General features: G+C 42.1%; 3 protein-coding genes across 4 annotated transcripts in view; 1 reads left to right on the forward strand and 2 right to left on the reverse strand.

Moving 5' to 3' along the window:
• Positions 1-31761: 31761 nt before the first annotated feature.
• LOC147310794 (rab3 GTPase-activating protein catalytic subunit-like) lies at positions 31762-56143 on the forward strand. Of its 2 annotated transcripts, XM_086267343.1 has the most exons (8): positions 31762-31839; positions 37421-37558; positions 39464-39691; positions 40437-40533; positions 44620-44723; positions 45553-45668; positions 45960-46062; positions 55515-56143. In XM_086267343.1, exons 2-8 carry the CDS (start codon positions 37433-37435, stop codon positions 55746-55748), a joined length of 1008 nt encoding a protein of 335 aa, XP_086123469.1. In that variant the 5' UTR covers positions 31762-31839; positions 37421-37432; the 3' UTR covers positions 55749-56143. The 2 variants fall into 2 exon arrangements, with proteins under 2 accessions (XP_086123469.1, XP_086123468.1); XM_086267342.1 differs by lacking the exon at positions 31762-31839 and having other exon boundaries at positions 37266-37558.
• A 7030-nt stretch (positions 56144-63173) lies between these two features.
• LOC147310795 (phospholipase D1-like) lies at positions 63174-65258 on the reverse strand. The gene is made up of 3 exons (XM_086267227.1): positions 64340-65258; positions 63801-64049; positions 63174-63377 (listed from the first exon to the last, which is right to left on the reverse strand). The coding sequence occupies exons 1-3, from the start codon at positions 64553-64555 to the stop codon at positions 63324-63326; spliced, it is 519 nt and encodes a 172-aa protein (XP_086123353.1). The 5' UTR covers positions 64556-65258; the 3' UTR covers positions 63174-63323.
• A 2760-nt stretch (positions 65259-68018) lies between these two features.
• Positions 68019-71899, reverse strand: part of LOC147310796 (uncharacterized) — a 4766-nt gene continuing 885 nt past the window's right edge. The window contains exons 1-2 of the mRNA XM_086267480.1: positions 68630-71899; positions 68019-68304 (exon numbers count right to left, since the gene is read on the reverse strand). The exon at positions 68630-71899 is cut by the window's right edge and continues 885 nt beyond it. Of these exons, the coding sequence (XP_086123606.1) occupies positions 69919-70956 (1038 nt within the window). The 5' untranslated portion in view covers positions 70957-71899 and the 3' untranslated portion in view covers positions 68019-68304; positions 68630-69918. The remainder of the gene's footprint in view (positions 68305-68629) is intronic.

Below are 71899 nucleotides of genomic sequence, written 5' to 3' on the forward strand. Positions count from 1 at the left end.
GGAAGCCCTGATACCAACAAGTATATTCAAGCATTTACAGTAACTAGTAATAACTGGTTTACATCACTGGGGGGATTTTGGTCCACTCTACTTTCAGAATTGTCTTAATTAAGGTACAATATAGGGTTTTGAAATCATGTCAAGTATCTCAATTTCATTGAAGTCCAGAGTCTGATTAGTCTACACCAAGAGTTTTGTTTCTTTCATAGTTAGACTTGTTTGTGTACGTCAGATCCCTTTCCTGCTGTGAATCCCAATTAAATCCCGATTGAACTTACAGTAAGCTCAGGACCTGATGGCTTGATGCAGGTCCTAAAGTAGTAAAAAAACTCTTGGCCACCACAGTAACAGCACCATTTTTGACTTTAATGCTGGTGTTTTTGGGTTTTTTTTGTGTTGTTTTGTTTTTTAATGTTTGTTTCACTACAGGAGGCTCAGTTTAGTGTAGTGAGTCAGCACAGCTCTTGATTTTGATCAAGATGGGTTTTTTTAGGCAAATGTGAGAAAGGATTTGTATGGGTTTATTTGGACCATATAATGTTAACAGTAAGTTACTGTAGCAGCACATCTTGGTTATAGACTCAATTTGTTTTTATTGTTTTAATAGAATGCAAAAATGTCCTTAACAGTTCCACCGCCATTTGTTAAACATTGTCATTCAGTTCAGTCCAATAATTTACTGTAGTACTCTTCAGTGTGTAAAGCCCTATATGTACTGTATTTTTTAGATTATAAGGCATAATGTCAATGAATGAGTCTTTTTTTTTTTTGAACATAAGGTATATTAAGCCAAACAAAACAGACAGATAAGTCTATCTTAAGTTGTAACACATAAAATACAGAACAATACACTCACTTTTTCAGTTCATTCCTCTTCCACAAATCCATCAAATTCTTGATAGGCTGATCAGTTTGAAATCTGCTTTGTAAGCATGTCTCTTAACATGTGCCAGGTCCTTATGCACACACCATACTATTATGTTGAAGCACTGTACGAATTACTCCACAAGGCTCCTGATTATTGTAGCCATAATGGTCCGACAATACATCAAGCGGTGCAGCTTGGTAGCTTACCAAAGTCTTACTAAATATTTGACAGAATTGAGCGTACCACATAAATCCAGTTAGAGGTCAATAAGCACAACCAGAATCAATTCATAATGCACACTGTTGATTTTTGAGAAAATGACAGGATTTTAAGTTTGCCTTATAGTCTGAAGAATATGGTGAAGCCAAGCTTATTGGAAATATGACTAATTCCAGTCCCTTTGTGTCTTACAGGTGACCTGCTGCAGAAAACCCTCTCCCTCTATCATTAACAAGCAATTCAGTCTGTCCTATCACTCTCCCCAGTCTATCTATTTTGACAAGCCATTCTATCTTTTCTCACTCTATCCCACAAGCTCTATCTAATTTACCAAAAATCAAGTTTCTACTGGAATCAAGTTTTTACTGGAATCAAGTTTTGTCTGGAATAATCAAGTTTTGACTGGTTCCAGTTTTTGGGAATTGAAGTTATCAGTACTTCATCTATCTGTTACAGAATTCTGAGAGGTCTCTGCTCTCACTGCTCCTTCTTTCCTATTGTTAAACTCTCTCACATCCAGTCTTTTTGCTGGAAATTACAAGTAGAAAGTTGAAATTACAATAGTAGAATTACAGTACAGTAGAAACTACTTACACAGCCCTACATTTGTAATTTAAATTTTTACTTGGAACACTTTGGAATAAACACTGAAAGTTTGGCTTAAAGGTGCAATTATTTTGATACATTATATCAAATTTACACATTCTTAAAGGTTTTTTGTAATAAGATAAACTTGTTATTTTGTAACACATACATTCAGACTGCTGTATTCAAAAAAATATTAAATTACATAACTTAAATACATTTTTCTAGTCTGTTTCATTGACTGCAAATTTTGACTACAATAGGTTTATACTGTTATTATTTAAGGACAAATCAATTTCTGTTACTGAGTGTAACAGTCACAATTGTCATCGAAAAGCTGCCCTGAGGACCCAGGCTTGCTGTTTCCTGACTGCTGCAGAACGTCCAGCTGAAGAATCCTCATTGCTCCACCACAGCTCCTAATATTTGTTTAAAATTTTACATATTTGAAAGATTTACACACACTAATTAAAAGCTAAGAGTTTTATTATAGCTTGTTAATTATTGTGATTTAATCTGCATATCCCTTTGCAGAAGTTAAGAGCTAATCATTAACGAGTGTGGTTAAAAATATAAGTAAAAATATTCTGTTTTTGAAAAAGCTACAATAAAACTGAGTGTTTTCAGAGAACTTTGAATATCTTTTATGTTGAGTTTGGATTAAAGTCAACCTTTTACATCTATTTGCACATTTATAAAAACATTTGAACATTTGTATAAGCTTGCATTTCTCAGATTTAAAAAGTAAGTTAAAGAGTTATTAGTTTTTCAGTGTTTCCAGGTTGAGTTTTGTTTATATCTGTGTATAAATACATATAAGCTCACTTTGTACTTCAATAAAATGCCAAGAAAAGGTCAAAGGTCGCAGTCCCAGAAGCTTAGATGGCAAAAGCAGAAAGAACAGGTAAATGTTTCTCAGAACAGTGAGCAGCTAAAGATGTCTGTTACAACTGTTCCCAGTCTGGAAGTGCAGAACAGTGTTCAGACAGCCACAGTATCTTATGCAGACATAGTAAAGAGAGGTGTTTTCTCAGTGTCTGTGCCAAAGGCTGAAGTACAACAGGTAACTGTACAAACGCAGCATGATGGAGAAACTCCAGGACCGTCTCATGTACAAGTTACAAACGATGAAAGTCGTCCACGAGTGAGTAGCATCTGTGCGTCCCGAAGCCAGGCCGCTCCTAGGTATGGAAAGTACCGGAATCAGCAATGCATGGCAAACAGTTTGGTTTTCCTGTCATTCTTACACGAGGATGAATTCATTACCAGAGCAGATCTAAACCGTGTGTTGGACAAAGGCCATGCCGTGTATTCAGATTCCAGAAAGAGGTTTGTGAACAGTGTGTTTCTAGCCTGTGATGAGCTTCCCACAGTGGTCACCAGCCGCAGACATGAGTATCAAGTGGACATTTCTCAGTTTGCTCGTTATGGCACATTCGATGGTACCGATCACTTTCCGAGCCTTGAACAGGGACTACAGTGTTTGGCTTCAGAGGTTCGCTACGCTTTGCTAGTCATGGGAGGAACAGTCATCGCAGTTTGCAGGCTGACTTCAGGTGAATATGCATACTTTGACCCTCACTCACGTAAGTCTACAGGAATGCCATTGTCGCTAGGTGTAAGTGGTGGAACTGCAGTTATGTTAAAATTCACATGTCTTAATGACATGATTGACAGGATCAAACGCTTGTACCAAATGTTTAGCATTGCCCCAGCCTGCACTTATGAGCTACAGCCTGTTGAGTTTCACAGTGAAAACACTGCTGAACAAAAAGATGCTAACCAAACCACCAAATACAGACAAGCAGCTAAAAGTGTTCCAGAACCAGCTTTAAATGAACCTGTTCATGAATTAAACTCCCAAACATCCACTGAGCAGATACTGAAAACTGTGACCAACACTTTAACCACTGAATTGACAACATCCAGAGTGGATTATTCAAATGAGACAGCAGCTGCTGAGATGAACCATCATTTAGAAAAAGAACCATCTGCATCTTCTGTGAGAGAAAGTCCGGCAACATCAGATTCTATTCCTCAGAATGATTTAACTACTGCCTCCTGTTTAACTAAGACAACAGAGGAACTCTCACATAAACTGCTGAAACGTAATAAACAGCAAAGGAAAAAAATAAAGAGAAGATTATTGGCCCAAGAAAAACTACCACAAAGAAAGGAAAATCAGAAAAAGAAAGAAAGGCAGATGTACACTTTTGATGAACGATTTAAGGCAAAGAAAAAAAATTCCAGTAGAAAGTCTAATGATCCAGATCACAGACAGAAGAAGCGTGTGTACAAAAATAATCTTTATAAACTAAATGCTACCTATAGACAGAAACAGGCAGAACATTTCAGAAAGATCTATAAAGAAAGGGAAGATATTAAGGAAAAACAGAAGGAGCAAATGAGAAGGATCTATAGAGAAACTGCTAAAATCAGAGAGAGAAAAAGAGAACGTGTCATAAGGATGTATAAAGACAACCCAATATTCAGGGAGAAACAGAAAGAACGTATAACAAGAACATACAGAGACTCTCCTATATTCAGAGAACAGCAGAAAGAGCATATAAGAAGGGCCTACAGAACTTGTGCTGGATTCAGAGACAAACATAAAGCTTACATGAGGTCATATGTTTCTAACCTATATAAAGAAAGTGAAGAATTTAAACAGAAAAAACGATCTTACATGACAAAATGTTATGGAGAAGAGAGACAATTTCAGCAGCAACACAAGGACAATATGAGAGAACGAATGAGACTAAAGTATTGGAGCAGTTTTTCTTTCAGACAGATGCATAATATCAGATGTGCAATGAACATAAAATGTAAATATCGCCAGATGTACTGGCCAGCTGAAAGTTTACAGTGTAATCCAGATAACAGTTTAATGAATGAGGCCATATCTCGTTTCAGATCAAACATTAAGTCAGCACCATCTTATGTTTGTACTGTTTGTCTAAAAGCTTCTTTTCCTAATCAGGTAAAAATCTGCAAAAGAGAAAATTACTCAAAGCACCAGACTGTAGCTCATCAGTGTCTAACTGGTAAATATGTTCATGTGTGTGATGAAGCATGTCATGATCACTGCAGCTTTCCTGTTGAGAGAAAAAAAGAGTATATCTGTCACACGTGTCACAGTTCCCTCAAAAGTGGATGCATGCCCAGGCTTGCAGCTGTTAATGGTTTAGAACTGCAGGATATTCCAGCTGAACTGTGCGATCTCAACATTCTGGAGAGACATCTGATTGCCAAATGCATACCATTTGCTAAGATTATTCCTCTTCCAAAGGGGAGGCAGAGACTCATACGTGGTAATGTGGTGTGTGTACCATCTGAGGTCCAACAAACAGTTGACTCTTTGCCGAGGCTCAGAAACCAATCACAGATCATGAGGATAAAGCTGAAAAGACGACTGTGCTACAAAGGCCATCAGCTGTTCCAGACTGTCACCTGGTCTAAACTCATTCAAGCTCTGCGTAAACTGAAACAAATTCATCCACAGTACACAGATATTATTATCAGAGATGATGCATTGCTTTGTGATCCAGCGTTACCTGATGATGACAGCAGTGATGAAGCCAGCATGGCAAGTGATGATTATAATGAAGCAGATTTAATGGAAATTGACAACTATGAAAAAGATGCCCTTTTGTGTGAAAGTGAGTCTCAAAGTGACCAAGATATTAATATGCAATCCTGTGATGAACAACCAGAGGAACAAAATCCAGATGAACCAGAAAGTGATTTGAACAATGGAGGTTTTGCTCTAGAAAGTTGTCTGCAGCCTGTTGACATTTCAGAAGAGATTCTCTGTTTCACTGATAACACATATTGTGTGGCTCCTGCAGAAAGAAACAATCCCATTAGTTTCTTTAGAACTCCTCATTTGGAAGCCATGGCATTTCCTGTGCAGTTTCCTACTGGTCAGAATACACTGGATGAAAAGAGACTTCTTAAACTCACACCAAGTGCTTACTTCAAGTCAAGGCTTTTCAACATTGATGCAAGATTTGCTAAAGACACAAATTACCTGTTTTTCTCACAGTTTGTCACTGAAATACACTTGGCTAATTCCAGCATGACAATACAGCTAAGGAAAGGTAAAACTTTGACCAAAGATGGACGTAAAATCACATCAGGAATGTTACAAAGTAAGACAGATGTAGAGAAGCTGGTAAGAAATAAAGATGCAATCAAATTTATGGAGCCACTCAGAGGAACTCCAGCTTACTGGCAGAAAACTACCAAAGATCTAATCAGTATGGTTCGTCAAATAGGAACACCTCAGTTCTTTGTCACATTCTCTGCTGCTGAGATGAGATGGCCTGAAGTGATTCAAGCAATAAAGAGACAGGAAGGTGAAGAGGTTGATTTTGAAGCCCTGGACTGGTCAGAAAAGTGTGAAATTCTAAGATCAAATCCAGTAACCACCATGCGAATGTTTGATAAACGTGTTGAGGCTTTGTTCAGAGATTTGCTGTTTTCTCCTGCACAGCCCCTTGGTGAGATCATTGATTACTTTTACAGAGTTGAGTTCCAGCACAGAGGTAGTCCACATATACACATGTTGCTCTGGATTCAAGAAAAAGTAGAAGTAGATGTGGATGATGACCAAACTGTCTGTGACTTTGTGGACAGATACATCTCAGCTCAACTCCCTGATCCAGAAAAACAACCTGAACTGCACAAAAAAGTCTCTGAACTACAAAAGCACAGCAAAAACCACACAAAGACATGCTTTAAGAGTGTGAACTCTGGTTGTAGATTTGGGTTTCCAAAACCACCAGCCACAAGAACAATGATTGTGAGACAGGATGAGGATTCAGACACTCAAGCTGCAAAAGCAAGACTCAGACCTTTGATGAACCTGCTGAAAGAACCTGAAGCTGCTTTGCTCACCATAGAGCAGATTCTGTCACGATGCAACTTGACAATGAATGAGTATGAACAATGCCTCCAAGACATAAACAAGAAAACGGCGCTGATTCTGAAACGTGACCCAAAGGACTGTTGGATCAACAATTACAACCCAGACCTGCTTGAAGCCTGGAACTCTAATTTAGATGTCTCATTCATTTTGAATGCCTATTCATGTATAGAATACCTCTGTAAATATATAACAAAGAAAGAATCTGGCCTCTCTGAATACCTAAAGACAGTTATTGACAACTCTGATAAGAACACAGTCAATGAATGTGATGAAATGAGAGCTGTGATGCAGGCTTACTCAAAAAAGAGAGAAATCAGCGCACAGGAGTGTGTGACTCGTGTCTGTGGCATAAAAATGAAAAAGTGTTCCCGCAGTGTTGTATTTGTACCAACAGATGATAACCCGGTAAAAATGAGTCGCCCAATGAGCTACCTGGAAACCACAACACACGACAGCTGTAATATTTGGATGACAAGTTTGAGTGATAAATACAAATGCAGACCTGAGACACCAGAATATGAGGAAATGTCGCTGGCTGATTTTGCTGCCCTGTGTCGGTTTGTGAGTGGTCCAAATGAAGGAAAAGATGTGCTTCCTCTTCTAAACCAGCTTGGATTTGTACAAAGGCGAAAGAATGATAAACCAGCTATAATCAGGTATTACCACTGTTCACAGGAAAAAGATCCTGAGCAATATTATGGACGACTGTTGAGACTTTACCTTCCACACAGATCAGAGCAGGAACTGAAACCACAAGGTTTCCAAACCTATCAGTCCTTCTACAACTCGGGTTTTGTACGACTTCCATGTTCAGACCACAGTGAGTTTGTGAAAAGGGTTGTGAAGATAAATAAAGACAAGTATGAGAAGAACTCTGAGGATATTGAGAGTGCACTGGAAGAGTTTGAACAAAATAGGGATGTTGTGATCGATGAATGGTGTAATCTGGCTCCTGAATCTGAAGTTGTGAGGTTGCAATGTGATGAGAATCTTCCTGAGAGACATTCTGATGATGAGAACGAACAGGAGAATGTTCCCGACTACAGTCGTCAGTCTGATGCTGTAACAGAGATCAGAGCCATAAGAGAACAACCTGCAGTCGATCCAGTTGTGGTACGCGTCATGTATCAGAATCTGAACCAGAAGCAGGCCTGTGTGTTCTATGCTGTAAGAGACTGGTGTGTTCAGCGAGTTTGTGGTTTGAACCCAGATCCATTTTTCTTCTATATCAACGGTGGTGCAGGAACTGGAAAGTCACATCTGATTAAATGTATTCACTCTGAAGCATCAAAGATCCTGAGCAGACTGCCTGCTAATGCAGAAGAAGCTGACATATCAAATCCAACTGTTTTACTGACTTCATTTACCGGTACAGCAGCTTTTTCGATCAATGGCTCTACGTTACATTCCCTACTCAAACTACCCAGGAGTCTGAATCCACCCATTCAAGGACTTGGTAACCAACTGGATGAAGTCAGATCTGAGCTTATAAATGCAGAAATTATTGTTATTGATGAGATTTCGATGGTTTCAAAACCTCTTTTTGCTTATGTGGATGCAAGACTGAAACAAATCAAAGGCACTCAGAGACCTTTTGGTGGAATGTCAGTTTTAGCTGTTGGAGATTTTTACCAGCTGCCACCAGTGCGACAGTCTAAACCTCTCTGCGTTTACGATCCAGAACAGATTGACCTATGGCGGGAACATTTTCAGATGATCACTCTAACCGAGATCATGCGTCAGAAAGATGATGTGGCCTTTGCAGAGATGCTGAACAGGATTAGAGTGAAAGAAAAGACAGATGAGCTTTCTCAGTGCGACAGAGATTTGTTGTCACAGGCTGTGACTGTACGAGAAGAATGTCCAATCGAGGTCTTACACATTTATGCCACCAACAAGAATGTGGAATCCCATAACACAGATACGCTCAAGAAGCTTCATTCAAACATCATAATCATCACTGCAGACGATTTCCAGAAGGATAAACGTACAGGCAGAATGGCACGAAGAGACAAACCATTTACAGGTGGGCGAAATGATTTACCCGACACCCTGAACGTCGCTGAAGGAACTCGAGTCATGCTGACCAGAAACTTGGACACACTAAACGGTTTGGTCAACGGTGCTTTTGGTATACTGATAAAGGTGGTGAGATCTGAAAATGATGGACACATAATTAAACTGGGGCTCAGAATGGACAACCGGCAGCCTATGAGACACAACCGCAGTGCTAATGCAGCATCTGATGATCTGGTTTACATTGAGAGAGCAGAGGAGAGTCTGACGTTTAAAGGAGCAGTACGCAGACAGTTTCCTTTAAAGCTAGCATTTGCCTGCACAATCCACAAAACTCAGGGTCTTACAACACAGACAGCTGTAGTTTCAATGAAGAACATTTTTGAACCAGGTATGGCTTATGTTGCTCTCAGCAGGGTGACGTCTCTCAGTGGACTGTATTTGCAGGACTTGGATGAGAAAAAGATTTACTCCAATCCCGAGGTAAATGCAGCACTCCAAACCATGAGACAAGCCAGCGTTGAGGAAATGATGCCTCTTCTTCAGGTCAGAGAAACAGCCAGCAGACTTGACACGCTTATACTGATCCATCACAATACGGAGGGTTTGCCATCTCACATCAGTGACATTAAGAGTCATCATGAAATGTGTTTAGCAGATGTTTTGTGTCTCACAGAGTCTCACCTCCAAGGCTCCTTTGTTGCAGATAGTCTTCATTTGGACGGCTACAACATGTTCAGACACAACAGACATGTGTTCTACACAAACTTTCCTCACATGGCCAGCAGAAGTGGTGGTGGAGTTGTCATGTATTTGAGGAATCATTTTCAGGTTCAGGTAAAACAGTATCTGCATAATGTCACTGATCTTGAGTTTTTAGTGTTGAAGGTTCAGGCTCCATTCCCTGCGCTCATTGCTGTTGTGTACAGACCTCCTGACTACAGTTTGACACCGTTCATGCAAAACCTGGTAAGTCTTTTAGATTCACTTGAAATAATGGACTGTCACCCAATAATTGTGTGTGGAGATTTTAATGAGAATCAGTTACAGAGTGGAAGAAAACAGATTCTGGAGCAGTTTCAGCCGAGAGGGTATTCACAGCTGATCACTTCTGCCACTACGGACAAGAACACCCTGCTTGACCTCATTTTTATTTCTCAGCCACAGCAGTGTCTGCATTCAGGTGTTCTGAGAACATATTACAGTTACCACAACCCTGTCTTTTGTGTCCTGTCCTCGAGCCAATCATGAAGTCGTCTGGTGAGTTTTGAAACAATTACAGATCATGTTTGTTACAGAGTTTATTGTTTGTAGGATATAAAAAAGATTTTCTGTTGATAATGGAAGGCTTACCAAAAATTGGCTTACCTGCTCTGTCTGTAAGAAGACCATCCTACAATTTATCAAACCTTTCTCATTGCAATTTTATTAATCATTTCACCAAATCATGGCTGAACTTCATGCAGAGCAGGTACATCTGCCTTCTATTATCTTGCACCTCAGATCTCGAATATGCTACAAAAAGTATTAAACAGACATCATTTATTTTTTTATTCTCATGTTTTAAATGACTAAATCTACTAATGCATTTTTTCATGGATGTTAATTGTCATCTCCTTTTTTGATACTTTTTTTACTCTGAGGTATGTATCTCAACAAACGAGATCTTCCCTCCAAGGGCTTTCAAATATGAAATAGTAAATAAAAAAATCCCAGATAAATGCAGGTATTTATTATGGGTCACATGAATAAATACAGACAATTGTATTTTCTTGATTATAGTAGATTTTGTAGAATCAAATGTTTTGGGAATTAATGAGTTTTTGCTTATTATGTTTTACAGGTAAAACCTGTCAAAGGTTCTAAACTATCTTTAGGCTACCATAGATATCTATAATGATACATTATGCAGAGAAAAATATTTTTACAGCTTACAGAATTTGTATAAAAACTGATTTAGAAGTAAATGTAAAGTTTCTGCATCCATTTTTTGACTTGGCCTTTATCCAGGTGGGTTTGGGTTTGGGTGGATAAAGGCCAAGTCAGAATTTTCTGAGCAGCTGCAAAAAGACATCAGAAAGCGTGGGCTTTTGGTGTAGCCCACGCTTTCTGATGCACTAATTAGATTTAGTAACTGACACCCCATACCAGCATTACATAGACACTTGGGGTCTGAGCTGGGTGGGTGGGGAGGGTGGGTGGTGTTAAAAGCACTTTATGTTTTGTAGATATATTTTTTTCAGATAGAGCACACACAGTCCTGTTTCCTTTGTGGGAAAACCTTCAAACGTCACCATCCTCAGCTGAAACAACAGCATCTTAACACCATCTTCATGAACTGCTGAGCCAAACCTGATCCATCAGTGATGGACTGTACAGATAACTACATGCCACACAGAGACTGCTGTTTTATGAACTGCCATACCAGTGTGTCTTCAATGGAGAAGATGACACACCCATCACCTGACCTCCTGCCTGATCTGGAGACCATCACCATGCTGCCACACTACACACCTCTGAACCCATCAAGGATGACTTATACTGAGGAAACTGTATTTCCTGTCAGAGATGCTCAGTGATCCTCAGAGCAGAGAGAGGTACGATTCTTTATCTTTGATAAAAAATGTCAGTGCTTTGAATTCAATTAATTAATTTAAATCCTGTTTAGTGCATAAATAATTCCACACTGAAATGATTAAACTTGTTGGCACTTTTGGAGTTTTAATTGACATTATGGATTACAAATCTATACTTTTTCTACTCGGTCTCTCTGTGCAGGTATTGCTGTCTTCTGAGTTCTTCAGTGTCCCAACTGAGACATTCAAACCTCACTGCAGAGCTCATGTCCTTCCTCACCATCATGTGAGTGTGAGATTGCTCTGTAGTCTGGTTATGTGGCCTGCAGCACCTATAAAGTATTTCAATATTGTTCATTGTATAACTTATTTGTAGTTTTTAGGCCTTAACACAAATAAAATGTTCCTTTTTCTGTATTTTTTAGAACAAGCTCCTCCAGTGTGCCTGCATTCCAGCTTCTTAGACTCTACGCAAGTGGAAAGAGTATCAGTGTTTGACCACTCTTACAGACACCAACATCTGTCAACTCACTGCTACTAATCAGGCACCTCACTCCAGGAAGACAGAGGGCTGCAAGCCTGTCATCGTTTCCAGTGTGGCTTTGTATTCTCGGGGTAGCATCAGATTTTTCCCACAAATATTCAAAGGTAACACTTATTTTAAGCTTAGTTATTAAATCAAAAGTCTTCCCGTGTGTTAATTACATTTTATTTGTTTTTGTTTTCTTTTAGATTTATATGCAGTAATCGGATGTGGTGGAGCTTTGTTAAGTGTGTGGAAAACATCTGTTTGTGATGCTATTTACAATGAGGCTTTAAGGTGACAGTTTCCATGTAATTTCAATACTTTTACGAAGCAAAAGCATGTTTGCAATTATCAGATTTTTTCCAGTTTTGTCATTTGGACTTATGGTTAACATTCCTCTGTGACAGCAAATACTAAACTGGTCCAAGTAACCAGCATTGCATTGGTCGAAGGTAAAAAGGACCACAATGAATTTTTGACTGTGTTTGTGTCACCAGATTTAACAAACAATATCAGACATATGAAACTGAGCTATGGATTAATGTGCAGATATATATATATATATATATATATATATATATATATATATATATATATATATATATATATATATATAGAAGGCAACATTGCAGACATAGAGGACAGTTACAAGTACCTGGGGATCCCGCAGGCAAATGGGAACCATGAAGAGGCCGCTAGAAAGGCTGCAACCACCAAGTACCTGCAGAGGGTCAGGCAAGTCCTGAGGAGTCAGCTGAATGGTAAGAACAAGATCCGAGCCATCAACACGTACGCCCTGCCCGTGATCAGGTACCCTGCTGGGGTAATAGGCTGGCCAAAGGAGGAGATAGAAGCCACTGACATAAAGACAAGAAAGCTCCTTACCATGCATGGAGGGTTTCACCCCAAGTCCAGCACCCTGAGGCTGTACGCTAAGCGGAAGGAAGGGGGCCGGGGACTGGTGAGTGTCAGCACCACAGTCCAGGATGAGACAAGGAACATCCAAGAATACATTGGGAAGATGGCCCCAACTGACCGAGTGCTCAGTGAATACCTCAGGCAGCAGAAACCCAAGAAAGAGGAGGGAGACGAGGAACCATCATGGAAGGACAGGCCCCTGCACGGTATGTACCACCGGCAGATAGAGGAGGTGGCTGATATCCAGAAATCCTACCAGTGGCTGGACAAAGCTGGACTGAAAGACAGCACAGAGGCACTAATCATGGCAGCACAAGAACAAGCTCTGAGCACAAGATCCATAGAGGCTGGGGTCTATCACACCAGGCAAGACCCCAGGTGCAGGCTGTGTAAAGATGCCCCAGAGACAATCCAGCACATAACAGCAGGGTGCAAGATGCTAGCAGGCAAGGCATACATGGAACGCCATAACCAAGTGGCCGGCATAGTGTACAGGAACATCTGTGCTGAGTACAACCTGGAAGTCCCGAGGTCAAAATGGGAGATGCCCCCAAGGGTGGTGGAGAATGACCGAGCTAAGATCCTGTGGGACTTCCAGATACAGACGGACAAAATGGTGGTGGCTAACCAACCGGACATAGTGGTGGTAGACAAACAGAAGAAGGCGGCCGTAGTGATCGATGTAGCGGTTCCGAATGACAGCAATATCAGGAAGAAGGAACACGAGAAGCTGGAGAAATACCAAGGGCTCAGAGAAGAGCTCGAGAGGATGTGGAGGGTGAAGGTAACGGTGGTCCCCGTGGTAATCGGAGCACTAGGTGCGGTGACTCCCAAGCTAGGCGAGTGGCTCCAGCAGATCCCGGGAACAACATCGGAAATCTCTGTCCAGAAGAGCGCAGTCCTGGGAACAGCTAAGATACTGCGCAGGACCCTCAAGCTCCCAGGCCTCTGGTAGAGGACCCGAGCTTGAAGGATAAACCGCCCGCAGGGGCGTGCTGGGTGTTGTTATATATATATATATATATATATATATATATATTGTTTTGTTTTTTTTGTTGAATAATTATTTTGTAGAACAAACCCAATCTATTTACCCAAACAATGTAACTTGTTTGGGTAAATAGTAGATTAATATATGTAAGTCTATAAGTATAGCAAGCTGAATTCATACAAACACACAGCTCTAAATCTTGAATTGTAGGATGTACAAAAATGATCATGTGATTATTATGGACATTTAAATAACTATATCTATTGAACCATTACACGTATTCTTTATAGAAATTACACAATCTCAAAATGTGAAAAAGTGTTTAACAGAAAACATAATGTGTGTTTGTATGAATATTGCCATAGTATGGGGTGTCAGTAACTACATTAGTATAGAGTAGGTCTAACAGTGGTTTTCCACATCTCTTCTAATATATATATAGATAATGGGTCAGACATATAAAGTCATTTTGAAAAGTTCATGAAGGTCACATCCATTTATATATGTTCCTCTTTATCATTTTATATCAGGTCAAACAGCTGACTTGAGTTTTGATCAGAGTAGAACCATAACATTCATGCTAATGGTTCTACTGTTTACAGTTACTTTAAGATGGATTTCACCCTGGTAACAGCACTATGTAAAAAGCTGTTAGAGGTAAAGTTAACCCAATTAATACCTCATCATAAGTCAGTCTCTAACGCAGGGCAGTGATTATTTTTCACTATAATTTATTCCACAACAATGTTCTTTATTTGATCCCTGTTTCTTTAAACATGCGTATCAATTGGTCAGCTGTGTGACTCGACACCTGAAATATATCACAATGTGCACTTCATTTTGACAGTATTTTGTAGTTTGGTACCATATTTATCATCAAATCAGGAAACTGTAAACTAATTGAAAAAAAGAAGCTTTTGAAAATTTTAATGTGGAATTGGAACATGTTGTTTATCCTTGCCAAATGGTATGTGCACAAAACTCCAGCAAATCAGAGGATATATTTTTGTCTCTCACATGCTGTTTATATATGTATATATTTTTGCAGTTAATAGCCTATCATGTGTCTGCACATCTTAGGGCCATAAACATGGAAAACAAGGATATGTTCACAATTCCAACAGATGCTTCAATTGTTTGTATATTTAGATTCATTTCACTGGCATTGTTTGTTTGTTTGTTTTTTGTTGCCATTTTTAAATTTCACCAGCTGTGTAAACTCTGCAATTTTACCTTGGTTTTGGTCCACATCAGTTTATCTGCTGGCTGTTTTGTTTTTTCGTTTTCTGGTAATTTTTCACAGTTAAACGAGTGACTTTGAGATTAATTCAGCGTTTTCAGCTGTTATCTGTTGACAGTTTTGCCTAATTATTACATTTCTGCAAAATTATAGCAGTTCTGGTAAGTTGTAATATTTCTGCAAAGTTATAAATTTTCTGCTAAATTGTATTATTTTTGCTAGGTTACACTACTTCAGCTAAGTTATGTTATTCTAAATTATTACATTATTACAAATTATTACTAAGTTGTAGCTTCTGGTAAACTACAATATTTCTGCTGAATTGTTCTGTTTCTTCTAACTTATTGCATTTCTGTTATAACATTTTTGTTAACTTGATATTGTTCTGCAAAGTTATTAAATTTTCAACAACTTTTTAAATACTGACTTTGATTTCTTCAGCTTCTTCAGCTATTTTAAACTACTTTCACCAGACATCTTCAGCCCTTAGGCATCCACACAGCATTTTCGCAGGAAATGCAAATTTTTCTAGTTGTGTGGATGCCCTCAAGGCATCCACACTATTGCGATCCTGTTTCTCTTTATTGTGTGGATGCTTTAAGCATCCACACTATTGAGTTCCTGTTTCTCTTTATTCTTTATCTTTACTTTATTGTGTGGATGCCCTCAAGGCATCCACACTATTGAGATCCTGTTTCTCTTTATTCTTTATCTTTACTTTATTGTGTGGATGCCCTCAAGGCATCCACACTATTGAGTTCCTGTTTCTCTTTATTCTTTATTCCACTATTTTATTCTAGTTGCTTCCGTACACTTTTTGGCGCTTAACTACTCCCACAGTTTTTGTGCTATTTGCACCGTTCAAATCTTAAGAAATTCTGCTCTTTCTGCTAATGCGTGCTATGACTTTTGGTGCTCATAACTTCTATACTTTTTGAGATATTGAATTTTTTTTGCAATATTTTTTGCCCATTTCCGCCATATTATCAGTGGCCTCACTGATTTTCCTTGCCAGGTTGACCTGTGTTTTAGCTCAGTGAGATAAGCATCCGTTCTCAGACTGGGTTCAAATCCCACTTATGGCAACATTTCTTTCAGTTAACACCTAAACTTTTTTTTAACTCTTTTCAACACAAATTCAGCTTTTTCACCCCTTTTCAGCAAAATTTTCAGTTTTTTCTGCTGTTTTCAGAAAAAAACTATTTTCAGCAGAAATTCTGCTAATTGAACTCTTTTAAGCAGAATTCTGCTGATTGAACTCTTTTAAGCAGAAATTCTGCTAATTGAACTCTTTTCAGCAGAAATTCTGATGATTCACCTCTTTTCTGCAAAGTTTTCAGCCTTTTGACCTCTTATCAGCACAATTCTCAGCCGCTTCTGCTCATTTCAGCACAATTGTCAGTCTCTCCACCACTTCTTTGTGAGAAAGAGTTTGGTGCAGTGAGATGAATAGCCGCCTTGAGACCTGAAGGGCCAGGTTCAAATCCTGCTCAGGGCAATGTTTTTTTGTTTTTGTTTTTCTTCCTTCAACTTTTTCAGCTTTTTTCAGCAGACATCTTTAGCGTTAAGGCATCCACACAGCATTTTCGCAGGAAATGCAAATTTTTCTAGTTCTTTATTGTGTGGATGCCTTGAGGGCATCCACACTATTGAGTTCCTGTTTCTCTTTATTGTGTGGATGCCCTCAAGGCATCCACACTATTGAGATCCTGTTTCTCTTTAAACTTTATTCTTATAGTTGCTCCGCGTTTTTCGGCACTTAACTACTCCCTCAGTTTTCAGCCGATTTTCTCCGTTCAAACTCTAAACTGTTCTGCTCTTTCTGCTAATTCCAGCTATATCTTTTGGTGTTTATTGCTATTATACTTTTTAAAATATTACACTTTTTTCCTTTAATTTGTCCCATTGAAATGAATGGGAAACTTCCACAATTCTGCTAAAACTTTCTTGTCTTTGAAACTTAACTACTTCCTCATACTTTCACCTAGAAACTCCATTCAAACTTTAAAACGTTCTCAAATGATTGGGCTATTCCTGTGTGGTTCAGCTTTTTCAGATCTTCTACCGTTATTGTGAGAGTTACGGTTGTCAAGGTCTAAAAACTCCCCATTCAAAGTCTATGGGGAGGTTGTGAAACTCAGAGCTGAAATACTGAAACTGAAGGCATTTTCAAATCGTCATATCTCCTTAACAAAGCAAAGTTAAGACATGAGGCTTGTCCCCGTATATCTTCAGACACTCTTGACGCTCACAATTCAAGAATTATTTTCTCACCTATTACCGTTCTGAGATGAGTTAGACTTGTTTGATGGGTGGAAATCTGTCCTCCTCTCATTTTTCAAACTCCGGAAATGAAGCCGTTTCTTCTCTCGTCATATCTCCGCAACGGAGATACAAAGAGCTATGTAAATCACATTCAAAGTACACCAAAGTCCGCTGATTCACCACCCAGTGCAAGAATTATGCTTCTAACCCACCTAGTTTTTGAGTTACACGACGTTTTGTAACTCCAAAAAACGGCGTTTTTCACCTCTCACCGCGATCAAATTCTGACTGCTGATCACCCTGCTTTTTAAGGCACCCCGCCCCCTTTCCAGGTGGCTCGATTGGTAATGACACGGCTCTTCAGACCAAAGGTCGTCGGTTCGATTCCACCTTGGCCCACATGTTTTTTTTAACTACAAAATTATACACTATCACAGACCGGTAATTCATATTGATAATTTATTACAATTCTGCAAAGTTTTATGATTTTAGCAGCTTTTGTAATATGGACCTCAGATTCTTGTTAACAGTCTATGGCAGAAATACATACAAGTACACAGCCTGATGAAGCAGACAGAAGCAGTACCTCTGATTGGTTCAGCATTTTCACCTCTTATCAGCACAAATCTCAGCCTCTTCTGCTGTTTTCATTAGAATTTTAAGCTTTTTCACCTTTTTTCAGTTACGTGAGAACCAGTTTGGCTCAATGAGTAGCTGAAAAATATCAGCCTCTTCTGCTGTTTTAGCAGGATTTCAGAGTTCAGCTTTTTCACTTGTTTTAAGCACAAATTTCAGTTTCTTTACCTCATTTCACAACAAACTTCTTCCTCTTCACCTCTTTTCTGCTAATTTGAGCTTCTGCTCCACAGTGCACATTTTCTCTCTCATCATATCTTTGCTTGTGACCAGAGCTCATTTGGCTCAGAGGGTAGGGCAGCTGCCGTGAGACACGGTGGCAGAGGTTCGAATCCTACCTGTGACAGTTGCTACACATGTTCCCTGCTTGCATGCGCTCTGCTTTCTTGACACTCTCCAGTGTGTCATTACACATACAGCCATCTTCAGCAAGCACTTCTGCTTCTACACCTCTTTTCAGCTCATCTTTTTGCTTCTTTACCTCTTTTCAGCAGAAATTCTTCTGATTCACCTCTTTTCTCCCAAATGTTTAGCCTTTTCACCTCTTATCAGCACAATTCAAAGCAGCTTCTGCTAATTTCACCAGAATTGTCAGTCTCTCCACCTCTTCTTTGTGTGAATGAGTTTGGTGCAGTGAGGTGAGTCGCCGCCTTTAGACCAGAAGGGCCAGGTTTGAATCATGCTCAGGGCAATGTTTTTTTGTTTTTTCAACTTTTTCAGCCTCCTCCTTGAATCGCTACCTTATCGTGGTGGAGGGGTTTGTGTGTCCCAGGGATCCCAGGGGCTATGTTGTCTGGGGGCTTTTGCCCCCTGGTAGGGTCTCCCATGGCAAATTGGTCCTGGGTGAGGGACCAGACAAAGAGCGATTCAGAAGACCCTTATGAAAAGAATATCGAGGGAACAGTTTACCCTGCCCGGGAAAGGGTTACCGGGGACCCGCCCTGGAGCCAGGCCCGGGGAGGGTGCCCGAGGGCGAGCGTCTGGTGGCCGGGCCTTAGTCCATGGGGCCCGGCCGGGCACAGCCCGAAGAGGAGACATGGGCCCATCCTCCCGCAGGCCCACCACCCGCAGGAGGCGCCATTAAGGGTCGGGTGCATTGTGTGCCGGGTGGTGGCCAGGAGCGGAGGCCCTGGCGGACTGACCCCCGGCTGCCAAGACTGGCAATAGGGACATGGAATGTCACCTCTCTGGTGGGGAAGGAGCCTGAGTTAGTGCGTGAGGTTGAGAGATACCGGCTAGATATAGTTGGGCTCACCTCTACGCATTGCCTGGGCTCTGGAACCAGTCTCCTGGAGATGGGCTGGACTCTGTCTCAGTCTGGAGTTGCCCCTGGTGAGAGGCGGCGGGCTGGGGTGGGTGTCCTAATATCCCCTCGACTTGCTGCCGGTACGTTGGGGTTTTTCCCGGTGGACGAGAGGGTTTGTTCCCTGCGCCTTAGGGTCGGGGAACGGGTCCTGACTGTCATCTGCGCTTATGCGCCGAGTGGCAGCTCGGAGTACCCAGCCTTCTTAGAGTCCCTGGGGGGGGGGGGGGGTGCTGGAAGGTGCTCCACCTGGAGACTCTGTTGTCCTGCTGGGAGACTTCAATGCTCACGTGGGTAACGACAGCGAGACCTGGAGGGGCGTGATTGGGAGGAACGGCCTCCCTGATCTGAACCCGAGCGGTGTTTTGTTATTGGACTTCTGTGCTAATCACAGTTTGGCCATAACGAACACCCTGTTCGAACATAAGAGTGTCCATAAGTGCACGTGGCACCAGGATGCTCTAGGCCGCAGGTCGATGATCGATTTTGTAATCGTATCACCAGACCTGCGACCATATGTTCTGGACACTCGGGTAAAGAGAGGGGCTGAGCTGTCAACTGATCACCACCTGGTGGTGAGTTGGATCAGGTGGCGGGGGAGGACGCTGGACAGACCTGGTGCACCTAAACGCATAGGGTGTGCTGGGAATGTCTAGCAGAGGCCCCAGTCCGCGAGATCTTCAACGCACACCTCCGGCAGAGCTTCAACAGCATTCCGAGGGAGACTGGGGACATTGAGTCCGAATGGACCACGTTCAGCGTCTCCATTGCCGAAGCTGCTGCATTGAGCTGCGGCCGCAAGGTGGTTGGTGCCTGCCGTGGTGGTAATCCCCGAACCAAATGGTGGACACCAGAGGTGAAGGGAGCCACCAGGCTGAAGAAGGAGTCCTATCGGGCTTGGTTAGCATGTGGGACTCCGGAGGCAGCCGACAGGTATCGACAGGCCAAGCGGAATGCGGCTCGGGCAGTGGCTGAAGCAAAAACTCGGGTGTGGGAGGAGTTCGGAGAGGCCATGGAAAAAGACTTTTGGACTGCCTCGAAGAGATTCTGGCAAACCGTCAGGCGTCTCAGGAGGGGAAAGCGGTGCTCTACCTGCACTGTGTATAGTGCTGGTGGAGCGCTGCTGACGTCGACTGAGAAAATTGTCGGCCGGTGGAAGGAATACTTCGAGGACCTCCTTAATCCCACTAACACGTCTTCCGAGGAGGAAGCAGAGTCTGGGGATGAGGGGAATGACCCGCCAATTTCCGGGGGCGAGGTCACTGAGGCAGTTAAACAACTCCTTGGTGGCAGAGCCCCTGGTGTTGATGAGGTCCGCCCCGAGTTCCTGAAGGCTCTGGACGTTGTAGGGCTGTCCTGGTTGACACGCCTCTGCAATGTTGCGTGGAGATCAGGGGCAGTACCTGTGGACTGGCAGACCGGGGTGGTGGTCCCCATCTTTAAGAAGGGGGACCGGAGGGTGTGTTCCAACTACAGGGGGATCACACTCCTCAGCCTCCCTGGGAAAGTCTATGCCAGGGTGCTGGAAAGGAGAGTTCGTCCGCTAGTCAAACCTCGGATACAGGAGGAACAATGCGGTTTTCGTCCTGGTCGCGGAACACTGGACCAGCTCTTTATCCTCTCGAGGATACTTGAGGGTGCATGGGAGTTTGCCCAACCAGTCTACATGTGTTTTGTGGACTTGGAGAAGGCATTCGACCGTGTCCCTCGGGGGGTCCTGTGGGAGGTGTTGCGGGAGTATGGGGTGTCTGGCCCATTGCTACGGGCCATTCGATCCCTATACAACCGCTGCAAGAGCTTGGTTCGCATTGCCGGCAATAAGTCGGACTCGTTCCCGGTGGGTGATGGGCTCCACCAGGGCTGCCCTTTGTCTCCGGTTCTGTTCATAATTTTTATGGACAGGATTTCTAGGCACAGCCAAGTGGCGGAGGGCTTTCGCTTTGGTGACCTCAGAATCTCATCTCTGATTTTTGCAGATGATGTGGTTCTGTTGGCTTCATCGGGTGGGGGCCTCCAGCTCGCACTGGAACGGTTCGCAGCCGAGTGTGAAGCAGCGGGAATGAGGATCAGCACCTCCAAATCTGAGGCCATGGTTCTCAGCCGGAAAAGGGTGGAGTGCCCACTCCGGGTCGGGGATGAGTTCCTGCCCCAAGTGGAGGAGTTCAAGTATCTCGGGGTCTTGTTCGCGAGCGATGGGAGAAGGGAGCCGGAGATCGACAGACGGATTGGGGCTGCAGCTGCAGTAATGCGGACGCTGCACCGGTCAGTCGTGGTGAAGAGGGACCTGAGTGTGAAAGCGAAGCTCTCAATTTACCGGTCAATCTACGTCCCTACCCTCACCTATGGCCACGAGCTGTGGGTAGTGACCGAAAGAACGAGATTGCGGATACAAGCGGCGGAAATGAGCTTCCTCTGAAGGGTGGCTGGCCTCTCCCTTAGAGATAGGGTGAGAAGTTTGGCCATCTGGGAGGGGCTCAGAGTAGAGCAGCTGCTGCTCCACATCGAAAGGAGCCAGCTGAGGTGGTTCGGGCATCTGACAAGGATGCCCCCTGGGCGCCTCCTGAGCGAGGTGTTCCAGGCATGTCCCACCGGGAGGAGGCCCCGGGGCAGACCCAGGACACGCTGGAGAGATTATATCTCTCGGCTGGCCTGGGAACGCCTTGGTATTCCCCCGGACAAGCTGGAGGAGGTGGCTGGGGAGAGGGAGGTCTGGACCTCTTTGCTTAGGCTGCTGCCCCCGCGACCCGGCCTCGGATAAAGCGGATGAAGATGGATGGATGGATGGAACTTTTTCAGCTTTTTTCAGCAGACATCTTCAGCGTTAAGGCATCCACACAGCATTTTCGCAGGAAATGCAAATTTTTCTAGTTCTTTATTATTATTCTTCAAGTTGCTCCGTTCGTTTTTTGGCGCTTAACTACTCCTTCAGTTTTCAGCCTATTTTCTCAGTTCAAATCTTAAAAAATTCTGCTCTTTCTGCTCTTTCCTGCTATGACTTTTGGTGCTCATAACTTCTATACTTTTTGAGATATTGATTTTTCTTTTCAATATTTTTTGCTCTTTTCTGCATATTATCAGTGGCCTCACTGATTTTCCTTGCCGGCTTGACCTGTGTTTTAGCTCAGTAAGATGAGCGTCCGTTCTCAGACTGGGAGGCCGGGGTTCAAATCCGCTTATGGCAACATTTCTTTCAATCAACAGTTAAACTTTTTAAACTCTTTTCAACACAATTTTATGCTTTTTAACCCCTTTTCAGCACATTTTTCAGTTTTTTCACCACTTTTCAGCACAAATACCAGCTTTTTCAGCTGTTTTCAGCAAAAACATCTTTTCAGCAGAATTCTGCTCATTCAACTCTTTTTAGCAATAATTCTGCTGATTAAACTCTTTTCAGCAGAAATTCTGCTGATTAAACTCTTTTCAGCAGAAATTCTGCTGAAAAGAGTTTAATCAGCAGAAATTTTGCTCATTCAACTCTTTTCAGCAGAGTTCTGCTCATTCAACTCTTTTCAGCAAAATTTTCAGTTTTTTCTGCTGTTTTCAGAAAAAAACATTTTTCAGCAAAATTCTGCTGATTGAACTCTTTTCAGAAGAAATTTTGCTGATTGAACTCTTTTCAGCAAAATATTCAGAGTTTTCACCTCTTTTCTGCCCAAATTCTGGTTATTCACCTCTTCTGAAACATTTTCAGCCTTTCCACCTCTTATCAGCACAATTCTAAGCCTCTTCTGCTCATTTCAGCACAATTGTCAGTCTCTCCACCTCTTCTTTGTGAGAATTTCTGTGGCGCAGTGAGATGAGAACCTCCCTTGAGTACCAGAAGGGCCCGGTTCAAATCCTGCTCAGGGCAACATTTTTTTGGTTTTTTTTTCAACTTTTTCAGCTTTTTTCAGCAGATATCTTCAGCCCTTAAGGCATCCACACAGCTTTTTCGCAGGAAATGCAAAATTTTCTAGTTGTGTGGATGCCTTAATAGGCATCCACACTATTGAGTTCCTGTTTCTCTTTATTCTTTATTATTCCGGGTGTTTCCGTACACTTTTCGCCGTGGAACTACTCCCTCAGTTTTCAGCCGATTTTCTCAGTTCAAACTTTAAAAAATTCTGCTCTTTCTGCTAATGCCGGCTATGACTTTTGTTGCTCATAACTTCTATACTTTTTGAGATATTGAATTTTTTTTGCAATATTTTTTGCCCATTTCTGCCATATCATCAGTAGCCTCACTGATTTTCCTTGCCGGGTTGACCTGTGTTTTAGCTCAGTGAGATGAGCATCCGTTCTCAGACTGGGAGGCCCGGGTTCAAATCCCGCTTATGGCAATATTTCTTTCAGTTAACAGTTAAACTTTTTTAACTTTCTTCAACACAAATATCAGCTTTTTCACCCCTTTTCATTAGAATTTTAAGTTTTTTCACCACTTTTCAGCACAAATACCAGCTTTTTCAGCTGTTTTCAGCAAAAACCTCTTTTCAGCAGAATTCTGCTCATTCAACTCTTTTCAGCAATAATTCTGCTGATTAAACTCTTTTCAGCAGAAATTCTGCTGATTAAACTCTTTTCAGCAGAAATTTTGCTGATTGAACTCTTTTCAGCAGAATTCTGCTCATTCAACTCTTTTCAGGAGAATTCTGCTGATTAAACTCTTTTCAGCAAAATTCTGCTCATTCAACTCTTTTCAGCAGAATTCTGCTCATTCAACTCTTTTCAGCAAAATTTTCAGTTTTTTCTGCTGTTTTCAGAAAAAAACATTTTTCAGCAAAATTCTGCTGATTGAACTCTTTTCAGAAGACATTTTGGTGATTGAACTCTTTTCAGCAAAATATTCAGAGTTTTCACCTCTTTTCTGCCCAAATTCTGCTTATTCACCTCTTCTGAAACATTTTCAGCCTTTCCACCTCTTATCAACACAATTCTAAGCCTCTTCTGCTCATTTCAGCACAATTGTCAGTCTCTCCACCTCTTCTTTGTGAGAATTTCTGTGGCGCAGTGAGATGAGAACCTCCCTTGAGTACCAGAAGGGCCAGGTTCAAATCCTGCTCAGGGCAGCATTTTTTGGGGGTTTTTTTTCAACTTTTTCAGCTTTTTTCAGCAGATATCTTCAGCCCTTAAGGCATCCACACAGCATTTTCGCAGGAAATGCAAAATTTTCTAGTTGTGTGGATGCCTTAATAGGCATCCACACTATTGAGTTCCTGTTTCTCTTTATTCTTTATTATTCCGGTTGTTTCCGTACACTTTTTGCCGTAACTACTCCCACAGTTTTCATCCGATTTTCGCCATTCAAACTTTAAAAAATTCTGCTCTTTCTGCTAATGCCGGCTATGACTTTTGGTGCTCATAACTTCTATACTTTTTGAGATATTGAATTTTTTTTGCAATATTTTTTGCCCATTTCTGCCATATTATCAGTGGCCTCACTGATTTTCCTTGCCGGCTTGACCTGTGTTTTAGCTCAGTGAGATGAGCGTCCGTTCTCAGACTGGGAGGCCCGGGTTCAAATCCCGCTTATGGCAACATTTCTTTCAGTCAACAGTTAAACTTTTTTAACTCTTTTCAACACAAATTTAAGCTTTTTCACCCCTTTTCAGGACAATTTTGAGTTTTTTCACCACTTATCCTCTTTTCAGCAGAATTGTGCTCATTCAACTCTTTTCAGCAAAATTTTCAGTTTTTTCTGCTGTTTTCAGAAAAAAACATTTTTCAGCAAAATTCTGCTGATTGAACTCTTTTCAGAAGAAATTTTGCTGATTGAACCCTTTTCAGCAAAATATTCAGAGTTTTCACCTCTTTTCTGCCCAAATTCTGCTTATTCACCTCTTCTGAAACATTTTCAGCCTTTCCACCTCTTATCAGCACAATTCTCAGCCTCTTCTGCTCATTTCAGCACAATTGTCAGTCTCTCCACCTCTTCTTTGTGAGAATGACTGTGGCACAGTGAGATGAGAACCTCCCTTGAGTACCAGAAGGGCCAGGTTCGAATCCTGCTCAGGGCAATATTTTTTTTGTGTGGGTTCCTTCAACTTTTTCAGCTTTTTTCAGCAGACATCTTCAGCCCTTAAGGCATCCACACAGCATTTTCGCAGGAAATGCAAATTTTTCTAGTTCTTTATTGTGTGGATGCCCTCAAGGCATCCACACTATTGAGATCCTGTTTCTCTTTATTCTTTATTTTATCTAATCTAATCTAATAACTTTAATCTCAGCCAAACCGATTTACTCACGAACAAACAAAACACTGAAAAGAGCCCAACAATAACATTTTTAGGTTGTCTAAGTGACTTATATCTTACGTTTAACCCGAGTAGCGAAAGTCCGCGGTGATCTGAAAATGATGTGCCGGGAGTTGTGCCGTTCTCGGCCGCATCAGTAACCTCGAGCTCCCGGTCAGCTATCGAGCTGGTGGGTAGCAGACGTCTCCGAAAACGTCGAAGCACTTTTGCAAATATGCGATATCTTGATAAACCGAGCTGATATTTGATGTTTACACAACTACTTTCTCGCCTGAAAATATGTTAAAAGTTTATTTTGTGACCCAGAAAGATTAGTAGGAGTAATTTTAAAACTTAGTAGCGGCCGCCATTGTTGGAAACTGGAGTTTGGCTGGGCCGCGCTATGAATTCTGGGATATGGTAGGCCACGAAGGACACACCCGACCCATCCTTCAAATTCGGGGAAAAGGAGGACGCATTTGTCGGCTGCATTCGGAGGAGTCTACGAATTTGGACAGCCTTCGGCGCGTCGCTGTGACGTAATCGGTCTACAAATGCGGCCTCAGGAGGATGCAGCCCATGAATTTGGACACGACAAATGTCTGTCTCTGTTTGCCCTGCGACAGACTGGCGACCTGTCCAGGGTGTGCCCCGCCTCTCATGACAGCCCCAAGCACTTTACATGTGATGTAAAGTGGACTTTTCTTTTGTTGCCACGTCCATGATTTAGAAAATGTTACACAGATGTTGTTCTGCTTCGCTGTGCTGAAGCGTGTGCTTCATGAAAAGTTTGAATAAGAAAATATCTGGTCAATAACTGTTTTTGTTCCCTGTAGATGAGGCTGTGACAGAGCTCTTTAAACTCTGCTGTAGGACTGAGTCTACAGAGGAGATTCCTGGAAGAGGATACGCTGAAGATGAGGGCAAAGGTCAGGTTCCTGGCTTTACTTGTTGAGTGACAATACTGCGTTCTGGAAACGTGCGTAGCTTACTGGGAGATCTGGGCGTCTGTGCTGACCCGGGCCTCAGCAATTGAACAGAAACTCTTGGATGTGTTTGTCGTCTGTAGAAAACAGTGATATCAGCTCTGCTTTGTCCAAGCTGACCGAGCCAGCAGCAACTGTGCCCATTTCCAAACTGTCTGTCTCCAACATGGTGCACAGTGCCCGGAAGCACATTCGCCGCCATCGACGCATCGATGAGTCGCCCCTTAACACCGAGATACTCAATTCTGTCCTTCTGGTAAGAGTTAATCATGTAGCCTGTTTAAAAGGCATTAACTAGTCGGAGTTGACTGATACTTGACTGAGTTTTAATGGTTTCAGCTCATTTTATGAGGAAACTGATTCTGACAGAAGAGGTGTGGATCCCGTGTTAGGAGACGGTGAGCGTGATATTCAGAGCAGCAGAGACCTCGGAGTGTGTGGTAGTTTGACTCGTACTGATGTGGCTCCTCTGCTTCTTTTCACAAACAGTTTTTCCTTCCTGGTTACTGTTGAGCCCGTCACACTCAGCAGCTCGAGCCTTGAATCTTAAAACTACAGCCGTAATTGCATTTATGTCTTAGAGTGCTGGCCACAGATATTGATCCCATCTGACAGCAGCTCAGTAAAGCACAAGAGCGTCATCTTAAACAGGATATCAGGCAGCGTTCTTATTTTTATTGTCTACTTCTGGTCACATCCTGCTTTTGCCACTGAGCGATCAGCATCCTGTGTTTTATCATGAAGTGATGACTACGTGAGCTGCACTTGTTTAATTCTTCTAACATCTATAAAACAACAGAGTTTCTAAATGACAGACTTATTTATTTGTGTTTGTGTCTCAGTATCTGTTTCCAGATGCTGCTGTGGAGAAGTCTGACTGTAAGAATAACACTCAGCTGTCCAACTCCAGTGGGACATCAGAGCAAGAGAAAACCTCTGATTATGTATGTTTGCCTCTTCACCACTCGCACACTCAAGGTTACACTCAGGTCAGGTCCAATATAAGTTTCAGAGTGAAGACGGGCTCAGTGCTGTCAGTACTTTGTCAGGATTTTTATTAGAATGTATTAAATTTGGTGTCCTGCTGTTTGATTTCATGCTGGTCTTTTCCCTCGTTGTAGAACCTTTTCCACCAGCTGAAGTCAGCCCCCAGTGACAGTCTGACCTACCGTCTGGCTCTGTGTGTGTGTCTGGTCAACTATTACTACGGTGGGCTGCGGGCTGTTGGACACCTCTGGCAGGAGTTTGTCCTTGAGTTGCGTTACCGGTGGGAAAATAACCATCTTATTTGTGGGTGGGTACCTCACAGGCTCGTGCTGCTTTGATTTTAAAGATGTCACACATATTAACATTTTCCTTTTATAGCAGGTAAAATAAGTATTGAACACGTCAGCAGTTCTCTAAGCAAATATATTTCTAAAGGTGCTTTGATGTGAAATTATCACCAGATGTCGGTAACACAGGGACATTAAACACACAGACATTTATTTATTACTTTATACAAATGTTGGTGATGACAGTTCATGGCAGCTTCTGTATGGAGAAACCAGTCCCATCATTGCTCATGACTTTGACCCACTCACCACACAAACAGTCTATAAATCCCGAATGCTCCGTGGATCCTTCCCACAGATTCAGCTCAGGTGATTGGCTGTGCCGTTCCAGCAGCTTTACTTGATTCCTCTGAAACCAACAGTTTCCATTGGCTGTGTTTGTGATCATGGTCTTGCTGAAACATCCATCCTTGTTTCATCTTCATCATCCTGGTAGATGGCAGCAGATTTTAATCAACAATGTCTCCATTCATCCTTCCTGGAGTTAGATTTAATGGCTCAGTCCCTTTTGCAGCTTGTTATAAAGTTTTTATGCATAACTTTTCTAAGCAATCACACATTTTTTTGGGAACATCAAAATCATAATGCTCCCACCTCCAGTGTTGCTGTGGTGTTTTTGGGATGCAGCCACCCAAACACGGTGTGTTTACAGCATTCATAGAGTTTTGCTCTTAACAAAGGCAGTCGCACTTTTCTCCTCCCCCTTAGCTTCCCTGCTTAGCCTCTTGTGTCCTTGTCTAGTCTCGTGTTTTTTGTATTACTTTTCCCTGGAACATTCTCTCACAGTCTGTTCTCTAAAACCTAAAAGAGGAATTATGGATTGGATCACCTGCTCCCTGAATGCAATTGACACCCCTTTCTCAACGAGAAGTCTGGGCTCGGGTGAGCCTGAGTGCTGAAGATATCTACCTATTCGGAACCATGGTAACAGGGTTCTGGCTGATCGGACCTGGCTTGGCCCTGACTTATCGAAGAATTAAGAAAGCGGAACCGGACAACAAATCCCTGATAACGACTGTGTTTAGACTGTTCTTCCCACTCCATGCAAGGCCACCTGGGTTGGCTGGAAGACTGTTTACTTAGCCTGGCAGGGAGGAGGACACTGTCTCAGCTGAACTCTGGACACGCACACACTTACACAGACATATATACACATGCAGATGTACACTCCTCCCCCCTCCAAACGCCTTCGACGCTTATTCCCCTCCGATGCTGACGGTGGATCAAGGAGACCAGCGCACGCAGGCCCGGATGTACTGTCTACACTGGCTGTCTCTCACCCTTTACCCATCCCTGTTGCTTGTCATGTGTTTCATGTGCAGAGGTGATTTTTTCTGTTCTCAAACTGATCTCCCTGTTGGAGCTCAGTCTGGGGGGAGTTGTTTTTTTCTCCTTATCTTTCCTCATGTGGTGCATTTTCCATTGTTATACCTCTCTGACCTGTCTTCCCCATGTGATGTTTGTGTCATGTATGTATGGTCAGAAGGGTAAGATGGCGCTGGCAAAGGTCGGCAGCCTTAACCCAATTTCCATCGGGGTCAGCCTTCAGGATCAATAAAGTTTTATTGAACTGAATTAAGTGAGCAAACTATATTAAAGTTAAAGCGTATTGTTGTACCTATGCATTACACTGGAGCAGAGCTTACATACATTCTTACCTGCTTACACTCATCATTCATTCGTCAAACTGAATAAAATAGCAATAAAATAGGGTGGCTGCAGCTCAGGCGGTAGAGCGGTTCGTCTACTGATCGGAAGGTTGGTGGTTCAATTCCTGGCTTCCCCCAGGCTGCATGCCAAATATCCTTGGGCAAGATACTAACCCCAAATTGCTCTCCGATGCGTTCATCGGAGTGTGTGTGTGTGTGTGTGTGTGTGTGAGAGAGAGAGAATGTTACTTAGAAAGCACCTAGAAAAATGTGCTTGTGCGAATGGGTGAATGCACAAGTTGTGTAAAGTGCTTTTAGTGCTCAGAAGAGTAGAAAAGCGCTATATAAGAACCAGTCCATTTACCATTTAACCAGAGGAGTATTGCACTGGTTGGATGGCAGCAGCCATGGAGGGAGGGTGTAATTGTCCTGTGTTATGCTGGTGTTTTGTATTAGATGTAAGCTTACATTTGGCAGCATTAGTGAACATTATACTGAATGTTACACAGGAGTGTCTCAGGTAGGAGGGAGGCTCACTCGGTCCGTTCAGTGATCGATGGTCCAGGGGAAAAGCTGTTTTCTTAGCCTGGCTGTCCTGTTTCTTGAACAGGTGCTGTCCAGGATGAGATGAGATTTGATTGGCTCTCCTGAGACAGCGAGTGCTGACCATGTCCTCCAGGGAAGGAAAGGGACAGGCACTATTCTTCTGTGCTGTCTCAAAGACCCACTGAGCAGTTAGCATACCAAGCTGTTAGCAGTAGGTGGGGACACACTATGGTGCTGTGGTAAAAAAGCCACCAAGACTTTCTTCTCCAGATGGTTCCTCCTCCTCCTCAGCATCCTGAGGTGGAGTCTTTGACTTTGGACCATGAGAGGTCCTCAGCTACGTGAGTCCCCAGGAACGAGGACACTCGCTGAACACAGTCTGCTTGATGTGAAGAGGAACGTGTTTCCCTCTGCTGAGGTCACATCTCCTTAGTTTTGATGGTGCTGAGCAGACGGTTGTGTTCATTGCAGCAGCCTGTCAGGTTTTTAACCTCCTGCCTGTTCGCCGTCTTCTCCACTGATGATTGTCGCATCATCAGCAAATGTAACGATGGTGTTAGAGGGGCAGGTAGGTGTGAACTCATGAGTGTACAGGAGAGCAGGCAAAGATGCCTGTGGATACTTTATGAATGCAGATGATAATATTCTGCCAGCGTTTCACAGACTTGTTCAGCAAACTTTAAACACACTTCACGCTTCTCTTTTTTTCTGTGGCTCTTGCGCACATGTAGTTTTCTTTGAAACAGTCGTACCTGCTGATTCCAGGCCTTTCTGTGGCTCTTCATAACTGGGCCTTGACTCTTCTGATAATTCTTTTCACTGGTCTGTGTGAAATCTTGTGGGAAGCACCTGGTCGTGGCCCATTTATGGTGAAATAATATTCTTTCACTTTACCAAAAGTGCGCTGGAACCTTCAGTAGTTCTACTGTGACCACTGCCACCAGCATGTTTTGCAAAAGTCTTGAGAGAGCTCGTTGTTTTTACCCGTCATGAGACGTTTCTTGTGTGAAACCTGAATAATGAGACCATCAGTTGGGACTGAACCAGCTGATATTTGATTTGATATTAATTGGCGAGGTCTGTGACGAGTTACATGACTCTTTGGTGGCAGGACTCCTGGGCTGGAGGTGCGAGTCCCACTGAGTCTGTGGATGTTGTTGGACTGTCCTGGTTTCCCACCTCGGGATACGCAGACTACAGTAGCGGTTTCCCTTTCTATGAAGTGGGACTAGGGGCTGTGCTTGAACTTGGGAATGATACTCCAAAGCCTCCCTGGAAGTCTGTGACTGGGTCAGTTCGTTAGTTGAACCTGAGGTTGAGGATATATTTTCAGCCCTGGAGCTCCTCTGTCAGATGGTGACGGCATACAAAGTATCTGGTACCACTGTCCTCTGTGTGCTGCTGTTGGTCCATCAGCTGTGGAGAGAGTGAAGAATAAGTGATAATGAAAAGTTGTTGTTCTCGTTGAACTCTGTTATTGCTGCTTTATTCGTGGCCAACACTCAGCAGATATTGGCACCAGCCGATTTCAGTCGGGATCTCAAAGGACTTCGTGGAAGAGCAGAACCTATTTGCAGACATTTGTGGGACCTCGTTAGACTGTTGACTTGGACACAGACAGAAGACAGAAACACATTTTGAGACCAGAGGAGATGGATCTGTCAGAGCGGGGGGCCCCCAGGCTGTGGAGTGCTTTGCCTCCATCATTATGTTGCCTTGATTGCATTTATTTTTATAAACAGCAGCTTGAGACTCATTTATTTAGCCTGGCTTTGAACTAGATTTGTGCTGTTTCATATTATTGTGAAGCACTCTGTGGTTCTTATCCTGTGCCATATAAATAAAGTCAAATGCTGGATGTCTGTACTTTGTCCAGCTTCAGCTGTCCAGCTGAGCCGACACTTTCTTCGACAATTCTTCGAGTGCCTGAGTGACCAGGGCGAGCCTGAGGCGACACAAGCTGAGGGCAGGCTGCACCCCTACAACAACATGACTCTGCTCAACTCTGCAGAGCCTCTCTGTGTTCACAGGTCACCACACAGGTCAGAGTCACTGCCTCACTGTGCAAACACATCATATGCTGTTATTTATTCCAAATACAGCATGTTGAAAATAATAGTCGGGGTCACACGGGGTGGAGCCTATCCCATACCATAGGGCGAGAGGCGGGGTTCACCCTGGACAGGTCGCCAGTCGCAGGGCGAACACAGAGAGACAGACAAACATTTAACCCAGGGGTGGGCAACTCCAGGCCACGAGGGCCGGCGTCCTGCAGATTCAATTCAACTCAATTCAATTTTATTTATATAGCGCCAAATCACAACAAAAGTCGCCTCAAGGCGCTTCATAGATACAGAGAAAAACCGAACAATCATATGAACAAATAAAATCATGCTTTTTATTTGTTCTTGTTTCTAATGTCTCTGTAAAGCACTTTGAATCACCTTGTTGTTGAATTGTGCTATACAAATAAACTTGCCTTGCCTTGCCTTGCCTTGCCTATGAGCAAGCACTTTGGCGACAGTGGGAAGGAAAAACTCCCTTTTAACAGGAAGAAACCTCCGGCAGAACCAGGCTCAGGGAGGGGCGGCCATCTGCTGCGACCGGTTGGGGTGAGAGAAGGAAGACAGGATAAAGACATGCTGTGGAAGAGAGACAGAGGTTAATAACAGATATGATTCAATGCAGAGAGGTCTATTAATACATAGTGAGTGAGAAAGGTGACTGGAAAGGAAAAACTCAATGCATCATGGGAATCCCCCGGCAGCCTACATCTATTGCAGCATAACTAAGGGAGGATTCAGGGTCACCTGGTCCAGCCCTAACTATATGCTTTAGCAAAAAGGAAAGTTTTAAGCCTAATCTTAAAAGTAGAGATAGTGTCTGTCTCCCGAATCCAAACTGGAAGCTGGTTCCACAGAAGAGGGGCCTGAAAACTGAAGGCTCTCCCTCCCATTCTACTTTTAAATACTCTAGGAACAACAAGTAGGCCTGCAGAGCGAGAGCGGAGCGCTCTAATAGGGTGATATGGTACTACAAGGTCATTAAGATAAGATGGGGCCTGATTATTTAAGACCTTGTATGTGAGGAGCAGGATTTTGAATTCAATTCTGGATTTAACAGGAAGCCAACGAAGGGAAGCCAAAACAGGAGAAATATGCTCTCTCTTTCTAGTCCCTGTCAGGACTCTTGCTGCAGCATTTTGGATTAGCTGAAGGCTTTTCAGTGAGTTTTTTGGACATCCTGATAATAATGAATTACAGTAGTCCAGCCTGGAAGTAATAAATGCATGAACTAGTTTTTCAGCGTCACTCTGAGACAGGATATTTCTAATTTTAGAGATGTTGCGCAAATGGAAGAAAGCAGTCTTACATATTTGTTTAATATGTGCGTTGAAGGACATGTCCTGGTCAAAAATGACTCCAAGGTTCCTCACCGCGTTACTGGAGGCCAAGGTAATGCCATCCAGAGTAAGAATCTGATTAGATACTATATTTCTAAGATTTTCAGGGCCGAGTACAATAACCTCAGTTTTATCTGAATTAAGAAGCAGAAAGTTAGCGGCCATCCAGGTCTTTATGTCTTTAAGACATTCCTGCAGTTTAACTAATTGGTGTGTGTTATCTGGCTTCATGGACAGATAGAGCTGGGTGTGTCATCTGCATAGCAGTGAAAATGTATGCTATGTCTTCTAATGATACTGCCTAAGGGAAGCATGTATAATGTAAACAGAATTGGTCCTAGCACTGAACCCTGTGGAACTCCATAATTAACCTCAGTGTGTGAAGAGGACTCTCCATTTACATGCACGAATTGGAGTCTATTAGATAGATATGATACAAACCACTGCAGCGCAGTACTTGTAATACCTACAGCATGTTCTAATCGCTCTAATAGGATATTATGGTCAACAGTATCGAACGCTGCACTGAGGTCTAGCAGGACAAGCACAGAGATGAGTCCACTGTCAGAGGCCATAAGAAGATCATTTGTAACCTTCACTAAAGCTGTTTCTGTGCTGTGCTGAGCTCTGAAACCTGACTGAAACTCTTCAAATAAACCATTCCTCTGCAGATGATCTGTTAGCTGTTTGACAACTACTCTTTCAAGGATTTTTGATATGAAAGGAAGGTTGGAGATTGGCCTATAATTAGCTAAGACTGCTGGGTCTAGAGATGGCTTTTTGAGTAAAGGTTTAACTACAGCCAGCTTGAAGGCCTGTGGTACATAGCCGATTATTAGAGATAGGTTGATCATATTTAAGATCGAAGAATTAATTAATGGCAGGACTTCTTTGAGCAGTTTTGTAGGAATGGGGTCTAAAAGACACGTTGATGGTTTGGAGGAAGTAATTATTGAAGTTAACTCAGAAAGATCAATTGGAGAAAAAGAGTCTAACTTAACATCAATGGTACTAAGAGTAACTGTAGATAATATTACATCTGTGGGATGATTATTGGTAATTTTTTCTCTAATGATAAAAATTTTATTTGTGAAGAAGTTCATGAAGTCATTACTAGTTAACGTTAAAGGGATGGTTGGCTCAAAAGAGCTCTGACTTTTTGTCAGCCTGGCTACAGTGCTGAAGAGAAACCTAGGGTTGTTCTTATTTTCTTCAATCAGTGATGAATAGTAAGATGTTCTGGCTTTGCGGAGGGCTTTCTTATAAAGCAGCAAACTATTTCTCCAGGCTAAATGATGATCCTCTAGATTTGTGACACGCCATTTCCTCTCCAGATTACTAGTCATCTGCTTTAGGGTACGTGTTTCAGAATTATACCACGGAGTCAGGTACTTCTGATTTGAGGCCTTAGTTTTCACAGGAGCTACAGTATCCAGAGTCGTACGTAGTGAGGAGGTGAAATTATTAACAAGATAATCGACCTCTGTTGGGGTAGCGTTCAGATAGCTGCTTTGCTCTGTGTTGGTACAGGGCATTGGAGATGATAACAGTGGGTGGATTATATTCTTAAACTTAGTTACAGTGCTTTCAGAAAGACATCTACTTTGATAAAGTCTACTCTTCACCGCTGTGTAATCAATTATTGTAAAAGTAAATGTTATCAGGAAATGATCAGACAGGAGAGGGTTTTCAGGAAACACTGTTAAATGTTCAGGTTCGATGCCATATGTTAAAACAAGATCTAGAGTGTGATTAAAGTGGTGGGTGGGTTCTTTTACATTTTGAGAGAAACCAATTGAGTCTAATAACAGATTAAATGCCATGTTGAGGCTGTCATTTTTAGCATCTACATGGATGTTAAAATCACCCACAATAATTATTTTATCTGAGCTCAGAACTAAATTAGATATAAAGTCTGAGAAATCAGACAGAAACTCTGTGTAAGGCCCAGGTGGACGATAGATGATAACAAGTAAGACTGGTTTCTGAGTTTCACAGCTGGGGTGGACAATGTTAAGCATCAGGCTTTCAAATGAATTAAAAGTCTGTCTTGGTCTTTCATTAATTAATAGGCTGGTGTGAAAAATTGCTGCCACACCGCCCCCTCGGCCTGTGCTTCGAGATTTCTGGTAGTTAGAATGGCTCGGGGGTGTTGATTCATTTAAACTAACATAATCATCCTGCTGCAACCAGGTTTCTGTAAGGCAGAATAAATCAATTTGTTGATCAATTATTAAGTCATGTACTAACAGAGACTTGGAGGAGAGAGACCTAATATTTAATAATCCACATTTCACTGTTTTACTCTTTGGTTCAGATGTGGATACTGTATTGTTCTTTCTTTGTAATTGTTTATGTTTAAGTTGTTTGTTGCTGGTTTTTAGTTTGTTTTTGTCTTTTTGGAAGCTGACACAGTCTCTATGGAGATGGGTTTTTGGGGGGGGGTAGCAGGAGGAGAGAAGCTGCAGAGAGGCGTGTAAGACTGCAACTCTGCTTCCTGGTCCCAACTCTGGATAGTCATATTTTGGGGGGGTTTAATAAATTTGTCCATATTTCTAGAAATGAGAGCTGCTCCATCCAAAGTGGGATGGATGCCGTCTCTCCTAACAAGACCAGGTTTCCTCCAGAAGGTTTGCCAATTATCTATGAAGCCCACATCGTTTCTGGGACACCACTCAGACAGCCAGCAATTTAAGGAGAACATGCGGCTAAACATGTCACTCCTGGTCTGATTGGGGAGGGGACCAGAGAAAACTACAGAGTCTGACATTGTTTTGGCAAAGTTGCACACCGATTCAATATTGATTTTAGTGACCTCCGATTGGCGTAACCGGGTGTCATTACTGCCGACGTGAATTATGATTTTACTGAATTTACGTTTACCCTTAGCCAGCAGTTTTAAATTTCCTGCAATGTCGCCTGCTCTGGCCCCTGGAAGACAATTGACTATGGTTGCCGGTGTCTCTAGCTTCACATGTCTGAGAACAGAATCGCCAATTACCAGAGTTTGACCCCCGGCGGGTGTGTTGCCGAGTGGGGAAAAACGGTTAGACACATGAACGGGTTGGTGGTGTACCTGGGGCTTCTGTTTAGGACTATGCTTCCTCCTCACCGTGACCCAGCCTCCCTGATTCCCCAGCTGCTTGGGACCTGCCGGGGAACAGCTAGCGGGGCCTACGCTATTTTCGGCTGCACCAGCTACAGGGGCCTGGCTAGCTACGGGTGAATGAAGGGTGCGAAGCCGAGTCTCCAATTCAGTAATCCTGGCCTCCAGAGCTGCAAATATGCTACATTTGTTACAGATATCATTACTGCTAAAGGAGGCCGAGGAGTAACTAAACATCTGACACAATGAGCAAGAAAGTGCAGGAGGGACAGGTGAAGTAGCCATGGTGCTAATGAGTCGGCTACGAGCTAAGCTAGGCTAGCGAGACAGTACAGAGACAGTGAGTGAATACTTTGGCTATAAATTAGGTAGTGAGTACACAGAAAGTGTGCTTCGGATGAAGCACGTGAAGATTATACTATGAAAGAAGAATGTATTTTAAAAGTTGTTAATTAAATCGCTAAGCAAATAAGCTACTCAGAAACACCACTGTGTTTGAGCAGGAACAGGAAGTGATACTCTACCACAGAGCGAGCGAACACCAAGTGACAGCGCCACCAAGAGTCAAGGTCTCACCCTGTGTCAACACACCTGAATCAGATGGTTAGTTCAGCCTCTGGAGAACTTCCACGATAAGGATAAGCTTTATTTGTTGGTTGCCTGCAACTGAGATGACCTAATCGACCATACATACAATGTACAAACTTAACATTGGGGATACAGGTCCGGCTAACTAGCAACAAAGGATAGCCCTAACCCAAGACACGTTGAGGAGGTCATTTAGCCATTTAAATCAGCTGTGTTGGATCAAGGACGCATCTAAAACCTGCAGGACACCGGCCCTCGAGGCCTGGAGTTGGACACCTCTGATTTATGCTCTCATTCACACCTGTGGGCAGTTTAGAGTCAGAGTTAACCCAACCCCACTCGCTCCATGTTCAAAGACGTGCAGTTAATAATTAGAACTAAAAGAAAGCGGTTGTAACAGTACAGAGGCGACCTTTGTGTGACAAAACCATGAAAGCAGATCTCATATAAGTGGTTCACAGAAATGTCATTAACCTCAGCTGAAGCTGACTGAGTCTGATATCTGTGCATCATGTTTCATTTTCAGGAACCTGCTCCAATGACAGAGGACCTGTTAGCAGAGCAGTCAGAGGTACTGACCAAACTGGGCACATCAGCTGAAGGTACCCACCTGCGTGCTCGGATGCAGAATGCCTGTCTGCTATCTGACATGGAGTCCTTCAAAGTGAGTTGGACACACTCTGGGTCAGCTGTCTCCTAAGTTTCTTAGTGCTTCCTGTCTAACATCCACACTTAGACGGACACATCGGAGAGCAGCTTGGGGTTAGTATCTTGGCTATGGGGCGATTGTGGCTCAAGAGTTGGGAGTTCGCCTTGTAATCGGAAGGTTGCCGGTTTGAGCTCCGGCTTGGACAGTCTCGGTCGTTGTGTCCTTGGGCAAGACACTTCACCCCTTGCCTACTGGTGGTGGTCAGAGGGCCCTGTGGCGCCAGTGTCCGGCAGCCTCGCCTCTGTCAGTGCGCCCCAGGGTGGCTGTGGTTACAATGTAGCTGCAATCACCAGTGTGTGAATGTGTGTGTGAATGGGTGGATGACTGGTTGTGTAAACCTAGGGACTAGTAAAGCACTATACAAATACAGGCCATTTACCAAGGATACTTGGCCTGCAGACTGGAGGAACCAGGGAGTGAACCACGACCTTCTGATCAGTAGATGACCTGCTAATGAGCTACAGCCACCCGTTAGCCTTTAGCATTAGCCACATGTTGTGGAAGTTTTCCATTAAATAAAGCCTGCAGACGAGCGGTAGCTAACATTCTTTAATCAAAACAAAGAACAGAAAACCAAGCTTGGTGGAGAGCCTGCATGATCGCGGGGCAGACGGTCAGCAGAGTCTCCCTGAGCCTAGCATGGCTCTGTGTTAAAAACCTTCTTCAGGAACAAAAGGCAGTGCACAGCTGTTTCACACCTTAAGGTCCACACTCCCTTGCTGCCTCCCAGAGTCCTCGAAGAGACAAAAGATTCTTCCTGTGGAGTTCTGCTTCCCCCCAACTTCCTTACCAGACTCCCACCATCTGTCTAACTGCATGAGTGTGAGACATGTTAAAATCCAGTGGCACCAAGGCATCATACAATAACATAATATGAATAATACATAAATAAAATAAATTCTTATACACACATTAGCGTCAGTGTGCCCTCGAGTTGCTACATGTCTGCTAGTTTTACTGTTCAGGATGTTTTGTGTGTGTGTGTGTGAACTGCCTGCAGTGAACATAACTGTGCAGTCACACACACACACAGTAGTCACAGAGAGTACCGCTGTGGTAGGGTGACCATAAAGAGGACACTGGGCCCAGTCATGAAGAACTTTAATAATACTGTTAGCTTAAAGAAAACGACGTCTTCTCTGTGCAGTTAATGATGAATTAATAAAAAATGTCATGTAGGTTTTTACAAGTAACCTAGTGTGAAATAAGAGGACTGTTGATCAGCCTACGCTGTGGAAAGCTGTGACTCTGTCACTGACACGTGTGGCATGATGGATGCAGTCATGCTGGGAGAAGCTACGTGAGTGCAGAAACCTCTTATCACCAGACGATCACGTGGTCGTCAGTTTTCAAACAGCTCATTGCAGTTTTATAAATCATCTTCAGAGGTTATTTGAACCTTGTCTTTGCAGAGACCTGCTGACCTGAGGCAGTAATGCAGTGATAATGACCAGCACACAGTGTAAGTCATGCTGCAGCTGCCCTGAATCTACAGTGTTGGTTATTCCCACCATGTTTCTGATCCAGTGTGGACGAGCTCTTTATTCAGTCTGAACTGGTTTTAATACTAAAATACAATTGATTTGTTATTCATAGATTTTCAGATTTACTCTTACACAAAAAAGTAAAACATTTTTGTTGCCAGATCACACGTATTTACTTCCAGTCCTGAACAGAAGGAAATCGTTTTGATGCCTAAATGACATTTTATGTTCAGTGACAGCCTGGTGTGCTTGGGTCCATGAATGCAGTGGTGTCGTGAGTGGGCCCTGTTCGAGTCGTCAGTGCCAGTATGAGGTGTCAGTGAATATATTTACACATTACTTCATTTAAAGTACGAGTTTGTGTCTCTGTCCACAGGCAGCCAACCCCGGCTGTGTCCTGGAGGATTTTGTGCGCTGGTATTCACCTCGGGATTACGTAGAAGAGGAAGTGGTCGATGAGAAGGGCAACACGATGGTGACGGGGACACTCAGTCCCAGGATGAAGATCCCAGGCAACATGTGGGTGGAGGCTTGGGAGACTGCCAGGGTCACACCTGCACGATGCCAAAAAAGACTTTTTGATGACACCAAGGAGGCCGAGAAGGTCTGAAGCAGGTCGTTCGTTTTGCCGCATGCGTGTTTTTAAGCCAAACGTGTTTACTAAGTGGATCACAAAGTGTTTTCATGAATGTTTCTGCTGATTTTCAGGATCAGCTTCTGCCATGGGACCGTTTTGGCTCATGTATGTTGGAGAAGTCAGTTTAACACAGATCTGTGCTCACAGACATGTTGAAGCATTTTCACATGTTGATGAAAAAGGATCTGATGCTGTCACACACGATGTTTAACTGACACACAGCAGCTCTCTGTGGTGTGATGGTGTTAAATGAAGAACAACTTTAAACCAGCTTCTATTAATGATCCGGTCGGCTTTATGGGAAAGGGACAAACAGTAACTGGGGTTAGTTGTTTCCTCACCCAAAGAGGGTCCTGGATTTGGACCCGGGCAGGTCCCTGCCAAGCGTTTGCATGTTCTTCCTGCACATATGAAAGCAGAGCTCGGAGCTCCAGTTTGCACCATCACTGAAAATGTTGCCTGTCTTTTAAAGACATTGTTTATCCAAAAAGAGAAAGTTAAAAATAATGCTCACTGATAGTCTTATGACAGATTTAAAGATCTGGGTATGACTGGTCCCTCTGTGAATAACCATCATAGAGAAAGGTCACCGTGTATCTGGAGTCTTCTTCAGAGGCAGCCTGTTGGCTGTGCAAAAATATTCTGTTGATCTGAAAGAGCAAAAGGAAAACCGAAGCCAGGCAAACTAAACTTTTTGGGGGTTTGTCTTTAGGTTCTGCACTACATGGCGATGCAGAAACCTGCAGACCTGGCCCGTCACCTCCTGCCCTGTATACTTCATGCAACTATTCTGAAGTTGAAGGAAGAAGGTAAGTCCTCACCGTTTGGTTGAAAAACACGTTTATATGAAATAAAATCAGGGAAAATAACTCTGAGCCCACAGCAGGTAAATTACAGTAAGACCGAAATACAAAAAACTAAAGATATTAAAATAAGTACTAAGAAAATGAAATGCAACCCGAGATGTTAATGGAGAAAAAAACCAGAAGCTGCATGAATAAAAAAGTAGAAATCTTGGACGCTGCCAGCATAATGCACAGGCTTTTGACGGGGCTCGCACACAAACACAAAGCAGAGGATGAAGCATCACCAAATATGTTTCCAAACCAAAGAAGATAAGATGAAGCATACCTGCGCAGCGGTGGGTGATGAGGAGAGGCCGCAGCGTGTCTGTCTTAAGGTGCAAGTTTGTGACAGTTTAAAGCTTAACAAGCTAAGACGCCAAACATCCAGAGCACAAAGACAAGTCAGAGGGCTTTTTCAGACACACACTTCTAAACCGTCGTGCTCAACAGTGTCTCTGCTAAAACTGCGTCTGTGCTCTGCCCCTGTAAAGTTGCCTATCGAGTGCTTAATGATAAGGTGCATGGTAGCTGCTTTCCTCTGCAGGTGGATGAAGCCACTGATAGTGACAAAGGAATGACTTCTCTGCAGACAGGCTCCTGCCAGAAACGTGAGGACTGTGTGGGGATGTGCAGACGGGGGCGCGACGGCTGGGAAACGAGGAGGGCTGCAAGTGGATGCACTGTATGATACACGCTGGCGTCTAGACAGCTCAGTCAGTCATTACATCAAAATACAACCCCTTTTTTTCGGCACTGAAGCGAAACAGGCTCCGCCCACACAGCCGTTCTGTATCACAGCTGTGATGCAAAAAGATTTGGGCACCACTGGTATAGAGTAGAGATGGCACGATACCACTTTTTTATGTCCGATACCGATATCATAAATTTGGATATCTGCCGATACCGATATGAATCCGATATAGTGTTTTTTAATCAACAAAACTGTTTTTTAAAATATCTTGTCTGCAAGTTCATACTCAAGTTTAAAACAACAACTACACTAAAGCTGTTCTGTTATACCTGTAAACAAAAAAAATATTTCATAGTTCAGCAATACTGATCAATCTAATAAACTTAAACCTACACCATCCTCCCTATTCTGGTATTTTAAAGAGTACTTAGCGTAAATATTAAGCAACCTAACTAATAGGGTTCCAACTCCCAGCAACAACAAAAATAAATAAATAAAAAATAGGGAACCACGCCTCACGCGCCACCTCATGATGCTTAATCGACGTAATCAACCTTAATTTGATGCAGTGTGAAAAAAAATGCACAGAAATCAATTATTTTTCAAGAAATATTAAATAGATTCAACATCTTTCTTCAACAAAATTGCAGACTGCACAGATGGTACCTTCCCAAAGTGAAAAGTACTATAGCTTACTAGGGTATATATTAGACTTAATAGTCACTATATACAGTAATTGACTTCTATTCATTTTACATCAAATTAAAACTTTGGGTGTCAGATAATTATTTATTAAAAGCTCGACATTTTAAATGAGAATAAGAAAGAAAAGTATGTCTTTGTGCCCCCTTTTCCCTGTTCATGCCCTATCGGCCCCCCTGGCTAAACTTTGCTAGATCCGCCCCTGCACAGTTACCAGCCGTCAGCTGTAGAAAAAGATCCTGGTGTAGAAAGTAATATTAAATAAATTCTAACAACAGCTTATCAAGCTTAAACGTGCTGCTGTTGTTCAGCCGCTGGTTTCCTCTTTCTGGCGCAAAGTGGACCAAAAACAAACAAGAGAGACGGACTCGCGACAGAAAAGCCGATCAGCTGATCATTTAAGCAGTTTCACGATTGAAGTAGCAGCCGGAGAGCGAGAGGCAGTCGCTTGTTAAGCTTAACGCAGGAATGCTTTACAAACATTCAGAGATGGACTTACACACTTGCTTTACTTCTCTCGGGGATAACTTTGTCGGAGATGAAATGCCAGGTTGCTAGCGAAGCTCCACATGCTATCCAGACCACTGACAGGTCCCGCATGCCACAGCCGCTCTATCACGTGATGCATACTGCTCGACGTGCTAACGTTCTGAGGTGAGTTACGGCGTGTTGCAAGTTTTGTGAGGTGCTTTCGTGATATTTAATGGATCGGATTACATTTTTTATTTTTCTCCGATATCCGATCCAGTCATTTAGGTCAGTATTGGACCGATACCGATACGTAATATCGGATCGGTCCATCTCTAGTATAGAGTGACTGGAACCCAGAACCTGGAAGTGTCCAGTGATGTGAGGGTAAAGGACGTCTCACTGTGTACTTTGGTGCACAGATGAGTTTGTGGTCGGTTCAGTGAATGCAGCCCATGAGCTGCAGAAAAAGCCCAAATCCTGAGCCCCCCAAGATTTGGGCTCAAGATGTGTTCTGCACTGCAGGCCCTTGGACTCCATCAGGGTTTGGGCCAGTTTTGAGCTCTTATAAGTATCAGAGATGGACACGTGATATTTTCAGGGATGCGTAGGCATGATGGGTAGAACATGACCCTGGAGTTAAAATGCAGGTAAATGTGATTTAGTTTGTTTACTCTAACTAGCTACCCAACCCTCACTGTGAAAGGAGCCTGGAAAGTTTCCCCAACATGAATTTCTTTCAGTCAAGTTTTCTCCAGTAATGATCAGAAATCAGATAAAACCCACTCTTTATTTTATTCTACACACAATAAATTGATAATTAATCCAGGATACAGAAAAGTCTAGATTTCGTCTTCAGACTGTCACATCTGGAGCAGGGCATAATTTGATTTGGTTTCTAGAAGAAGCTAAAGATCTTTCAGTCGTGTTGCTGTTGTTCCCTGACACCTGCAGTGCAACCATTAATTTAGCTAATGAGAGTTCACGTATAATTATAACAGGTCTTAGTTTCTGGATCGTCTCTAAGTTGACGGTATACTGCTAAGACCAGTTCTGAGTCTAGAGACAGCCAATGAGAGACACTAGTAAGGACATCACTGAGGAGAGTTTTCTAGTACTTTGGAGAAACCTCAATCAGCTAACGTCCTGCTGTGATACTCAGACCTTTTCTCTAATTAAACCAGAAAGCTAGTTTTCATTTATTCTGTAATATCCCAGAATGTTTCAGCAGGTCAGAAATGCTTTGGTGCATATCCAGGTTGTATGCAAATTAATTCTGATTAAGTCTGGACTACAAAATACAAAACATAGCTTGGACACAACAATAATGTCCTCGTTTCACTTCTTTAAAAAATGTATTTTGATCTTATGACACTTACTAAAAGCTTTACTTCCAGAGGTTGACAGAGACGCTCCGTGCTGATAACACGTGAATGTGTGAAGGTTTGTATCATATCTATCTAATAGACTCCAGTTTGTGCATGTAAATGGAGAGTCCTCTTCACACACTGAGGTTAATTATGGAGTTCCACAGGGTTCAGTGCTAGGACCAATTCTGTTTACATTATACATGCTTCCCTTAGGCAGCATCATTGGAAGACATAGCATACATTTACACTGCTATGCAGATGACACCCAGCTCTATCTGTCCATGAATCCAGATAACACACACCAATGAGTTAAACTGCAGGAATGTCTTAAAGACACAAAGACCTGGATGGCCGCTAACTTTCTGCTTCTTAATTCAGATAAAACTGAGGTTATTGTACTCGGTTATTGCAGATGGCCCCGCCCCTCCCTGAGCCTGGCTCTGCTGAAGGCTTCTTCCTGTTTAAAGGGAGTTTTTCCTTGTGCCAAAGCACATGTGGGTATATTCCTGGACAAAAGGCTTAGTTTCTATTTGCAGATGTGTTCTGTGATCCTCTGAAATAGCTGGATTAATTAACTCCAATAATAATCCATCAAGACTTTGTGGATATGTTTTAATCTCTGTAAAGATTATTATAAAATGTTGTGAAGGTTTTGTTTATTTCAAAAGGATCTGTATTAGTAAGATAATAGTTTGCAGGTTTACTCGATTTTAGGCTTTTTCTCATGTTAACAGTAATTGAGGTTACAAACGTGGCAGGTCTTTCTTTTAATCACAGCTTTCTGTCACTCTGGAAACACTGTCATTTCTTCTCTTTCAGAGTCTGCTGAAGATATTCCATCAGTGCAAAAAAACATTCAGCAAGCTACAGTTCAAGCGAGCAAGCTCCTGCAGTCCCCCAACCAGGACTACAAGAAGTTAGAGGTCAGTGAAAACTCGACCGGACTTTCCACAAATAATTCAGTTTAAAAGAAAGTATCATTAGATTCACCCAAAAAAGTTTTGTTTTTAAATAAATTATTGATTGATTGTTAACTGTGTTTTTGTTGTAGTTGAGTATGTGCTGTACATGAGGTGTACGTAGACTGGACAGTGTGCACCATGGCTGAGAACTTGGCTGATAATTATTATGGCCATTGATGGTTGAACCATGAAAACAGGGGTGTGGTGCAGTGGGATTGTAGTGGGAGCTGGAGTAACAAACTCCAGTGCTTCCTCAGTGATGGCTAACTATTTTCTAAACCTAGGTAATTCCTTCGGCTGTTCCCACCTGGGCTCAAAGCTTTTATACTCTGCTGATATCGGATGTGTTTATCAGTGATCGAAAACAGAGACTGAGATTGTTATTATTGAGTTTGATCACACGTTAGGTGCATTAAACATATGCTTTAATACTGTCCTAAAGTCTGAGAACAATCATCACTTCTTCACATATAAAAATGTTCTTCTCACTAGCACTCAGAATCCATACAGCCCCTTTTCTTTGAATAACACTGTACAGCTGCACAGCTAAACCCCACCATGTTAGTTCGGCTTGACTGGACAGTCTTGTTGTGTAAAAGCATTCTTGGCTTTCTCAAAGTACATTTAAGTATGCCATGTATCCACTGTGACTCCAAACACGCCTTTTACACCCCGAGACTCAGCCTATAACGTTCCACGTAGGAAAAACCACGTATGTGTATAAATGTGACAGTCTTGGGGTCTCATGCTGTCAGGATTGAGCAGACAGTTGTTCTTGTCCTGTGTGCAGGATTTCATTAACCAGCTGCTGAGCATGGAGACAGTCATCACTCAAGCTCGCTCGCTCAAGGCCAAGTTCTCCGTTCCTGAGGACGACAGCGGAGAGGCTGCTGATGAACTGAAGAAGTGAGTCGCAGAGTTTGAGCTGCGCTCACTGACAGCTTTGTTTGTGCTGTTGGTAACATGTAACCGTCTTCACTGTCACTATAGATAGTTAGTCAGTAACAGGTTGTCACGATGAATCTGTTTCACAAAGACGGCGTCTGAAGGATCACAGTCAGTTCACACGTTTCTTTCTCGCTCATGTTGGTGGTCTTATTTTATAGTTTTGGTGTCTTCAGGTTTTACATGTTCTTATTTAAGTGTTTTGTTTTGTGGGAATATTGTAACATTTTCCACATTGTGTGTTGTCTCTAGGTTTGTGAGCTCCCTGCTGGAGGAACCAGAGGTGGTAGTGACAGGAGCAGGCCAGGGCCTGGCTGGCAGTATAATCCACGGACTCTTCATCAGTGCTCAGAGGGTAACTCTCACTCTGCCTCCGTGTCCTTCCCACGTCTTGCTGTCAGTTTCATGTATACAGTCATGTATTTGTCATCTATAGAGACATCTTTAGAGGTACACACACCAGTCAACCACTTATTCAATATCAGCATCAAGAATAGGTCGGTGTCCCGGTCCTAGAACAAGACATGAAGTCAGCGCTGTTTTATTTTGTTGTGGGCAGTCTGAGGCACACCTGTGCACTACTCATGATGTCAGATCAGCATCCTGATGTGGCACACCTGTGAGGTGGGATGGATTATCTCAATATAGCAGATGTGCCCACTACCACACATTTGGACTGATTTGTGACCACTGTTTGGGAGGGATGGTTATATTGTGTATCTGGAATGAATTTTAGGTCTCTACGTCCATCCCATGGGGAATGGAAGCAGTAACAAAGGTGTTGCGTTTATATTTTTGTTGAGTGTATATACTTCATGTAGATGAAACTGGAAGGACGTGGTCAGCACTGATGTAAAGATGCGGTGTTTTCTGTCAGTGTCAGGAGAGTCTGCTCTATTGTAACGTTGTTTCTTCCTGAAACACACAATTGCTGCTGCTGTGCTGTGAAGCACGTTCAGAGTAGAGATGGACCGATCCGATATTACGTATCGGTATCGGTCCGATACTGACCTAAATTACTGGATCGGATATCGGAGAAAAATAAAAAATGTAATCCGATCCATTAAATATCACGAAAGCACCTCACAAAACTTGCAACACACCGTAACTCACCTCAGGTTAGCACGTCGGAGCAGTATGCATCACGTGATAGAGCGGCTGTGGCATGCGGGACCTGTCGGTGGTCTGGATAGCATTTGGAGCTTCGCTAGCAACCCAGCATTTCATCTCCGACAAAGTTATCCCGAGAGAAGTAAAGCAAGTGTGTAAGTCCATCTCTGAATTTTTGTAAAGCATTCCTGTGTTAAGCTTAACAAGCGACTGCCTCTTCTTGCTGCTACTTCAATCATGAAACTGCTTAACGATCAGCTGATCGGCTTTTCTGTCGCGAGTCCGTGTCTCTTGTTTGCTTTTGGCCCACTTTGCACCAGAAAGAGGAAACCAGCGGCTGAACAACAGCAGCACGTTTAAGCTTGATCAGCTATTGTTAGAATGTATTTAATATTACTTTCTACTCGAGGATCTTTTTCTACGTAGCTGACGGCTGGTAACTGTGCAGGGGCGGATCTAGCAAAGTTTAGCCAGAGGGGCCGATAGGGCATTAACAGGGAAAAGGGGGCACAAAGACATACTTTTCTTTCTTATTCTCATTTAAAATGTCTAGCTTTTAATAAATAATTATCTGACAGCCAAAGTTTTAATTTGATGCAAAATGAATAGAAGTCCATTACTGTATATAGTAACTATTAAGTCTAATATACCCTAGTAAGCTATAGTACTTTTTACTTTGGGAAGGTACCATCTGTGCAGTCTGCAATTTTGTTGAAGAAAGATGTTGAATCTATTTAATATTTCTTGAAAAATAATTGATTTCTGTGCATTTTTTTTTCACACTGCATCAAATTAAGGTTGATTACGGCGATTAAGCATCATGAGGTGGAGTGTGAGGGGGGGTTCCCTATTTTTTATTTATTTATTTTTGTTGTTGCTGGGAGTTGGAACCCTATTAGTTAGGTTGCTTAATATTTATGCTAAGTACTCTTTAAAATACCAGAATAGGGAGGATGGTGTAGGTTTAAGTTTATTAGATTGATCAGTATTGCTGTACTATGAAATATTTTTTTTTGCATACAGGTATAACAGAATAGCTTTAGTGTAGTTGTTGTTTTAAACTTGAGTATGAACTTATACAAAATGCAGCAAGATATTTAAAAAACAGTTTTGTTGATTAAAAAACACCATATCGGATTCATATCGGTATCGGCAGATATCCAAATTTATGATATCGGTATCGGTATCGGACATAAAAAAGTGGTATCGTGCCATCTCTAGTTCAGAGCTATAAGAACCAGTCTGTTTAACTATCAATGAAAAATGAAGAATTATCAGTTTGACTGTGTGACAATTCTGCAGGAACAAAGTTGTGCAGCTCTCTCCACAGTGGAGCAGATCTCCTTCCTGTCTTTGACGCTTCTTTTTCTCTTTCTGCAGTAACAACTATTAATGTGCATTTGTATATGTTTACAGTGTTAGCAGAAACAAAGCTTTGGTGGCCGTGACTCCAGAGATGGAGCCGAGTATCTAATCGAATCATCGGTTTGTTCTTTAAGCCTTAAAAGTGTCCATGTGCTCCACACTGGATCCCAGATTGACTCTGATGCATCAACTGGAACATGAATCCAAAATCCTGCTCCTCACATACAAGGTCTTAAATAATCAGGCCCCATCTTATCTTAATGACCTTGTAGTACCATATCACCCTATTAGAGCACTTCGCTCTCGCTCTGCAGGCCTACTTGTTGTTCCTAGAGTATTTAAAAGTACAATGGGAGGCAGAGCCTTCAGTTTTCAGGCCCCTCTTCTGTGGAACCAGCTTCCAGTTTGGATTCAGGTGACAGACAAAACTTTCCTCTTTGATAAAGCACATAGTTAGGGTTGGATCAGCAACCTTAATTAGTCTGCAATAGACCCTGTGCACGAGAAAATGCTAACTTCCTGTTTTAAGATCGGATGCAGGGTTGTACATTTCCGGTAGCTTTACTTTGCGGTCAATTGCTGCTGCAAAGATGGACTCCAAAATCATGTCCAAAATATGAAAACAGAAAGATGGCGTTAAGTTACAAAGAGCAGAAGGTGGGAACACTCACCACTGCTGTGTCATAAAAAAAATCAAATGATCAGTTTTGAGGTTTGAAGCGTGCAGATCGATTGGTGGTTTACATCACTCAACACAAGCAGAACTGCATTACAGAATCAGAAGCACATCTCTGTATTGATTGATTGATTGGTAATTTATTTCAACATGTGAACAATATACAAGTACATTTAGAAAAGAAATAAGAGAGAAAAAAATACTATACAAATTACATACAAAAAAAAACATTCTGATTAATTTACATGTATAGTGACAGTTCTTATGATTTAAACAGGCAGATGTTCAGCATTCAAACTACAGGTGAACAATAGTCAAAGGTTTCCCTGCTAGTCAAGTACACACCTACACAGCATGTCAACAAACCGTGGTAAGGGTCTCTATGCATGAGTATTTACGAAGGGTATGTTGTGACGTACCTTCAAAATTACCGCGGTCCCTCGCTGTTTCGTACATTTTTTTTGTGCAAGTTTGCATGCTTTTTTTTTTTTTTGCGCACAGCGCTTTGTGTTCTGCGTCCTGATTGGCTGCAGACTATTGTTGATCTCCTCCGTGCCGTCTCTCCTGTACAGTACAGAATCGCTGATTCATTGATTCATTAATGATTCATTGATGTTGAATTATCTCTCAGCTGCTCTGTTCTCATGTGCTGGACCTGAAAACACGGTTTGATCTTTGGTTTCTGTAATACTGGACTTATTTGTCTACGAAGGTTTGAACTTTGAGAGCTTAAACAAGAGAGAAACGTGTGAAAATGTTCATGTCTGTCTGAGTGTATAAAGTGTGTAGTGAGGGGTTTTACCTTAAAACATCTATAATAATTGTGAAAAATAAAGTTGGCTACTTCAGATTCCACCAATCGCATTTTATTTTTAGAACGTAACTCCCGCGATAAACGAGGGAGCGCTGTATACAAATACTGAGAAGTATAAAATTTGAATCCTGTCTCTCTCTGAGGCGCGGGGGGAAAAAATATCGACAAGTCGATCAACATCATCTACAGATACATTCGACATCTCGAGAAATGTAAATCGCCACTGGATTCGTCCATTTGGTTGAAAAACCCGACCGTGAACAAGGAGCGAATATCACACCGGAAACTAAGCGCTATGCCCTGGAAGTAGCATATGCTAAGGCGCACAGGTCTAAGTTATAGGTCTAAGTTCCCCATAATGCACTGGGTGTTTCTTCTTCACTCAACATGTGTTAGTAGACCTCTCTGCATTCAGTCCGTCTGCCCCTCATCTATCGATGGATGTTAGAGGCTTTGGTTCCCACTGTCGCTCACAGACGGTCACCTAATGTTTCCTGTGTAACTGCAGGGTCTTTGCCTTATAACATAGAAGCAGCTTGAGGTAACTGTTGTTGTGATGCTGTGTGTGTGTAATAAAGCTCCCTTACTGACAGTGGGTCACCACAGCTTGTAGCTCCATGTATTTGATGTGGCACGTTTGCCCTCGCTGACACAACCTTAAAGGGATTTGTGTGTATGAATAAAGTTTATTGTTCATACAGTTCATTGCCGTATGTCTGTGAAAGGCTGAATGAGGGTTGTAGCTCCCTCAGCAGCTGTGGAGCGATGGCTCGTGGTCACCTGATTCAGCCCTGGAGATGTGGTTGGTTAGACACGCTGCTTTAGTTTACACCACAAACCACACTCACCTGTTTACACTCCTTTTGTGTTACAACCACCTTGTTACACTCAAACACCAGATGATGCATCTGAGCCAACTAAGGATTCACTGAGACTGAAGAAGCTCGAGATCATAAGAATTTGAGGCTCAGCTGATATCATAGGAGAATCCAACCATTGTATGTCAAGAGACTATAGGCAGTGAAAGCTCCATCTGGAGGAGGAACGACGTGGTTCAGAGCGTTGCCTCCTGCAGCTGGTGACATGTTCAGATTTCAGCTCTGTCGGTTAGAAAGTCTGTTTTTGTTTTTCATCTGCGTGTTGCTCTTTCATCCTTTTCTTCTTCCTGTTTCTTGCATCAGGCTGGCTGACTTCACCACTGATGAGGTAACCATGAGCAGTAAGCCTCGTGTCGCTCACAGTTACATTTAACATAGTGCGATAAACACACTCAGTCATTATAAGGTACATCCTCTCTAAAGGTTCACATAACAGACAAACAGGATAATAAAAATAATCTGGTTCTTTGCAGCGTCCTGAGATGAACAACACACGACATTATTACACGTCTCAGTATTTGTTACACTGAACACAAATATAAACACAACACTTTTGTTTCCATGAGCTGAACCGGATCCTGACTGGTTTTGCGACATGTGTGTCATTGTGCTACACATGTACGGCATATTTCAGAGTGGCCTTTTATTGTGGGCAGTCTCAGACACACCTGTGCAATATTCATGCTGTCTAATCAGCACCTTGACATGCCACACCTGTGAGGTGGGATGGATTATCTCAGCTAATGAGAAGTTCTCACTAACACACATTTAGACAGATTTGTGAACAGTGTTTGCGAGCAATGTTCCCTGTAATGTTTCATGTGTCTGAGCGAACACACAAACTCCCTGAGCGTCCCTTGGACCACTGTGAGTAACAGCAGACGTGTGCACTGTGGTCACGCCAGCATCCAAGTTACATGTTTATTAAAATAATCAAATTACAGCATTTACATTTATGTTAGACTACTTTTAATTAACTGCTTTAGCCCACTTACAATGAAAATTAAAACAATCTTCTTCATGACCTGTGCAGCATGTTAACACTAATGGAAGTAAAAATAACTTGAACTTCAATTTTGAAAACACAACTTTCTTTAAATAAAGCTCTGACTTGTATTATGAGTCTGTGGTCTGAGAGAGAGTCTGTAACTCTGTCTGCAAAATACAGTAAATAATGACCAATGTTGGGCAATTAATTATATAGTTACTTCTTCAAAAAAGTAACTGAGTTTTGCAAACAGAGTTTTTTGCAGCTGTTTACCTAAAAATGCAGCCAAGGTGTTTTTTAAATAAACATTTCAAACTATTTACAGAACAATCAGCTGTTCTGCATCAAATCTGATGCCACACAAATTATTTGTGCCGCTCCAAAAAATAATTTCTGTCCACTATGAGATGAAGGAGAACAACAGCCTGATACCTGCAGGCCTGACAACAGGAGATGTATCACTGCTGTAACACCTGTAACACTCAGCAGTCGCCTCATTGTTCTGACACACACAACAAAACTATTGACTACACTACACACTAACTACACAAGATTTGTGCTAAACTTGGCAATCGCATCTCAAACACCGCCGTCACTCCTAAAACTTCCCCCTTCCTAAACAACTAAATGTCATGTTGCCATATCATTTTTTGATTGGTCGACATGGTGCATTTTTCCACCAATAGGAAAGGCTGGTGGGGGTTTGTTTTGGTGTTGTTTTGGCTCACAGGCTTTCGAGCGTTTTCCTTATAAAACGGCGTTTTTACCGTTTCTTCCCGCAGTAAATATAAACAACGACAGTATTCAGGAAGAAAAACAAACATTGCAGATATTTTTATCATAACTCTGGTTTTACGCGGCCGATCAACACAATTTAAAAACTGGTATAAAGTCCACACTTTGTCCGTCAGTTGTTCCGTCTGTCCTGCTCACGTCTCCAATGGTTGTACACGCCACATCAGCCGCTTTGCTAAAACACCGGTGTTGGCACATAAGGACGCTGTCATAGCCTGTAAACCACGTTGATTAGCTGCGTATATACGAATGTGAATCGCGTGATTGGCTGGACTACGGGATAAGGTGGCCTCGTTCTGATCCCATACGGGAGCAGCCAGTCACTGACTAACACTGCAGAACAGAATTGTTAAAGTTTTCATTTTAATTTCAATTCAGGTGATTTTTCTTTTTTTTGTGCGCAACGCAGATTTTCTGTGCAGAGCCCGTGCCAGCAGTGCACAATTGTGCCAGCAGTGCGCAATTGTGCACGCGCGCAGCTTAGAGGGAACATTGCTTGCGAGTGTCGGGTCTTTTGTGTTTGTAGAAAATGTTTCATATCTTTGAGTTCAGCTCATGGAAAACAGGAGCAAAAACAAAAGTGTTGCGTTTATATTTTTGTTCAGTGTAAATGATAAAACATCAGGTTTGACCCAGAATACAGTTTGATCCACATGATGGCGCTGTGAAAAGTGCGCGCTGTACTGGTGGCACCAGTGTCCCCAGCCCACAGACCAGTGCTGCCACTAATCGTCATTAGCAGCATCTAAATGCTGTTTAAAGGTGGACTTCATCTGTCACACAGGAGCAGTTTGGCTTCGCTTTGCTTAAATAATGACCTGGTGTATTTCTGTATACACACCTGCTAAGGATCAGGTGACTTTTATAATAAAAGGTTAATACGTAAAACCTTAAAAATAAAAAGGGCTGTTTTTAGCAGTATTTAGGCTGCAGTCTGTGTATTATGTCCATGATATTCTACATTACAGTAAAAACAGTAATTATATAAAGAACAGATGGATCAGGATCCTGTCTGTTCTTTACTATGATCTCAGCTGATAATGAGGCTTGAAAGAGACATGTTTGAACTTTTGCATTGATCAGACAAATAAGCCTGCATGTTTGCATGAGCTTTACCTTTTACTGTAAAACATGAAGCCTTTATTATTAAAAAAACAAAACCCTTTTGGTGTCATACAGGTAAGAAAGCAGTGAAGCGTTTTTCTCTCTAACAGATGTTTCATCTGTTTTCTCTGCCGTTGCTCTGATGGGACCTGCAGGGTGTTTTTGGTGACGTGGAGGTTTGCACATGTTTCACTTGCTGCCTGTGGTTCATGTTCTAGTCCCACTGTGAAGCACATAGACGTGTCCTGACTTCCTGTCTGTCCCACACTCTGTTGTCTCTGTTTGTTGCTGCCAACAGTACAAGTCATCTTTGCAGATTTTACTGAATTAACAAAAACATGTTTACTGAAAGACTTATTCAGTAAACATTAGGGCTGGGCCATATTATACCGTTCACGGTAATACTGGTATAATGTTAGGCAATGATAGGAAAATGAAATATCGCGATAGAATATGAGTAAAACGCGCATGCGCAGTGCCTTTGTTTTCATACGCACATGGCCGATTGTTGAGTGAAACAGATGAACCAGAATTGGTTTGTAAAAATGGTGCAACTTCAGTGATGTGGAACTGGTTTGGTGTTTGTCCGTCAGATACACGACAAAGCACATTTTTTTGCAGAACATGCAAGTTACTGTCGTATTTGTCGGACTAAGATGCACTTAAATCTGGGAGTAATCTGGGTCCTAAACTCCATATGGTTCAGGTCAAACAAACACTGCAGCATCACTGAGCGTTAAAAACTGTCTAAATTCTTTCATCTTTAATAAAACGATCAGCATTGCTGCTTTACCAGGTGTAACTATGAAGTTTAACTTCCAGGCATCCATGAAAACAAAAGTTATTACATTTAACGGAGTTAGAAGTTAGCAGGAAGCTAGCGGAAGTTAGCTCGCTAGTTTCGCTAGTTACCTAAGCATGATATAGCATGTTCTGACTGAGAGATTTCTGAAAAAATTCAAACGTACAGCTCTGCTACCACTTCCAACATAAATGAAGACAGGAAACTAAACAGCAGTGACGTTTGTAGGGTTACTGAAGTTGGGCTAGCTGGTATATAATGATGTGCTACGTGATCGCTAGCGACACAGCTATGTTAGCATAACATAAAGAGTGAAGCTGGAGGATGAACGCTAACACTTTTCCACTTATAAAAGTTAACGTGAAGGTTCCTGATGGTTAGAGACAAATACAATCGCATGGCAGGATGCTGTAAACGGACCAAACTTCAGTCAGGAGAACAACTGAGATAATCCATCCACAATACGAGGTTAGTCATTAATATACTGCAACAACATGGGAATAGAGCAGCTGCCAGAGAATTCAACATTAATGAATCAATGGTACAGAAGTGGAGGAAGAATGAGTTTAATAAAGTTTGATTTATCTGACTGCTTTGTTTCGCTTAATGTGCGTTATAATCCCGTGCACCGAAAACTACGTACTGCACACTGCAGTTTAATGTTGCAAAGCAGCTCTTTTTAACTTCAGTGGATATTATACATGGTTATGCTCAGGATATGTCAGCCCATTTCTACTGGAAATGCCTTTTGGTTAAACTTTCAGCAAGGAATTTGCATTTGCACTGTTACATTTTTATAAAGCTTTAATGTACATAAAAACCAGCTTCTTGTTTAAGTGAAAATAAATGGAAGGTTGTCTTTTTGCGCTAGTAATGTTGTGGAGTTGTATTTTGTCTCGCATCAATTATATCGTCAGTTATATCGTTATCGCAAATTTTCAAATATATATCGTGATAAATATTTTTGGCCATATCGCCCTGCTCTAGTAAACATGTTTGTTACACTGAGACTGAAAAAGAGATCCCTGTTTACGCTCATAGAAAACGAGCCTCTGTTTTACTTTATTGAAATCATTTCTAATCACAGACAGGATCAGCAGCGTGCAGCTGCAGTGAGGTGTTAGTAGAGGAGCTGTGTTTGTGAGCTGTAGTCTGGATCAGGTCTCTGTGGGAGACTCGGTTACAGTACTTCTGAATATCCACGTGTCCACCTCACACAGCACATTTCTTCAGAATAAGTTGCTGTTTGCTAACATTTGACCTTTGCCCTTTTAGGCTGCCCTTCTGGCGCCCGTCGATAAGGACTTGGGATCTGACAAGAAGCAAACTGGGGGAAGCAGCAGAGTACCAGACTTCCCTCCTCCAGCAGGCCGGGAGATCTTGTTGCGCACCTGTGTGCCGCGACCAGCAGCGTACTCCAAGGCGCTGCCTCAGCGGCTCTTCTGTGTCCTGATGAGGGAGGAGTTTAGGTTGACCGGAGCCTTTTCCACAGACACGTCCTTCTTTTAAGTCCTGTGAACAATTCACACCTGGGATAAAGATAAGTGAAGGACACAGGATGGAGACTTTCACATGTATGAACGTGGCCATGGAGTAAGATCATAGAAATACATTTCTTCATTTGTTTGCTTTATTTGTAAGAATGGTGCAATATTTCAGCATCTACGGCTCGCCCAAGCTTAAAAGCAGGAAGCAGTATATTACTGGCATTGATTAAGAAGCATTTATGGCTTTGTCTGGAAATATGTGAAACTACATCCTTCTCTGTATTCATAAATCTGCAGCTTCCTGCAGCTGTGATAAAACAGTTTCACACTAAAACCTTCATTTTACCTTCAAAGCTTCTCTTGATGCCTTTTTAAGGAAATGAAATTTGTCGTTAGGATGGAGTTCCCCATCCTGCACTCACCATACGCTAACACAACCTTCTCAACTCTGATATTTAGTAGATTATATTTCAGTTGCAGGGATTGGTCCTGATGGTAAACATGAGAGCCAGTGAGGACTTCATGGGTCGTTTCAGCTGAGCTCCATCCTCCAGCATGTCCTGCTGCTGGATTAACACACAGCTGTTTGTTTGCATCCAACCAGAACCAGACCGTGCAGATCTTATTCCTGTTCATAAGCTGATTGTTCAAACATGAAGCTCTTTGACGTTGTATAAAAACTGAAACGACACTTTACAGCTGACTGTGATGTTTTAAATGGAGCTGGTTCCTCGAGGCGCGTCCGACAGCATGAGGGGAAAATTGGTTTTGTAATATTTTCTTTGTTTTGTTAAGGGTGTATCCATCCCATGATACAGACACATACAGTTTAAACGAAGCACTGAAACTTGCACATATTTATTATAGATGCACTGAAGCTAATCGAGATATTTGCTGTCAATCTGTGGCTGCGATTAAACACTTTACTGGAAACTTTATTAACTAGTAACTTCATCAGTCATGACAGAAGCTAATATTTCTGTGCTAACATCGTTTAAACAGTAACAGCTTTCCTCCAATATAAGCTAACATTTACACCGTAACTTTAAGCTAGCACCATAAAGACGGTAAAACACGTAATAATATCTACAAATGCATCTTAAAGCTGTTATATTAGCACTCGGTGTATTACTAAGATAACCACATTAACATTACTGACACTCGCTGACTTTTAATAGTCATTCTATAAATGCTGTCCGTTTAAATGGTCTTACCTGTACCCACTGCATATCCACCGGGTTCCAGCCAGAGTGGATTCTGGAGTCTTCCACGCTCCTGTTAGTGATCCTCCATCTGGATGGATGAGAACAACCTTCTGAACAATCTAGCAGGAGATGGCCCATATCTATGGGACTGATTTGTGCTAATAACGCCCATTGTATGGACTAATAACAGCCGAAGCGGGTGAATAAAGTCACCCAGTAGCTAGCTGTGCCATTACCCAGCATACATCACTCCCTCCGTAAATGCAATAAACGATACAAAAGTATCGTTCTACCTGTTTTTCAGGTAGTTGTTTACATTATATAATTTATTGTGTTCAGTATACGTCACTACAATGTGATTTGGAAAATGTCTAAATATACCGACAGCAGGCACTTCCGCGGCAATCTCTTCAATCGGAGGACCCTTCACGTCAATTCCCGACACGAGAGGGGTACCCTGCGCGTCCATAAGTGCAGCAGAGGGAGCCTGACCATGCGTCACACGTTTGACGAGTTGGGAGTGAGAACGTGTTGTATTATCGGATCGTCCATCTCTAGTAAATAGTGCACATTCATACAGTGCAGACCAGCAGCGGCACTGCTCACATATTTTGTGCTCTAAGAAGAAACCAAACCCAGCGAGTGATGTCACAGTGATTGTGTCCATCTTTCATATACAGTCTGTGGATATATCATGGTTTTAATGCCTCTGACAGCTTGTCATGAAATACAATGTGATTAACGTGGTTTTGTTTTAGAGGACTGAGGGACCTCCAGGGTCAAGAGGGTTGCTTTTGATTTTTGTAAAGACTCACACGGTGTGCTCGGGTGCTTGAAAATCTTTTCATCTTCACCAAAGCCCTCTGTTGGTTTGAGCTCAGTCTAAATGTGTTTGTGGTTTTCTGTTTGAACCCTGAAAGAAAAATTCAACTTCCTATTGCCGAGCTAATTTGCTTCATAATGACTCTGCCGGGTCATTATGAAGAAAATTTCATCAGGATCTCAACAGTGGAAACAGGATCAAACAATCAAATGTGTCTGTGCAAACGAGCTGAAACCACACAAAAGGATCCCAGACCGGCCCCGTCTCTCAAAGCGATCAACACGAAAGCTCGTGAAGTTTCATTTGAGGTCACGCAGGTTACATTTTCTTTGAAACTACTGACTATGTGTCAAATTCAGAACTATTGCTGCAATGTGACCCAAATAATACTTTTTATTCTGTATTCAATGAGATTACAGTCGTATCGCTGGGAGATCTGGCTGTTATAATAAGGGAAAAGTTAATGGAGTTATCAGTCGTCGCTGTACTTGAAAGGAGAGATGGCCCAGCCAGATTTATTGTAATAAAATGCGTGGACAGCAACATGAGCCCACAGTTTTATGTCTCTATTGTTTTATAGTTTGGAAAATGATTTGCCAAAGATGAGTGCTTCCAGTTTTCTGCAGACTGCACGACCTGACTGTGGAAGTCTGTTTCTGCCACCCAAATATGAAGTCGATGATAGTTTTGTGTTATTTTCTTCACAAGTTGGAGTCAATAAGTGGAGATAATAACCTGTTAAGTTTTGAATCATGATGAGGATCTCTGTCAGTGCCTGCATAAAAATCTCAACTGTAGCTCAACACAACCAAGTGCAGTACAATGAAAACACTGACCCCGGGTTTAACGAGGACCAGAAGGATCCGGAACAGAGTCAACGACTAACTAAATCTGACGGGTACTTCAATACAAAAACACACGCAGAGTTCATTTTTCATGTGCTGCAGCCTCACAAACAGCTGATATCATGGAGATATAAAGTCAGAGCAACTATACGTTACTCTTACTGCGCATTTTTAATTTCTTTTATTATCCCTTTATCATCCAACCAGAGTCAGAGAGGAGTCGACCCCACCCACCACAGGGCGAGAGGCGGGGTACACCCAGGACAGGTCACCACTGAAGTACCATCAAATCAAATGAAAACATCCCTACACAGCAAATTCAAAAGTGTTAAATTTTTTGGTGTTAATAGTCTCCTTGCAAAAGTAGAGTTAATTTTACTCTAAGCAGAGTCACATTCTTTTAATGTAACTCTGAGGTGTAAAATGATAGTAGTTAAAATCAAGTGTTAAAAATGATTGTTTCTCTGTCAAATCTGGAGGTGTTACAATGGAAACATTAACTCTTGACCTCTTAACTCTGAACTCCTACAGGGGCTATGACACCAATAGAGTAAATTCACTCCGCCCCCAGCACGGCTCCAATCGAAGCTGAAGTGAAGCCGTTTCAGAACATTTTGCTCTACATATTTGAGTTGTTTGCCATGCTTGGTAAGTCATTTTTTCAAAGATTGTTTCAATTATTATTATGAGCTTTTACTTCTGTGGCTCTTTGGAGTTGAGACAAAGCTGTGTGAAAGGCATTAGCCATGTTGCTCGGTGATAGCATAATATTCTGTTTTAGCTAGCTGAAAGGTATTGTCTGCGGGCAAATACCACAGCCTTGAAAAAAGCTTGCATGTGAATTTCCAGTCAAACCTTTGGTCAAATACACCTAAAACAATGTCTAGAATGTGAAATGTTGGTATAATGGTGCTACTTGAAGCCTGAAAACGATCGCCCATAAAAAAAAAACGAGCAAACGGCAGTAGCTGACGTCCTGACTGGATTCTACGGTAGCATAGATCCCTCCAGAGTTTTGTGTACACGGTTTAGGTAAAAATGAAAAAGGTTGAGGTTTTACATTTAGTTCAGTATTACCTGTTGCCTGTGTCTTTGTCTTTTGGGAAAATACTTTACACAAGTAATGGCTCAAAGAGGATTCCTTTTTTTTTTACTGTGCTGCAATTGTTTACTGGATTATTTGTGCCATTAATTAGTGTCAACTAATTTTTATTCAATCTCCGTACAGGATATGCTTGTGAAGATGGAATATGGGGGAGAGCAGAAGTGCGTTGAAGTTCCACAAAGGGATGAATGAAGGACATGCATATTGTATTGAAGAAATAAGTGATGAGATGCTGTTATTTGCATTTACCATGTCAGACCTTTTGATAAACAAAATTCTAATGAAAGTGAGAACATGTATACTGTTACATCTTTCAGAAAATGTTTTGAAATTGTGGTGCACAGTTCAGAATAAATGTTTTTCAAAAACCATTGCGTCTTTTTAGTAAATGTTTATTTCCAAAAGAAATTTCTATAAGTTCAGAACAGTAAAATTACCGCTTTTTAGATGAATTAGAAGATAACTCTTACGTAGTTAAACTAAAATACTCTTTGAGAGTTAATATATAAACTCTTAACACCAAGTGTTAAATTATAAACTCCAGACAGATTTGGTGTTTAACACTAAATCAGAGTTAACGTACCAACTCTCCAAAAGGAGTTAAATTAACACTCTCTGGTGTGGACCCATATAGACACTTTAATAGTGTTGAAATCAAATCCGACAGTGTTAATTTGGACATGCTGGATTTGCTGTGTACAATAACTCTGCAGTGCTGTTTGAAGGACTTTTACGTTGCTCCATTGCTGCACTTCAAACTTGTCCTCAGAGCAAACATCAAATTCTCTTTCAGACTCTGAGGCTCTGGAAGTCTCCTGCATATTCGCAGAATAAGACGGCGGCACAGAAGCCAACCAAAGTGCTGCTGTGCATGTGGTCAGCACTGACATGGACTTCAGATGTAGAATATTTTCACTCCCTTCCCCAGACAGTCCTAATGTTAAGCTCTTTAAATGCCATCAGACTTTGGCAGGACGGAGTCTGGAGGAGCCTCATGGAAGAGAGGAGCTCCGCCTCTTTGGCTACATCCACACGGGTGTTTTTGAAAACACAGAGTTTCCGTTTTTGTTTCTTTGTTTTTAATCCCGTCCACACGTGCAGTTTGGAAAAATATCTCCGTTGTGGGATTACAATATTACCTTATGCCATGTTAGACCCCTAAATAAAGATTGTGAATTATTATGTAGTTTTAGTTTGCATTATTCTCCTGAATTAGAAGAAGCTGATAACTATTGCATTTATTAAACTGATTTGCATTAGAGTGCTGATTTATTGTGAATGAATGATATTGTTTTATGATGCATTATACTGCTGAGTTATAAGAAATACTGTTCACAGAAAGTCATCGCCTTATTTGTCTGATTAGAAGAGAACAGCCTAACTAAGCCTAACAGGGGACAGGTACTTCTGCCCAACCTGGCAGCCACAAAGTGAACTCATTTAGGTAAAGATAACCACATGCACCTAACCAGCCTGCACCAGCCTGACATTTCTTCCTCCTAAGTAAAAACGAATGGATGGATTGAACTTAAAGTCTCAGCTCAGTTTTCTATTTTGACCACCTACACCCCAAGATACTCTTTTTAAAAGTGTTGTTTTCAGATCCCTTTGAAGTTCATAAAGGGCCTGTTCATTTTCATTCAAATGTTTTATTGCATAAATGTTACTGTTTTCTTTTGATTTATGCTCCCACTACACTGCACCTCTACAAACAACAATGCCACGGACTGTCAGTTGCTTTTACATGCTATAAACATGAGTAGGTTTGATCAGAGTTTCAGTTATCAAAGAAAAGACAAACTGAGCAAAAAGAAGGAAAAAAAGACCAACTTCTTCCCAACTGACAAGAAAAATACTCGTCATGTTTTCATAATAAAGGATCAGGCTCCCCATTTATGACAGCTTGGACCAATAATGTATGTTACATTGATGCTACTGTAGAGACAGTGTCAACATCTCTATTTAAATATAATTAATATACAAAACACAATAAAAGTTATACATGAATTATTCATTATTTTTCACTATTGATAAAATTCATGTATACTAATCAAGGTTATACATGAGTAACGACATTATTAATAATGATTAATAATAATAATTCTAATGCCAACATGATGACTGTTCATAGCTCCTGCTTTGAAATACTGAACTTAAACACTGACCTGATGAAAGATCACAATTCACAGTGGCCCACTGTCAGAATCATTCTGAATATAAACTCATCGAGTTAATCTGAACCTTTCTCAAATGTGCTGTGAATAAATGCTGCTGCAAGCCACTGTGGGAAAGCTGTGTTATTATCATGAAAACATCTGTGACACATTCACAGAGGACGAGGACACAAAGGGACGACACGCAGAGGCTGTGTTAAAGTCAAAAATCCAAATCTTTAGTCCTAAACAGGCAGTGGTTACAAACAGGAAGACGAGCAGTCCATTAAACAGTCTACAGGGTCAAACATACAGAGAATTCAAACAGCTATTAAAAACAAATAACTGGACACTGAAAAACTTCAGTGATGTGTGAGGCACCAAAGGGAAGCAGCTGAGTATATTCAATGAATTATCTTCAAATACAAAGACAGAAACTCCTACAGGCAGCATGCAAACTGAGCAGGATACACAAAGATCAGAGATTACAAAATAAATCAGACAAGGATTTCAAACTTACTGAGAGCAAGGCCTCTGTTACAAATCTGTCTAATAGAAAAACATGCTGTACAGATACAATACGGTCAGTGTTCATGGTCATTTAAAAACTGGCTCTACCTGAACCACTTCAATATTTTATGAAGTCACTGAGTCGACCATTTCTACAGTTTGTTTCCTTCATTGCAGTTAGAGTGCGGCTGGTAAGGATGAAAACACACACAGAGCGTAAATTGTCTTTGTTAGTAAGAAACGTCAGCAAAGAAAAGACAAAACACACAAACACTCTCATGATATTCATGAATCATTAGAAAGCATCCAAACATTCTGCTCGTGGACTTTTACAGTCTTATTTGCACTCGCTCATCTTCATAATCATCCTGATCAGTACATGACAGGGGAGGCTTTGAGGTAGGCGGGGCTCTCTGCTGATGTCAGCATGAAAGGCAGGACCAGCGTCTGCCACATGTTGGTGAAACATCACAGTACACTGGCGTGGTTTCCTTTCCAGATGTTGGACGTTTGACACTTCCAACGTTGAGGCGAACAAGAAGACACAGTTTTGGGTCGGGTTGCTGCAGGGTTTCTAACTGAGCAAAAGCAGAAGCACACAGACCAACAGGGATCAGATGCTGAGTGTTAGAGGAACATCTGTGCTGATCACTGAATGCTGCTGTGGTCTCTTGTTGAAGTTGGCTGGTGGGACAGTCTAATAGTGATATCCTGCCCATCGGGGGAACAGTTTTAAAAACACATGCAATACTTTGTTTGTATTACAGTCAAAGTTTATGTTAATTTTGTCCTTTAAAAGTGTTGCTGTACTATAAAGTCCTATAATTTGAGGCTAAAATGGCTCAGAGAGTCTCTCTCTCAGAGGATCTCCTTTGAAAGTGGAGACGGCTTTATCCGCTGATCCATGTCACTTTACCTGGATGTTTTCTTTGAAGCTGGATGAAGACTCCTCTCCCTCACTCCTGTTGCAGCTGTGTGGTCCAGTTGGCCTCTGAGGTCACAGTCAACATCTGTAGCAGAAGAGGGGAAATAAAAGTCCAGGTTACCAAAACTGGGAGCTTTTCCAAAATAGAGCGTAACTGGACTTTTTCAGCCTTACAGGCAGATAGTCGTCTAAAGCTGCAGCTTTTTCTTTTTAGCTTTTTCCAATCTCTGCTCTCTGCTTTCTTTGAGAACATGTCTGCTTTCTTGGCATGGGTCTGTCTGCTGTTGGTGAAGAGACTAAATCCACATACTCGCTACTAAGATCTCCTCAAGTAGTCTCAACCAGATTACAGTTTAAGAGTAAATGTCTCCTGAGAGTTTCACCTTGGGGTGATGCTGTCTCGCTAACATGCAATCATGAGCATTAATCTATGAGGTGAAAAAGTAATTTTAAAAGCTCCAGCCACAAGTTTTATTTCATCTGTGTTTTGGTCAGAGTCCCATCAGACCTCCAGAATGGTGTCAGAGTGTTTTCTATCCACGTGATGAGCACAGGCCTCAGGTCCAGACCTCCACGGGCACCATAGCCTCTTTGGAGCTAATAGGTGCAAGAAGGTTTTGTTGGGATAGGAACTGAAGAGGAAACTGATGAGGAAGGCAAGGATCTTCTTCAGCTCCTCCGAGCCGGGACCTCTTTGTGTAGGCCAGCATTGGCCAGGTAGCCCTCCAGCATCGCTGGATGGCCGACAGTGGAAAACCTGGAGGAGGAGGAGAGAAACAGCAGCTTGGAGCATGTCTTTATACTGTTTAGTTTTTAGAGCCACAGACTTTCTTTTAATGTCATTGTTCAGGATCTATGACTGATTATGTATTTATTGTATTCCTCCATGACTGTGTGACAGCAAGTGGAAAAAACCAGCTTCACCTTTGTTGATATGCTTGTAATTTTAATATTGATTAAATGGCCCATGAAATAATAGAAAGCTCATATATGAAAATGTATTTTAAGAAATAAAATGTTAATCTGAGTACAAAGGAGTACACTCACCTTCTGGTAGATGGAGGTGTAGAGAGCGCTGGTGAACATCCAGGCCTCCTCGTAGAACTGATCACTGATTGGATCCAAAACATCGATGGAGGATCTGCGCTGAGGATCGTCCTGATGGACAGAACAGAAGGAGAGTGAGACAAGTGAAGATATACTAAACAACACTGTGACATAAACTGACCCACACACAGTTTGATTCACAGGTGATTGACACATTATTTGACCACGAGCAATCTTTTCTGGTTTGACGCCGTCTTTGTAGCCAGAAACCAGCTCTCTCCTCGGCTTCCTCCACTACACGCTTCCCCCACGCCAGTCTCCTCCGTCACTATAAAGGGGAGAGTCATGAGCTCCATCACCCTCACCTGTGCCGTCCAACGTCCCGCCACCAGCCTCCACTGCAGCAGGCCAGAGACCACACCCCTGCCACAATAAGTAAAAGTATATCCTTGCTGTACCCTTAATGCTAAATGTGCTAAATTAACCGCTGCCTTTGCCCCTTTGGGATTATTCTTATGTCACTGGGATGTTGACCTTTGACCTTCACATTAGAGAGATGGGCAGACATAATTAGTGTATGAATTTTAAAGTCACAGGTAATAAAGAGAGTGTAGCAAATGTAGTCAGGTTTATTACTCTGTATCACACGAGTGCCCGAGGGAGGCGGGGCTGACTGGGGAGACACAGGAAACAGAGAGACAGGGCTGACTCGACATGAAACGATGAAACGTGGGACACGGGAACAGAAACTAAACACAGGCTGAAATGAACACTGAGGGAGGGAGAACTAAGATTACTGAGAGCCTGATAAATAAGAAGAACAAAAACCAAGAAAAACAAGAGTCAAAGAAAACCAAAAACACAAAGCATTGGGCCAGGACCCACTGCTGTGACATTTATATGTGATAAAAACATTAAAAACTGCTCAGATGTTGAAATCTTTCTACGTATACTTTAGGTTCAGCTCTCCAGCCTGGCATTTGGTTAAGCATGATTCAAACATTTTATTTTGTTTAACTGGTTTTAATTATAGTTACTTTTTGTGAACATTTGTTGCAGCATTTAAAAATACATCATTTATTTTCAAACTTTTATTTGATTTAGAGCATCATATTTGACCAACGTAAATGTTTTAATTTCATGTAAAATAACTGAAACAGTGAACTAAATATCTGAAATCTTTCCTTCCTTAAAAGTTATAATCCTACTTAAGTTATAGTGCAAACGCTTAAGCAATAAATATATATAATGCTAATTAATTAATATTTCCCTTTGATGTTGCAACTATGCGGTCACTTCTGTCTTTAAACAAAATAATATTTTCCAGTTACAGAAATCATAAAGTCCAAACTAAAGTGCTACTGTTGCTATATGCATTTTATATAAATCATGGATGATGGTCCTGACATGAAGGAAGAGAAAGTTACAGGTTGCATCCTTTGACTTTGTCTCCGTGCCTTTGGGCGATTTTCAGAAGGACAGATGTTTCTGTTCAATTCTTAAATCAATTTTTTTCAAACGCAAACACTATTTTAAAGCTTCTAGAGAGTAAAATATTAATGATAATTATAATAACAATAATAAAAACAAAAGCTCTCAGATCCATCAAACCAAGCAGCAGAAAGAACAATAACTGAAGAGAAAACTTTAACCTTGTAGACTTCATTATGTTCCAGCGGCTCTACAGACGCTGTGACCTCGAACTTAAGCAGGTCGTAAAGTATGTGCAGCTCAATAACTTCATAATCAGACCCTGTGGTATTTAGGCAGCAGAACAACTAAGAATAACAACTACAAATAAAGTTTTTAGGTTTCTGTTGTACTGCAAGGTTCTGTACAGGAGAACCAAACCAAGAGCAAATATTACGTCTCATTTACACCTGAGCACGAAGAGCCATCAACATTTAGCAAATTGAATCATCTTTGTTTAGATGCAAGAAGAATCATATAGAAATGAAAAAGTATAAATATAAATCCAGAGCAAAGATATCCTCTAATTCAGCGTAGCACATGTGCAGCTGCTGCGATTCACGTAAGCATTCGGCTCGTCGCTGTTGCAGATTTTTCTCTCGCTGTACTGGCTCACAGCGCTGCAAACACAAAAATAAATATCCCCAAAGGTGTGAAAGGGAGCTAATTAGTAAGAGTATTGTTACTCTCCGCAGGAGTAGTCCAGCAGTAGAAATCAGTCCAATAACAAGGTGTGTAACATCTAGCAGGGTGACAGAAAAACCCAGGGTAACTTCTAAGGACCTCAACGTCTCTCTCACATTGTGTTTTTAAACATGCTTCCATTTGTCACTTCAGTCTTTACTCTGAAATACAGGAAGAGAAATCATGGCTGAAACAATTTCTCATGAAACCAGGGGTGTGGTCCAACAGTCAGTTTGGTGAGGAAGGTTCCTAACTGAGAGAAGTGACCCAGAAGTATCTGTGTAGCAGCCACAATGAATCCAGAGCATGAGCTTTATTAACTGATCAAAGTCTCTTCTTTCACCTTCTGTATCATTCAGTTTGCATTGGTAATGCCCATTATTGTAATGCTTTTTTAAGATGAGCAAAACTTTATTTCACTTTGGGTTAGCTGGGATAAGTGATGGATGGAGGGAATTTTACTTCAGCCACAGAAATCCTAAACAGGAAGGAGGAGCAGAGTTACAGTGGATCACTATCCAGCAGGGAAACAAGGTTTATTTCAATTTCTTGGCCATGAGTGAGATTTACTGAGTGGGCAAATTAGGGAGACGACACCATCAGATCCCGAGCCCTCCATGTGTTAATCAAGAGACGGCTGCTGTGCTACATCCATAAATAATGAATAAATTAGGAGCTAAAGCTGAAAGGACAGTTTATTTATACCATCTTCACGTGAACACATTCAAGAACATCACAGATGAAGAAACATTAAAAACTTCCACACTGCATAAAGCAAGAAAAATAGTTTCTCTTTCAGGTGGTTTCAGAAAAACAGAAACATCAAACATCTCCAAGACTCTCTTTGAAAGAACTACAAACCTTTGTTCTCATGGTCCAATCATGAGTGAACTCCCCGATGAAGCCTTGTGTGCTAAAACATGTCAGAGTTTCAAAGGTTAAACATGAGTTTCCAAAACGTTTTGCTGGAGAACAATGAACTATTTGACTGAGTTTCAATCATTTACAGACGAGCAAAACCAGGACAGAGAAAAAAGGACAAAACTGACTCAGTAAAAAACAGAAAAGAAGATCCCATGTAGATCTGTATTATGTAGAAGTTCAGCCCAGCAACCAGTTCAGTTCAACACAAGTTTAAATGATTCTATCTGAACTCTGTGGAGCCTGATCTCAAGCTTTTTGAGTCTGACACAGAAACCAGAGGATCTTTCTGTGTCTTCAGATTCACTGTGATCCAGTGATGGGAGTGATTTCAGCCCTGAGTGATGGCGCTGATGTTTGCACAGAGCAGACAATGAGGTGAATGTTTGGGCACATTGGTAACAGTGAAACAGTTTATTAGTAACGTGGGATCGTTTGTGTGCAGAGTATGATCTGAGATTCCTGAAGCTCTTGTCACACTGGTCACAGCTGTAGTTTCCTTCCATGTGTCCACGTTCATGACTGTTACGACTACCTGACTGTGAGAAGCTTCTCTCACAGTGTCTGCACTTGTGTGGTTTCTCTCCTGTGTGGACTCGTTTGTGTGATTTAAGGTCCCTTGCAGTGGTGAAGGATGACCCACACTGATCACAGAGGTGCTTTTTAACCCCACTGTGAATCAGTTCATGTTGTTTTAAGTGATGTGATGTGGTGAAGCTTCTCCCACATTCTTTGCAGTATTTCAGTTTGTCTCCAGTGTGTCTATGTTGATGTACTTTTAGGGTCTTTTGCTGACTGAAAGTTTTTCCACAGAGGTCACAATGAAAGTCTTTCCCACCACCACAGTGATGACAGGGTTGAGAACTGGATCCATCTGTGTCGCTCTGCTTCTAAACAAAGACACAAAGACAGTGTAAGTCAGTCCTTCAACATTTGTATCCTGACCGTCGCCTGAAATAAAGAGCTTCTCTGCAGACGTCCAATTACATTTGACTGTTTCAGTTAACACACTCAGTTTACTGGGCTGCAATAACTACAATACTACCACCATAATACTACAGTAATACTAAAATGATAACTGAAAGGAAAATCTGAATAATCACTCAGAGCTGCTTTTCCATGCAGTAGAATTGCTAACATGCTAACACAGTTTAATGAGCAGAGTTGTTCCAAACAGTCAGGCTAAAATGACAAGATAACAATATAAATACATACCTCACAGTAGCTGCACTTGTAGAGTCTCTTTCTGGTGTGGATCTGTTGGTGTTGTCTCAGGTGATGTGGAGAGTCTTCTCACACAGGTCACATTGATAAGGTCTCTCCTCAGTGTGGGTAAACGTGTCGTAACTGTGCGTCTGTTGTAAACTCTTTGCCACACTGTTCACAGCAGTACACATCATGTCTGGTGTGAATGCGTAGGTGTGTATTTCGGCTCCCTCTCCGGCTGAAAGTTTTTCCACAGATGTCACAGCTGTATGCCTTAATTCCAGAGTGGGTAACTAGATGACTCTGTGTCAGAGATTTACAGTTAACAAACAGTCAGGTGAATAAACAACAATGAGACACTTGTGTAGGTTAACGTGCTGCACGGGTGAAGAGCTCAGAGCAAATCACACCGAACTGCAGTATTCGTTTATTTTTATAGGTTACATCGTCAATATGCAAATATAATCACATTTCCTGTCACGCAGGTCCTGATGTCTGTCTGTCTGCATGCAAGCTGTGTGTGTGTGTGTGTGTGTGTGTGTGTGTGTGTGTGTGTCACAGAGTATGTGTGTTGCAGGTCAATTTCTAAGAATAATATAATGCAAGTCAACCTCTGCGGATATGTATTTCTGTGCTGGTCTCTTGTCAGTGTCACAGGGTCAGCTTCCTGTTTCTACAGAAAACTGTGTCTGGTGAAATATGTATAACATAACTTTTGAAGCATAAGCAAATAAAACAATAAAAACTCCCTAACATTCCTCCCTGTTGTTACCGTATTTCACCACTTCAATCATACTTTATTATCAGCTAACAATCACTTGCTTATAACATTTTCAATTGTAGCATCATTCAGTATGTGTGAGTGTGTGTGTTCCTATACTAAATCTTCTTCGTCCGGTTCATCTTCTTGTGGCAGTCCAACATAGGTGATTACTGTGGCCTGTACCATCTTGCCAATCATTGATCTGATACAGGGTAGAATGCATGTAGAGAACATGCAAAGCAATAAAAGAAGAACTCCTATCAAGACAAGTCCTTTGATCACGAGGGTCGTCCAGCCGCCGCTCAGTAGCCAGGTCAGCCAGTCCTCTGTGTTCATGACATAGTCTTGTTGCTGTGCATTACTCAGTTGTCGTAACTTCTCCAGGGCGGTGGTCATGGTCAAGGAATGCACGTTATCTGGAATCTAGGTGCAGCAAGTGGTGTTGAATAAGACACAGAGGCCCCCTCTCTCAGCGAGAATCATGTCCAGGGCGACTCTGTGTTGCATGACCACTATTCTGATCGCGTCGATTTCCTCATTCTGAGCCTTGTTTTATCCATGTTGAGCTGTTCAGGAAAAGTCCAAATCTGTAGTCAAGAGTCTCAATCCTTAGCATGTTTTTTCCATTCCCGATCCATGGGAAAAGTGAGTGCAGGACTTTCTGTCCGGTGGTCCACAACTTGAACTCCGCTGGCACATCACTGCCCCAGATTGGATCATGAGGTTGCACGTCATCAGTGCTCCTCTTGCGTCTTGGTTGGTCCTGATGGAATATTCTGAACGTGTGGTCTGACACTAAAATTGGGGCGCAGAGTGTGGTGCTGTTGGGTGGGATGGTGAAGTATGTCTTTGAGCCACATGCCCACGCTGTACCCTGCACCCAATATGTGCCATTCAGGAAGCTTATCCGTGCCTTTCTGTCCTGCGGCATCCGGAAAGTCTGGGAGCAGTTCTGGTTCATCCCCAGCTTTCTGTTGCCGTATGCAAAGGTGAAACACATTGGATGTTGTATTCCTGGTTCCCTCCTGACGTTGAAAGATTTTCCCTTGTCATTGGTCGCATTCAGGTGTACCCAGTATTGGTCATCACAGCTGTAGTTCCAGTCTGAGACCTCTGGCGCACAAGAAACTACCTCATTAGGTTTAAAGTTGATCAGTGTTCCTTTACACCGTCGCAGGTCAATTTTTGTGACTTGTCTTTTTAACTCAAGCTTGAAGGCGAAGATGTCTTCGGGGGAAAATGTTCCGCTGGTGGCTTTGTAGAATGTACATAGGGCTTCGGAAAGGCTGGGTGATTTTCCATACAGGGTGGCTTGCATTGCTGTTGTTGGGAGGTGTGAACAGACGTGGCAGCCAGTGTGGTTGTCTTCTGTATGTACTCGGTTGTAGACGTACCGGTACCAGGCATTGTTCAGCCAGGGGTGGTTATGCTCTTTATCCATATCCTTTAGGTATAAGTTGTCATACGACCATTTCTTCTGCAGGTGGTGCTGTGGGTCCTTGTCTCTCCAGGTGAGTATCAGTAGGCTCACTAGGAGCGCAATGCCAGTCATTATGAGGACAAGGTTCTTCATTATGACCAGGCACACCCGGGCTCCAGGTGAGTAGACCACTGGCGAGAAGACAAAAGGGCAGGATATACCCAAACAGCCCTTTCCTCCACCAGGAGAACACCTAGGAGTCGGGGGAACCGGCGTCTATGCTTGTGTTGTCACTCACTTTTTTTGCAGTGGCTTTGGTGGATCCAAGATGGTCTTTCTGCTATTTTGCAGGCAGTCGGTGTGCTGAGTAAGACCTGATATGGGCCTTCCCACCTTGGTGAATTCCAATTCTTTATCTGGAGTACTTTGATCAGGATCCAATCACCTGGTTGCAACCTGCAAGAAACTGGAGAGGTATCATCCGGCAGTTTATTGTTTAGCACAATTTCTTTATTCTCAAATCACTCTGCTAGGGTGGTTTCTCTTATAGACTTATTAATAGGCTCACTAGTGAGAGGCAGCGGAAATTGCCTCCCATGAACGATTTCAAAGGGTGTGAGCTTTTGCGAACCCTGGGTTAGTCGCATCCACATCTTCACCAGGCCCAAACACTCAGGCCTTTGTCTGATTTTATCAGAGTAGGAATGCCGTAAGTAGGAATAAAATGGTTGCATAAACATTTTGCTACTGAGATTACATCTGCTCTTTTTACTGGATAGATTTCTGGCCATTTTGAGAACACATCCACAATTACTAGAGCGTATTTTGATGTTTGACATCCGTTCAGTTCAATAAAATCCATGTGGATTGTGTGAAATGGGTGCGGTGGTGTTGGGGAAAAGCCTCTTTTAGGCCTGAGGTTTCCCTGTGCAATATGTTTCTGGCAAATCATGCATGTTCTGATAAACTCTTGTGCTGAAGCTTCAAAATTTTGAGTATAGAAGTGTTTGGGGAGGATACTCATCATTCCACCCCTTGACAAATGCTTTAAGCTATTTGTCACTAATGCTGCTGTCTTGTGTAGCAATTTTGTAGC

This window comes from Aulonocara sp. 'chitande type north' Nkhata Bay, linkage group LG16, assembly GCF_057382095.1.
Source record: "Aulonocara sp. 'chitande type north' Nkhata Bay isolate Kocher_YH1m ecotype deep benthic linkage group LG16, A_spYH_male_GT1.1, whole genome shotgun sequence".
Classification (NCBI taxonomy): Eukaryota; Metazoa; Chordata; class Actinopteri; order Cichliformes; family Cichlidae; genus Aulonocara; species Aulonocara sp. 'chitande type north' Nkhata Bay.

Excerpts from the sequence above, each read along its gene's own strand:
- LOC147310794 (XM_086267342.1), top strand. The coding sequence starts at position 37,406 with ATGTTTCATTTTCAGGAACCTGCTCCAATGACAGAGGACCTGTTAGCA. Across the intron at positions 45,669-45,959 it reads GCTGCTGATGAACTGAAGAA|GTTTGTGAGCTCCCTGCTGG; the intron begins GTGAGTCGCAGA and ends TGTTGTCTCTAG. Across the intron at positions 46,063-55,514 it reads TCTTCATCAGTGCTCAGAGG|GCTGCCCTTCTGGCGCCCGT; the intron begins GTAACTCTCACT and ends TTGCCCTTTTAG.
- LOC147310795 (XM_086267227.1), bottom strand. The coding sequence starts at position 64,555 with ATGTGTCAATCACCTGTGAATCAAACTGTGTGTGGGTCAGTTTATGTC. Across the intron at positions 64,050-64,339 it reads ACACCTCCATCTACCAGAAG|GTTTTCCACTGTCGGCCATC; the intron begins GTGAGTGTACTC and ends CTCCTCCTCCAG. Across the intron at positions 63,378-63,800 it reads ACTCTGACACCATTCTGGAG|ATGTTGACTGTGACCTCAGA; the intron begins GTCTGATGGGAC and ends CTTCTGCTACAG.